General features: G+C 39.3%; 1 protein-coding gene and 1 non-coding gene across 2 annotated transcripts; one reads left to right on the top strand and one right to left on the bottom strand.

Moving 5' to 3' along the window:
• Positions 1-20,921: 20,921 nt before the first annotated feature.
• LOC142435339 (small nucleolar RNA SNORA3/SNORA45 family) lies at positions 20,922-21,045 on the bottom strand. Its single transcript, XR_012781412.1, has one exon. It is a non-coding gene; the product is annotated as a small nucleolar RNA SNORA3/SNORA45 family (small nucleolar RNA).
• Positions 21,046-29,266: 8,221 nt separating this feature from the next.
• On the top strand, positions 29,267-49,878 carry BEND2 (BEN domain containing 2). The gene is made up of 5 exons (XM_075538849.1): positions 29,267-29,511; positions 32,741-32,862; positions 35,608-35,968; positions 42,701-42,904; positions 48,430-49,878. Exons 1-5 carry the CDS (start codon positions 29,361-29,363, stop codon positions 48,618-48,620), a joined length of 1,029 nt encoding a protein of 342 aa, XP_075394964.1. The 5' UTR covers positions 29,267-29,360; the 3' UTR covers positions 48,621-49,878.
• The last annotated feature ends 22,211 nt before the right edge of the window (positions 49,879-72,089 follow it).

Here is a 72,089-nt window from a genome sequence, read left to right as displayed (position 1 = left end):
ACCAGTGCCAGTGATTATCGCAGCACTATTCACAATGGTTTTTGACTGAAATCAATCCAATAAGGACCAATATTAGATGGTCCAATCACTTAGGACCCATAAGGACCAATCACTTTTATAACATAGCCAAAGAGTGGTGACTAAGAGTGGGAAGGAGGGGGAAAGAGGTACTTACTCTTTATGGTGCATTGAGCTTATATTAATGGTGATGGAATAAGTTGGAAAAGGATACTGTTAATTGTACAACATGAAAATTCTAGTAAATGGAACAATATTGAATGTTGAAATGACAAATATTTATAATGTATCTTTACCACAATGGAAAAATGTTCATAGATGTATAGATTTGTATCTGGACTTACATTGTCTCCAATTGGCTTATATATGGGGGCTTAAAAAAGTATGTGGAAAAATAGAACAAAAAAATGGAACTTTCCCACAAACGTTGAAACCCCCTTGTATGTCTTAATTCTTAGGACAGTAGTACATTACTTTGATTACTGTGCTGTTAGTACTTTGGGAGAACATTTTATTGTGGTTTGGTTGGGAATTTACAGAGCAAATTGTTTCTCATTCAGCAATTTATACACATTCTCTTTTGTGACATTAGTTGCAACCCCCTCGGTGCAACTGCACTCCTCGCATGTTCTCCCTGGGTTTTCCATTTTCATTTTCTCATTAGTCCTGCCCCTTCATACATTGTGACCTCTGGGGACAAACGTTGCCCTGTTGGTCATCTCATATGCTTGATTTTTTCTGAGTATTTTCTTTATGTACACAAATTTTCACTTTATATTCTAGTATTGTTTAGCTGAAAAGTGATCTCCAGTAGTGGACTCAGTTTGAGGCATGTCTAGAGTCATAGTCTTGGGGTTTCATCAATCTATATCAAACCAATAAATCTTGTGTTTTTTATTATTTTGATTTATGTTGGAAGCTGTCTAGTTCTTCTGATTTCAGGTTAGTAGAGGCTGTGCTCTGTCTGGTCTGTTAGACTGATTACTGGATTTTTTGGAGCAAGTTATGTAATCAGTCCTCTGACGTTGTTCTTCAAGGTTATTTGGTTACTTAAGGTTCTCCTTGAAATTCCATATGAATTTTAGCTTTTACATTTTTGTAAAGGCACCAGTGAAATTTCAGTGAGAATTGCACAAAATCTAGATTACTTTGAGAAGTATACCATCTTAAAAGTATTAAAAATTCCAATTTATTAGCACAGAATATTTTTTCATTTGTTCATGTTTTCTTTTAACATTTTTTGAAAGTGAACAAGTATTTCACTCCACTGGTTAAATTTATTCTTAGGTGTTTGATGCTTTTGTAAATGAAATTAAAAAATCACTTTATTGGGGGCTTGTACAGCTCTTTTTTTTTCACAAGAGAAAAGCTTGTAGTTAGTTCAGGGATCGTTTGCTGGCCCTTAGGAGCGTTTTCCAGTCCAGTCTGTTGGGGCACCACGCCCTGGCCCCAAGCTTGTACAGCTCTTATCACAATCCATCCATCTATTCATTGTGTTAATAAGCACATTTGTATATAGGTTGCCATTATCATTTTCAAAACATTTTCTTTCTACTTCAGCTTTTGGTATCAGCTCATTTTCCTACCCCCCCTTCCTTCCGCATGAACCCTTGATAATTTATAAATTATTATTTTCATGTCTTAGACCAACCGCCGTCTCCCTTCACCCATTTTTTCTGTTGACTGTCCCCTGGGAGGAAATTATATGTAGATCATTGTGATCAGTTCCCCCTTTCTCCTCACCCCCACCTTCCCTTTACCCTCCTGGTATTGCTACTCTCATTACTGGTCCCAAGGTGTTAATCTATCCTGGATTCCCTGTATTCCGAGCTCTTAAAAGTATCAGTGTACATCCTCTGGTCTAGCTGGATTTTTAAGGTAGAAATGGGGTTATGAAATGTGTGTGTGGGGAGCATTAAAGAACTAGAGGAAAGTTGTATGTTTTGTTGATGCTATACTGCACCCTGACAGACTTGTCTCCTTCCTGTGACCCTTCTGTAAGTGGATGTCCAATTGTCTACAGATGAACTTTGGGTCTCCACTCCATGCTCTCCCTAATTCACATTGATAGGGTTCTTTGTTCTGGATCTTTGATGCCTGATACCTGATCTTATGGACACTGCACGACCATACATGCTGGTGTGCTTCTTCCCTGTGGGTTTTGTTGCTTCTCAGCTAGATGGCCGCTTGTTTATCTTCAAACTTTTAAGAACCCAGATGCTCCTAGTTCTCTTGTATTTCCTTTTACTTTCTTCTTGTTCCGCTATCATGTTTGGCCTTCATTTGGGCTTCAGTAATTCCTTTCAGCTACATTGCCCTTGATCAAGCCCCAGCCAGCATCCTACGGCCTCCTTACCATCGATTTTAGATCATTTGTTGTTCCTTTGTCCCTGAATTTGTTGACACCCCTCTTCTTTTCACCTGCCTCCCCCTCTCCCGTGTTCCTCCCTGAACTGTAGTTCCCGTTGTTTTCTCCTCCGGATTGTTTATCCCACCTATCTTATCTAGATAGATAGACATGCAGAGACAATAATAATGACAAAAAGAAGACAAAAGCAAAACATAAAAAAACAACAGCAAAAAAAGAAAAGCCTATAATTAGTTCCAGGTCAATTTGCTGATCTTTAGGAGTGTTTTCTGGTTGAGTCTGATGGGATACCATGCCCTGGTCCCAAAGTGTATTTTTGGTGTTTCTCAGGGACTTTGTTGTTTTGCTCCCCTTGCTGCTCTGTTGTATGCCCTTAGTGTTTCACCCTGGTGTGGTGGGGTCAGATCGGGCACAATTCCCTCACTATCTCTCCAGTGTTGTCCCCCATAGTGCTATGGGTCAGTGAGGGACTTCGTGCTTCGTGGTGGGGCTGGCCCTATGGTCCTTTCTGTGCATTGGCTGCTCTGAGCAGGAATATCACCCTCAGGACGTGATGGGCCAGGATGTGTTCCACCCTCTCTCCTTTCTCATAGTTTGCTCCTGTGTGCTCTGCTCAGACGCACCCCTCTCCCGGAGCTGTAGCTTCATTGTTGTCCTCTGAAGTAGATGGGTGGTCCACGTAGTTGGGATTGGGACTGGCCCTGCAGACCTCTCTATTGATTCCCTGCTTCATGCTGGTATATTGCATTCATGTCTTGGCACACCAGGTTGAAGTCTGGTCCCTCTCTCCCTCTCCTGGGGGGTTATAAACAATAGCCTTCCCTTGGGTGGTTAGTACCCTGTTCCCTCACTTCCATGTCTTTTTTTTTTTTAAATCTCTTTTCCCTTCCATTTTAGTTGGCTGCCATATGTATCCCTGGATTGGGTCAAAATTGTTTTCTTAATTTCCATTAAAGATTATTCGTTACTGGTATAAGAAACACAACTGATGTTTGCATGTTGATTTTGTACGCTACAACTTTGCTGAATTTGTTATTAGCTCTAGTGGCTTTCATGTGGATTCTTTGCAAGTTTTCTATATGTAGGATTATGTTATCCAGCAATAGAGTTTGCTTCTTCCTTAACAATGTGGGTACCTTAATTTCTTGCTTAACTTCTCTGCTCAGGACTTTGGATACAATATGTAATAGCAGTGGTGAAAGTGGGAATCCTTGTCTTGCTTCTGATCTTAGAGGTAAACTGTGTGTAGTTCACCATTGATATCATGTTAACCTTTATCAGAGTAAATTTTCTTCTACTTCTAAGGCATTCTGTAAAGTTTGATAAGTTGTCTTTTCATTTAGTTCAGTATAGATTAAACTTTTCTGCACACTACTCTTTGACCCTGTGTTATTTAGAGATGTTTTGTTTAATCTCAAATATTTGGGGATTTTTCTAGCTTTTATTCATTTCTAGCTTAATTTCACTGTAGCTTGAAATCATATGTAATTTGCATAATCTCCACTCTTTTAAATTTATTGAAGTATGTTTTATGGTCCAGAATATCACCTATCTTGATGACTGTTCTCCTTTGTGCTTGAGAAGATGTGTATTTTGCCGTGACTGTATGAAGTATTTTATAAATGCTTGTTAAATCCAGGGGGAGGAAAGGGGAACTGATTGCAAGGATCATCATATAACCCTTCCCCTCCCCATAGGGAGACGGAACAGAAATGTGGGTAGAGACAGCAGATGGTGGGTGTACGATATGAAAACAATAATTTATAATTTATCAAGGGTTCACGAAGGTGGGATGGGGTTGGGGGGAGGGACAGAAAAAGAGGAGCTGATACCAAGGCCTCAAGCAGAAAGAAAATGTTTTTTAAATGATGATGGCAACATATGTATAATTGGGCTTGATGCAATTGATGTATGGATTGTTGTATGGGTGTAAGAGCCCCCAATATAATGATTTATTTTTTTTAAATCCAGTTGATTGATGGTACTATTTAGTTCACATATATCCTTACTGATTTTTGTAACCCTGTTGTACCTATCAATTACTGATAGAGAGAGGTGTTAAAATCATCCAACTATAATAGTGGATTTGTCCACTTTTCCATTGCAGTTACATCCATTTTTGTTATATATGTTTAAACTTGGTTAGTCCAACCATTTATTTTTACTCTTTCTGTTGTTGTTGTTAGGTGCCTACTGAGTCAGTTCTGACTCAGAGTGACCTATGTACAACAGAATGTAACACTGCCTAGTCACAATTGTTAGATCCCTGATTTTTTCCAGAAAAATTAGTCAATAAATTTCTTATAAGCCACCAAGTTTGTGGTACTTTGTTATAGCAACCCTAGAAAATGAATATACCATATCTTCCTGATTCTTGGATACTCCTGATTTTATTTTCTTTTTCATTTATCTAAGTCTTAAATTTTTCTAGAAAAGTGCTTATGGGAACATTTTCAGAGTTTTTGCATATATGAAAATATTTCATTCATCATACTGTATGTAGAATCTTAGCTTCAGAACTATTTTCCCACATAAATTCTCTTCGAACATAAGTCTGTTAGTGACACTGTATATGTGAATTTGTTTTCCTTTCCTAAAACTGCATCCTCATTGTTGTGAAAGGGCCCATTATAAATGTGATGGGTTACATGGATTGTGGCGCACTTTGCGGTCTTCAAGCTACTTTCAATGTCTGTATGGAATAGTCTTTGACTAGAAAGTTCATCTCAGCCATTTGTCCATCAGTTAAGAAACAAGAAATTCCTGAGAGCTTGGGAACTTTATATCTAGTAGTTAACATGTGACTTGATGGCATTCTGTATGTTACTTCTTTTTCCTTTATAACTTTTAAACTACTTTTTGATGTTGATGTAGGTGAAAATTTAATGTTAACTTTTGAAATAAGAACTAAAATATTTTTTCATTATAATAGGCCTTGCAGGAACTTATTGATAAGACGAGTAGAGATGTTAAAGATCTTTGTGGAATGGTCTCAGAAATGAACCGGACTTTGCAGGAAAAAATGTTACCAAAAGATGTAAGTGTTATAAAAATATTTTCAACTCTGATAAATCTCCAGTTCCTAAAGATACTAATTGTATCTTAAATGTGGTAGAGAAAGAAAAAGTCGGAAATTAGCAGAGCAGATATATACTTCCCTTAATAGCTGATAGTAGATTAAAAGTATTGCAAGAACACTGAAATTTAGGTTGTAAAAGTATGGCTAAAAATACTCCCCCCAAAACAAACAAACAAACAGACAAACAAACCCAAACTTCTTGCCATTGAGTAAATTCTGACTCATATGAACCCTATAGAACTGAACCTGGTTTTTGAGACTATTTTTCTTTACGGGAGTAGAAAGCTTTGTCTTTCTCCCTAAGAGCGACTGGTGGTTTCAAATTTCTGATTTTGTAACCACAATGCCACCGTGGCTCCAAAAGTGCGGCATAGTTATTATTTTTTGTATTTGTAACCTTGATATTGATAAATAAGTACAATTTTAGACTGTAGGATTGAAGAAGACTCAATGCATATTATTAAAATATAGTATTTTTTAAGTATAGAAAACAATGTTACTGGTAACATAAATATTATTGCATTTACCATCTTTTAAATCTACCTTTTAACCCACAGTTGATTGTATTGAGTTTTAAAAAATCATTTTATTTATTTAGGGTTTTTGTCATTTTAAAGGTCATCTCTAAACCCACTACCATCAAGGATTCTGACTTATAGCAACCCTGTAGGATAGGCCAGAACTGCCCCTGTGGGTGTCTGAGACTGTAATGGGAGTAGAAAGCCTCTTCTATCTCTTGAGGACTGGTAGTGTCGGATTGCTGACCTAACAGTTAGTTATCAGACCAAAGGGTAACCACCACACCACCAGGACTCCTAAGAAAGGTTCTCCAGATTAACACAAAAAGTTTTGAGTAATATATATTTCATGGAGAAATTGAAGTCCAGAATGAAAAAGAAAATGACCTAACTCATTTTATTCTTTTACTCTGAACAGAATAATTGTCGCCTGTCAGTACCAGTACAAAGGCATACCAACCTTGTAGGAACATCTCTCCAAGCAGCAGCACACTGTGAACATCAGCCAATTCTCGAGGAGCAAGCACCAGTCTTTGGAATGGAGGAGGAGTACCAGACACAGCAGCATCTAGTTCCCAGGATGGAGGATCCAGTCACAATTGTGGAGGACCCTGTTCTCAGGGAGCAGCCACAGCCTCCAATCATCTTAGTAGAGGAGCCAATTCTCATTGAGGGAGAGTTAGTTCTCAGAGAGCAGGAAGATAGCCATAGGGAGAGTCCACCTCTTCCCCAAATCATATTCACGCGCTTACTGAAGCCCTATCTTCCATCAGGTAAACCATTTCCTAGAATCACTATAATGTCCTACCTTTTCAATGAAAGTAGCACTGAAAAAAAAATGTCTATCTGCCCAAGCTATTAATAGCAGTACCTAAAGTCATTCTGTCACAGGGACCCATCATTTCGGCAAATAACCTTGAGATGAGTTGCTCAGCTTCACTGGAAGATAGCACTGGAAACATAAATAACCCTCACCATCTCTCTGTAGCCCTACTAATTTGGGTAGAGTGAAATGACACATTGTACTTCCCTTAGTTGGATTCATCAATGTCCTTACTGCAAACTAGTGATAGTGTGTGCATTCTAGACAGTTTTATCATATGACTAGTATTTCCCTTGTACAGCTATACCCACCCCCCTCCAGTGTGGGGGAAAGGCCAGCCCCCTAGAACTAATCACAGGTTCAGTAAGCGCAATTGTACAGTTGAGATAAATAGCGATTATAATGAAGTCAGAGAGAGAAAGAGAGGAGAGAGTAAAATAAGTCAGACACATTTCATGGTAGCATGCTTACCTCCTGAATGGCCATAATCTCAACATCCAGGTCCATGCACAGCATGGACTGAGAGGGCAGGGGAGAGAGAGCAGGAGAGAGCTTTATTGCTAACTAAGGCTTATATGAACTTAAGGGGCGTGATTACAAATAACCACACGTCACAGGAAGGGGCTGTACAATAGGCAATACAAGCAACAGGAGGGGCATATACAACGGGCATAGGCATAACAGGAAGGGGATGAGCTAGGGGTGCACACGTGATAGGAAGGGCAAGGAGTAGGGGTATACATGTGACAGGAAGGCGAACCCCTGATTCATGATGGTGGCCTAATCTTGGTCACCCTTGAGTGGGCTTGACCTCCCTGGCTCTTCTTCAGGGAAACAATTTACTGCTATCCTTATCAGAAGGAAGTGGGCCTTACTTCAGGTGGGACAGACTATACAGTCTGATTGCTCTAGATGGCTGATAACCTTTAGAATAACTCCTGACCTACTTTTGTTGACCTTCAGGTGTATAGTCATTTACCATGTGTAAGAAACAGCTAAGTTTGGCATATATTTCGGGGAGACAACTTGGGAGAAATCTTTCTGTTTCCCACACTCCAGAAGCCCTTCCTTTTACCACTCTCCTACCCCTAACATTAGCAATCATTGGTGTTTCCCAACTATAATTTTGACACTTCAATATGATCATATAATTAGACTCAAAGAATGTAATGTTTTGATACTCACTTTTCCATTTAGCTTATTTCCTTGGAGATTTACCCAAATTGTTATGAGTAGCAGTAGTCCCTTCCTTTTTATTTCTGAATGGTAATGGGTATATCATGATTTAATTACTCATCTACTGAAGGAGACTTTTCCCTGTTGATTTTAGCTCTTAGAAGTAAAACTGCTTTGAAAATACATGTGCATCACTGGGTCATATATTAACTGCATGTTTTAAGTTTTTTTTCACTGCAAAAAAACCCTTTTTATATATCAACCGTGACTTTTTCTCATCAGATGAATGCTGCTTACTGCTTATCCAAACACGAATCCTTTATATCCAAAACTCATTTCCGTAGTAACAAATATATTTTTCATGATTTATGTAACTATATCTACCGGTGAAGATTTAACCTAAGATATGATTGTACATCCATAACATCTGATGTTTTAAAGACAGCAATTTAGGAGAGAGACATTTTTAATCACCTTTCATTGGAGTGACTATATATATATAAACTGATCCTTTAGAAATTCCAAATCTCCAAAAATTTCAAATGTCCATATAGAAAGGTTTACAGGCTGCAAGATTTTCAAGAAACATCTTCCATATCCATGTCCTCTTGTAATTTCTGTGCCATTTTGTCTTCCAGCTGCTTTCCTTTGCCTGAAAGAGGTGCCCAGATGAGATGGATGTTTTGCCTAATTTTGATGTCCTGAATTTTCTGTAGCTCTTCTGTTTTCTTTAACCTGTGCATAATGAATGTAGCTTGGTGTTTCTGCTTCATCTCTTCAACTTCATTGCAGCAATAGTTTTCTCTCGCTGACACTTTACAGGTTCATTTCTACAATTTTCAAAATCAAATGAATTATCCACTGTAAGCTCTTTACCAGCAGCTTGGTCCACCTGACCTTGGAAGGGTTGAGTTTCTTTTTAAAATTTTTATAACATTTGGATTTACAAAATAGGACCACCTTGAAGTCTTTGCATACAAACATCATGCCGTGGGCAGAGTAACTGGGCCAGGAACAAATACACATTTCTAGATACACATGTTGACTCTGCTGCTTGGGTGCCCAATAGCCCAATGCTGAGCTCGAGAGGGGTGCATGTTTAGTTTGTTTGTCTTTTGTTTTTGAGAAACTACCAACTATTTACCAGAGAGGTTGTACTGCTTTGTGGTCTCAGAAGCAACGTGGTGCAGTTTCTCCAAAACCATGTTTATGCTCTTTCCATTGATTTTTTTCTTCCTTCACGATGTGCCAAGATTACCTTATTCATCATATTCTTTCTTTGTGAGGATTTGCTGTTAGCCTTTATTTAAGGGTAAGTGGGCTAGGGATGCTTTCTTTTAGTTTGCTTTCATATGACATATTCATTTTCCCTCCTTTCCTGAAGTGTCGTTTCACCCAATATAGAGTTTACAGTTGAGAGTTTTGTCTTTCCAACATTGGAAAACATTTTACTTTTAGAACCACTGGAAAGACATGAGCTTGGGAAAGAACCCTGCGACAATGAATGGACCAAATGATAATGTCCAAGATACCACCTCTTCAGCTACCTTAACCCCTTCCAATTTTGGTGAAATTGAAATAATACGTAGTACAACTATCACTATTTAATCTAGTCATCAACATTTTTAATATAAGCTAGTGGCAGCTCTTTTCCCATTAAAATTTAGAATTTATTTAATTTTTTATTGTGAGAAAATACACAGTAGGATTCAGTAATTTTTTAATATTGATGACAATCCTTGAGTTAGGCAAACAATCTCTCCCTCTTCAAGTTGTTTCTCCTCTATTGACATAAACTCACTTCCCTCTAAGTTTCCTGTCATGTCTTTGGAGTTGCTGTTGTCAGTTTGGTGCCATACAGAGGGAAATTCCAGTTAATGGGTCCTATAACGTGTCTAGTGCTTCTGTAGTACGTTCTAGTTTTTGGAGCCTTGGAAACATAGCAGTTTGAAACCATTGGTGGCTCCTTGGGAAAAAAATCAGGACTTTCTACTCCAAAAAGAGTTACTCTCAGAAACTCACAGGGGGCAGTTCTACTCTGCCTTGTACGGTCTCTCAGTTGGCATCAACTTAATGCCAGTGAGTTATTTTTTTTCTTTCAGGGAGGGTCTTGAAAGCTTGTCAATAGCCACGTAAGGCACAACAGTTGGTCTATTTCTTTGCAGCAACAGAGAAAGGAGAGTCAGGGATATATTTGTGTTATTATGTGCTGTTTAGTTGATTCCAACTGAGACCCCCTGTTGCTGTTGATTCTGACTCATAGCCATGCTATTAGATATAATTGCTCCCATAGAGTCTCTAAGGCTGTAAATCTTTATGGAAGCAGACTGATTAGCACAGCTTTCTCATGAAAGGGATGGAGTATTTTAGTTTACCTTTTAGTTAGCAGCCGAGTGTTTAATCACTGGACCACCAGGGTTCCAGTTCTTGCTCAAAGAAGCCGGCTACAATAGAATAGAACTGCCCATTGAAGTTTCTAGTCTGTAATCTTTATGGAAGCAAATCACAAGGCCTTCCCCCACCCCCATAGATCCACTGGGTGGATTTGTACAGCTGACCTTTTAATTAGCAACCAAGAACTTAACCGCTGGGCCACGAAAACTCCTTGTATTCATGTATTCTATGCAAGTCTCTCATACAATTCGGTTTGTATGTTCATCACTACACAGTCACCATCAACACAAAGATCTTGCATGTTGACCTTTTATTGCTACAGTGACTTACCTTGGTCCCCCTTCCCTCCCCTGATCCATCTGGAACCCCTGAATACCATTGATCTAATCTCCCTTTTTGTGATTTGTTCAATCTAGTGTTGTAATATAAATGGAATGACATATTCTGTAAGCTTTCGAGATTGACTTTTGTTCACTAAACATAATTCTTTGAAATTCATCTTAATTTCTGAGTCTCTCAGTAGTTCCTTCCTTTTCATAGCCAAGCACTATTCTATGGTATGAATGTACCACTGTTTATCTTTTATCCATCAATGGAATGTTTCCAGATTTTTGGCTTCTATAAGTAAATCTATGAGAAAATCATATCCTGGGTTTTGTTTGAGCATAAATTTTCATTTATTTAGTATGATTGCCCCCAAATGATAGTTTTACATTCAGGTTTTTGTGAAACTACTCATCTTTTTAAGAGTGACTTTACTGTTGATAATGTATGAGTGATCCAGTTTCTCTGAATGCATATATCTCTTCTTTCCAGTGCCCATTCTATATTTTCAAAATTCCTTTGTTCATCCTTTATTTTGTGTGTATGTTTGAAGATGGTTCTTTAGTCACCTTCTAAAGGTAAGTTACCTAGGTGCAGATTCTTTTATTTTCCTTTCTGTGAAAATGTCTTCATTGCCTCATCATTCCTCAAAGGACTGTTTAGCTCCATATAGAATTTCTGGTTGAGAGGTCTTGTCTTTTAGAACTTGACAATATTTTATTTATCACATTTCAGAAATTGAAGATGCCAACCTGGAAAACAGTTTTTGGGCAACAAATTACCCAACTAATCTCAGTGACCAGGCTGCTGCCTCATCGTCTTTCATCTTTGCCAATGCTGGTGAGTTTGCAATGATACCTATTAAAATTCTCTCTGTCTAATCTAGGTTCACATCCTTATTCTGAGTTAGTGGTAGCTCTTTTTTAGATTCAAGCTTTTTATTTGTGATAATTGTAGATTTACATGTAAGTAACAATACAGAGATATCCTATTTTGCTTATACCCACATCCCTTGGGGACAACATTTCATAAATTTTTAGTAAACTATAATTGGGGTATTGACATTGATACAATCCACAGATTATATTTATGTTTCTAATTGTATTTTTATTCATGGTATGTGTGCATATTTAGTTCTATCACATTTATTCATGTGTAGGTTTCTATGTTCACTATTCCAGTCAAGATGGAGACTAATTCCATTACCACAGGGATTGGCTATTGGCCCTTTATAACCAAATTTGCCACACTTTTATAGCCAAATTCATTCACCCTTCCCTAACTCTTGTCCTATTTCTCACTTGAAGCAACCAGTAACTTCCATCGCTCTAATTTTGTCACTTTGTGAATAGTATATAAATGGAGGCTTTTTTCACTAACCAAACTTACTTGGAAATTCAAAGAGTTGTATTTGTCTGTCTTTTTAACCATTCACGTGTTAAAGAACATCTGGATATTTTCTCTGCTTTTGACAATTAGGAGAATAGTTTATGTACAGCATTTTGTATAATTATAAGTTTACAGTTTTGTGGCATTAAGACCCAGAAATGCACTTGCTAAGTTAATAACATGTTTATTGTCAGGTGACATCGAGTCAGTTCTGACAACCATGAGTACAACAGAAAGAAACACTGCCCAGTTTTGCACCATCATCACGATCATTGCATGTCTGAGCCCATTATAGCCAACATCAGCTCATCTCGATAAGGAATTCCCATTCTTTATTGACCCTCTACTTTACCAAGCATGATGTCTTTTGCTAGAGACCCGCCCCTATTGATGTTAGGTGCCATTGAGTTGGCTACATACCCATGGCAACCCTATGCACAACAGAATGAAACCGGTATGGTCTTGCATCCTTAGATATGTTCCTATGCCTGAGCCCATTGTTGCAGCCAGTGCACCAGTCTGTCTCGTTGAGGACCTTCCTCTCCTCTGCTGCCCTTCTGCTTTTACCAAGCATGTTCTTCTCCAGGAATTGGTCTCTCCTGACAGTATTGACAAAGTGTGTACGACGATGTTTTGCCATTTTTGCTTGCTTACAAGGATCACTCTGGCTATATTTCTTTCTCCTTACTTTAGATATGGAAGAAGTCTCTCTTGATAACATGTTCAAAGTATGAGAAATGAAGTCCCACCACCGTTGCTTCAAAGAAGACTTTTGACTGTACTTCTTCTATGACAAACTTGCTTGTTTTTCTGGCAGTCCATGATATATTTAATTTTCTTTACCAATGCCATAATTCAATGCATCAATTCTTCTTTGGTCTTCTCTATGCATTGTTCAGATTTCACATGGATATGAGATGACAACAAATACCATGGCTTGTGTCAGGTGCACTTTAGTCATCAAAGGAACACTTTAAAGAGGACTTTTACAGCAGATTTTCCCAATTCAATAGGTCAGTTGATTTCTTGACTGCATCTTCCATGGGCATTACTTGTGGATCCAAGGAAAATGAATCCTTGACAACTTCAACATTTTCTCCATTTGTGGTGATGTTGCTTGTCTGTTTAGTTGTGAGGATTTTTGTTTGTTTGGGGTCACTCATACTGAAGCCTGTAATGTTTGATCTTCATCAGTAAGTGCTCTAAGTCTTTTTCCCTTTCAGCAACCAGTTTTGTCATCTGCAACTCACAGGTTGATAATGAGACTTTGTCCATTCTGATGCTACACTTTTCTTCATATAAGCCAGATTTTCTGATTATACGCTCAGTTTACAAATTGAATAAATATGGTAAAAGGATACAGGTCTGACACATACTTTTCTGATTTTATCATCTGCTGAATTACCTCTAGGACTATGTACAGGCTCTGCATCAATATAAGTAACTGTTCTGGAATTACCTTTCTTTGCAATTTTAGTTATAATTTGTTAATGATCATTCAAATGCCAAGATTTATCTCATATCAGCAATGATAGTCATTTTTCTGAATCTTTTAAAAAATCGCATCATTTCTTAGCAGTACCAATTTTAGATTATCTTCAGCAAAATTTTACTTACATGTGATAGTGTTTGATAATTTCTGCATTCTGTTGGATCACCTTTTTGTAATGGGCCCAAATACAGATTTTTTTCAATTAGTTGGCAGTATTTATCTTCGTAATTTCTTAACATAGAGGAGTGAGCATTGAAACATCTCAGTTGGTATTCTACTCAATTCCTAGAGCCTTATTTTTACATTAATACCTCCGGTGTAATTTTGAATTTTTTCTTCAATAGCATTGGTTTTGGATTACAAACTACCGCCTGAAATGAGTGAACATTGACTAATTGTTTTATGTACTATGACTCTGTATTTCTTCAGTCTTCTGATGCTTCCTGTGTAGTTTAATATTTTGTCTATGGCATCCTTTGATATTTCAACCTAAAGCTTGAATTTTTCTTCAGATCTTTCAGCTTGAGATATACTGAACATGTTCTCCCATTTTGGTCTTCTAACTCCAGTTATTTGCATTTTTCATTATTGTACTTTGTATACTTGCACCATCCTTTGAAATACTCTGTTCAGCTCTTTTATTTCATTTCTTCCATTTGCTTTAATACAGTTACTCGGTATTAAACATTTTTCAAGAGTTTCTTCTCATTTCATTTTTGGTCTTTCCTTTCTTTAAATGTCTTTTGCTTTCTTTAATGTATGATGTCCTTGATGTCATCTGACTTGATTGGTGTTGCATATGAGATTAATGCTGCTGTTGGTCTCTGGGCATGTTCAGACTGATGATACGAGATACTCCATCATCTCTTTGTACAGATGTGATTGATTTGATTTTGTGTATTCCATCTGGCAGGGTCCATGTGTATAGTCACTATTCATGTTGTTGAAAAAAAAGTATTTCCAATGAATAAATCATTGGCCATACAGTCATATTATTTCCAGCATAGTTTCTGTGACCCAATCCTTCTTTGTTTTAAACTATTGCATTCCAGTCAAGGTTATCAATTCATTTTGATTGCAAGTTTCATCTTTTCAGACTACAGAAGTTAGCAATAACCATCAGTGATCTTCATCTTTATCATTAGTGGCTGTTGTATAAATTTGAATAATGATTATATTAACTGGTCTTCCTTGGAGGTGAATGGATATTTCCAATCACTGACAGTGTTGCACTTCATAATAGATCTTGAAATATTCTTTCTGAACATGAATGCAATGCCATTCTGCTTTAATTTGTTATACTCAGCATAGTAGACCATTTGATTGGCTGGTTTAAAATAGCCAATACCTTCTATTTCAGCTCATTAATCCATAGGATATCTAACTTGTGTTCTATTTCATTTTTTGATGACTTCTAATTTTATTGGATTTATACTTAGTGTGGTAGGCCGGGTTGACCAGAGAAACTATGTGATAAGAGTTGTATGAGCCCCTAATACAATGCAAAAAAAAGAAAGTAAATATCTAGAAGAGAATGAGGGCAACCTATGCACAAACATACCTGATTCAATTGATGTATGGATTGTGATAAGAGTTGTACGAATCCCCAATAAAATTATTTTTTTAAAAAAGAAAGAGCTTTATATCAAGAAGTAATTGTATGTCAGGAAAACACCCCAGCCCAGTTCAACTCAAGTCTGTAAGTCTGATACTAATCCAAAAGTCCCTCTTCAGATTCACGAAGCCACATGCAATGATGCAGAATGCAGGAACATCACCAGCAGGTGGGTGCAAAGTCTTGTGGATCCAATGGCAGTGGACACATCTCCAGGGCTCTGGCAGTCATCAGGATCAGCAAGCCGGAAGGTGAAGGCAGACAGAGAGAAGGAGTGGCCTCCAGAGAGCCATTTATCTTGGTCTTACCTCCCAAGGAGGTCATCAAGCTGCGCCCTGATTGACAGGCTAAACTCCACCCATATCTTCTTACATTTGCCATGTTAGCACAAAAAACCTAACCATCACACTTAGTATGTTCTAATAATGGACATTGTAGCCTTTTCTTCTGATTTTGAGGTATATCATCAAATGAAGGTGCTTAAAATCTTTATTAAAGCTATGTCATTATTGTAGACCCGTTTTTGATGACATAACTCTTCAGTCCTAGTTTGAGGGCCTTCCAACCTGAGGGCCTTACCTTCCAGCACTGTATCAGACAAGTGTTCCACTGCTGTTTGTAAAGTTTTCACTGGCCGATACATTTAGAAGTAGATTGTTAGCTAGGTCCTTCCTAGTCTCTTATTGGAACCTACTTCCAGCACCAGAGCAACATGCAGTATAACTGGCAGATAAAGGGTGGAATAACACTTTGGGGTTAGTGGTAAACTGTTTTAACAGTAATTCTGCTTTTTCATATTTCCACTATGAATACATGAGTGATCCTTTTGTTTAATATCCGTATTTCTGTTTTGCCTGTAGAAAAACTGCAAGGTGTTTCAGGAAGAGTGAATAACTCTACTTCACTGGAAAATGAGAGGGGCCGATTTATTCCATTTTCATATAGCTACGGTTCATCCCATAATGGTGAGTTTGAAATAATACGTAAGTAATTCTATTTAATCAGGAGTTGTTAGCATCATTAATACTATCATATGGTAACTCCTTTTTAAAAAATTAAACTTTTTATTTTGACAAAATGGTAGATTCACATTCATCTTTAAAAATTAATACACATAAATTCCTTTTTACCTTTTACCTTATACTCATTTTCCCCATTTAAAAAATAATTTTGGTTGGAGGGGGGCTCATACAGCTCTTGTAACATTCCATACATCACTCGTATCAAGCATATTCATATATATGTTACCATAATTATTTTATAACCATTTACTTTTTATTTGAGCCCTTGATATCAGCTCCTCTTTTTTACCCCCTCCACATCTCCCCTGCTCATTACCCTTTGATAAATATAAATTAGTATTTCCATATCTTATATTGACTGCTATCTCCCTACCCCCATAATTTCTGTTCATCCCCCTGGTGGGGTGCAGTTATATGTTCCTCATTGCGATTGGTTTTCTCTTCCCTCCCCCCTACATTCCCCGTACCCTCCTGCTATCACTCGATTCCACCTTCGTTCCTTCCTCCCCCACATTCCACCTCCCCTCTTGGTATCACTACTCCCATTTCTATTCCTGAGGGCTTTATGTGACCTGGATTCTGTGCATCCTGAATTCTTATCTGTACCACTGTACATGCTCCAGTCTAGCCAGAATTGAAAGGCAGGCCTGGGGTACTGATAGTGGAGGGTCAGGAAGCCTCAAAGGACCTGAGGAATATTGTGTGTTTCATCATTGCTAAACTGTGCCCTGGTTGACTCATCCCTTCTTTGTGACCCTTCTGTGAGGGAATGTCCTACTGTCTACAGATGAGTTTTTGGGTCTCTGCTCCAGCCCCCCTCTTTCTCAGCACTATGTTTTGGGTCTTCTGATACCTGTTACCTGATTCTGTCAATACCTCATGATCTCATATCCTGGTGTGCTTCCATGTGGGCTTCTTGCTTCTCTGTTAGATGGCCACTTGTTTACCTTCAAGCCTAAGACCCCAAACACTAGATCTTTTGATAGCCGAACACCATTAGCTGTCTTTACCACATTTGCTTGTGCACCTATTTTGTCTTCAGTGATCCTGCTGGGAGGGTGAGCATCACAGAATTCCAGGTTGTTAGAATACAGTGTTCTTGCATTGAGGGAGGGCTTGAGCAGGAGCCCAAAGTCTGTCCACTTCCTCAATGTATTGCCATATAAATATATGTACATAGGCCAACACCTCTATTTTTATGAATTAATATATATTTAATCATTTTATTGGGGCTCATACAACTCTTTTCACAATCCATACATACATCAATTGTGTAAAGCACATTTGTACATTTGTTGTCCTCATCATTCTCAGAACATTTGCTCTCCACTTAAGACCCTGGCATGAACTCCTCATTTCCCCACCTCCCTCCTGAATTAATATATTAACATAAGTGCACACCTATGTTTATACCTTTATCCATAGCTTTGCTTCCTAGATCTTTTCTCTGTTTCCTTTTACCTTCCTCCTGTCCCACCATCATGCTTGCTCTTCTTCTGCCTCTTAGTAATTCCTCTCAGCTAGATTATTGTTGCTCCAACACCCCTAGGATCTCTACTTCTCCTTGTAGTTGATTTTAATTCCTAGTTGTTTCCCTGTCTGTGGCATTGCTTTCTCACCACTCCCTTCCCCTGCCTCCTCCTCCCCCCAAGTCCCTCCATGGCAGTCCTGTGGCTTTCTCCTTGGGCTTGCTTCCCATGTCTATCTTTTATAGGCAGGCAAACCAACAATATTGGAGACAAAACAAAAAGAAAACAAAAGATTGAATAAAAAGAAAAAAAGCTAGCAAAAAAAAAAGCATACATAAATCCAGGCCTGTTCGCTGACCTTTATGACTATCTTCTTCACTGGTCCTGAGGTGGGTGGTTTCCCAGAACTGCCCCTCTTAGCCTGAAGGCTATTCTGTGGGCTCCTCAGGGGCTTTGTGGCTTTGCTTTGCTCCTGTTGCTGATCAATTATGTTCCCTTCTTGGTTCGCCCGGCTGTTGGGTGTTCAGACAGGACTCACTCCCCTCTGTGTGTGCTCAGTATTGTCCTGTCATGGTACGCTCTAGCTAGGGTACATCACAGCTCAAGCTAGTTGTCGGTCTTACAGTCCTCTCTATGTCTTAGCAGTTCGGTGCGTGGATGTCGCCCTCGGCTTTATGTGCAGATATGGGTCTAGACCCTCCATCTCTCTTTTTCCTTCGTGGCTTGCTTCCATGTGTGCGTGACAGGCTGGCTCCTCTCCGCAACCTGTAGCTTTATTGTTGTCCTCTGTAGCACATACTTATAGGGTAGGGGGGAGTTTGGGTCTGATTGGGGCCAGCCCTGTACCCCATTCTTTTCATGAGTTGCTCCATGTGGTTAATTTGCCCTCAAGGTTTGGTGTGCCATGGTGGGGTCTGCACTCACTCTCATTTCTGGTGACATAAACAAATCCTCTCCCTGGGTGGGTTAGTGTCCTGCTTCTCCAGTGCCATTGCCTCCCCACCCCCTTTGGTTTCCCCCCTTCCCCTTCTTTGTATTGGAATGACATGCACATCCTTGAATTTGACCTTTTCCCCGCCCGACTGCCTATATAATGTGGCATGAGTGGCTTTTCTTCTTTACCTACTGTGCTGATTATACTTACTTCAGTGGACTCATGTAGTACTTGTCCTTTTGTGATTGGCAAATTTTGCTTAGCATAATATCCTCCAACTCTTCCCATGAGAAGATGCGCTTCATGTGATCATCAATGCCCTTCAGTGATGCGTAGTGCTCCATTGTGTGTATGTGCCAGAGTTTTCTAATCTACTTTGTCTATCAATGTAAATTTAGGTTGTTTCCAATTCTTTGCGATAGTCAATTGCTCCGCAATAAACATTGGAGCACTGACAACTGGTTGTGGTCTATTTCTTATTTCTCTGGGTTTATGCTCACTAGAAGGATTGCTAGGTCACAAGGTAACTCAATTTCCATTTGTTTTAAGTATCGCCAGATGGCTTTCCACGGTAGCTGTACATTTAGCTACATGCCCACCAGAAGTGGAGGAGAGTTCCTATCTCGCCACATCCCGTCTAACATTTGTTGTTCTCTGATTTTTTGATTTGGGCTATCCTCAAGGGTATTAGGTGGTAGCTCCTGGTTGTTTTAATTTGCATTTCTCTGATGGCTAATGATCGGGGGAATTTTCTCATACGTTTATTGGCCATTCAGGTCTCCTCCCTAGTAAAACTTCTGTTCAGTACTTTTGCCCACTTCCTCAGGGGGTTAACTGTTTTCCTCTCTTTGCCGGCTAAGACGTTATTGTAGATTTTAGTAATAAACCCTTTGTCTGTTGTGTCATTCCTAAAAATTCTCTTCTAGTCTCTGGGTTCTCTTGTTACTCTCTTGGTGATGTCTTTCAGTGCACACAGTGTTTTATTCTTAGTATGTCCCATTTGTCAATTTTAGCTTCATCTGTGCATGCCCTTCCCTATTGCAGTTAACCTATGTATTCCCTGTGCCAAGGTTCTTAGGTTTGTCCTGATTCCTTCATTGATGGTACTGATAATGTGGGGCTTTGCTTCTAGATCTGTGATCCACCTTGTGCCTGGGATAAGGGTCTTGTTTCATTTTTCTACAGGTCGATAGCCTTTGTTAGCAGTACCACTTGTTAAAGATGGCATCCACCTCCTACCTGTTGCTTTTGGGGCCTTTGTTGAAGATCAGTTGCCTATAAGCTGATGGTTTTATTTCTGGGTTTTCTGTTTTTGTTTTCATTGGTATGAGTATCTGTCATTATTCCAGTACCACGTTGTTTTGATCACTGTTGCTGTATTGTAGGTATTAAAGTCAGGTAGGCGAGCTCTCTGACTTTGTCCTTCTTCTTGAGGAGTTTTCGGTTAATTCTGGGCTTCTTCCCTCTCCATATGAAATTGGTGGTCAGGTTTTCCAGTTCTTTGAAGAAGGTTGTTGGTATTTGAATTGGGATAACGTTAAACTTATATAGTGCCTTAGGTAAGATGGACTCATTCGCCCAAATTTTAACATTTTGTTATAACTGTAGAACATAGCACAACCAGGATTATGGACAATCTACAATTATCAAATCATATTGATATATTTCCAGTCCTAATTGTGTGTATATTTAGTTCTATTTTTTTTACACCTAGCATAATTCCCTGAAGACTCATGCAGGCCATTTAGTCCATTAATACTCGTTCTTTTTTGTTACTGAGTGCTATTCCATGGCCTAGGAATGCCTCACTTTTTTCAGTCACACATCATTGGGAGTACTGTTTGTTTCCAATTTTTTATTATAAACCAACCCAAACCCACTGCCATTGAACCAATCTCAAATCATAACAATCTTATATAGAGTTTCTGAGGCTGTGAATCTTTATATGAGCAGATAGCCTTATCTTTCTCCTGCTGAACAGGGCTTATTCAACACCCCCACTGATAAGCATTGCTCATAAACAGGTGTGTAAAGTGCAAATTCTCATTCTTCTGGGATGACTACTCATAGTTCGATTGCTGGAATGTATGGCAGTTGCATCTTTAGTGTGAACGAAATGTCCAAAGTGTTTTCCAGAGTGACTCAACCATGTCTCATTCTTACCAGTAAGGTATCATGCAAGCAAATCTCTGCTCTTTATTAAGATTTTGTTTTGTTTGATAAGGTTTTTGCCTTCAGTTCTGAAAGATAGTTTTTCCAGATCTAAAAATACACAAGTGAAAAGTATTTTTTTTCTTGACGCATGTCACTAACCTGATGAATGACTGTGCCACGAGATGCACAGCCAGTGAATAAGGTCAGCACTTACTCTTCAAGGACTCGAGCACACCAAGGCAATAACCAGTGCCCATGTGTAGCCTCTACAAAAAGTATTCTTTTTTTTTTACTTATTTTTTTTAAATTTTAACAATTTATTGGGGCTCATACAATTCTTTTCACAGTTCATATATATACATACATCAATTGTATAAAGCACATCTGTACAGTCTTTGCCCTAATTATTTTTTTCTCTTTTCTTCTTTTACATTTTATTAGGGACTCATACAACTCTTACCACAATCCATACATATACATACATCAATTGTATAAAGCACATCCATACATTCCCTGCCCCAATCATTCTCAAGGCATTTGCTCTCCACTTAAGCCCCTTGCATCAGGTCCTCTCAAAAAGTATTCTTAAAGAATCTTGAAAACGATCTTTAGAAATGCTGGATCGAGCAGATACCATCATGAAAGAGAGTACTGTGAATATGAATTACCCACTTTCATTGTAAATATAAATGACCAAGATAATGCAACTTCTCTCTGCATCTTTCCCAATTTTGGTAAGTTCAAAATGATACATATTACCAATATCAAAACTCACTGCCATTGAGTCTGATTCATGGTGACCCTATATTATCAATTGTAATATTTAATCTAGATTCATCAATACCTTCCATGTAATCCAGTAGTAACATTTGAAATGAAAAATTAATTAATTATAGATTTGAATTTCACTTTTGAGAAAATTTTTAGTTGCACTAGCAGTTTTAATAAATTATACAGTGATCTTAGGTACCCATTAACTAGTGTATCCCAATGGTGACTCTAATAAATTATAACTGAAATATTGATGTGATCCAATCCAGAGATCCAACCGCGATATCACCATTTTCTCTTGTATTAATGCACTTATGTGGGTGCATAGGTGTGAATGTTTTATTCTGTGCATAGGCTTAGGTGTCTGCCACCATAGTCGAGACAGCACAGTTCCGTCACCACTGCCATCCTGTTGCTTTTATAATCACAGCCAACTACCTTCAGCTGAAATTTCCTCCAACAGTCTTCCCTCTCCATAACTTTTGGCAACCAATAATCTGTTTTCTAAATCTATAATTTGTCACTTCCGTGTTGTTATAGAAATGAAACTATTTAATGTGTAATCTCTTTGGATTGGCTTTTCTCAATCAGTAAAATTCCCTAAAATTTTAATGCAGTTGTGTATAGCATATATCATGTCATTACTTTTTCCCCTCAATAGGCAAAACCAGAAACCTTTGTTTTCAAATAGCACAAACAGATTTTTTTAGAGCTCACAAAGACTTTTTAAGAGATATTTGACTCCTGTGGTAAAGATGAGCATGTTTGAGATTATTCAATGTAGTTACCTCATCTTTTTACTTATAATAAAATTCTTCACTAAGAACACATGCTGGTAGTGGTATTGTTAAAAAAATGAAGGAATATTTTTGTAGAGTGTTTGCTTACTCTCTACCTGTGGAAAGTCTTATCACATTCCTTTTTATCACTGAGTACTCTTCCACATAAGGGGCACTGGTGGTGCAGTGAGTTAAGCATTGGACTGCTATGTGGAAGATTGGTAGTTTCTATTTACCAGTCACTCCTTAGGAGAAAGATGAGGCAGTCTGCTTCTTTAAAGATTTACAGTCTCCAAAACCCTAAAAAGCAGCTCTCTTCTGTCCTCTGGGACAGCTATGAGTTGGAATAAACTCAACAGCAGTGGGTTTGCTCTCTCCTGATAATAATTTCCTGTGCTTTAACTCTTCACATGTTGAAGCATGTGTGGTTAATTCCAGTTTTCACTTATCAGAAAGCTGCTACAAAAGTTAATGTTCAGTCTTTGGGTATTCGATTCCTGCTCTTAGTGACCCAGTAGGGCCGAGTGAAACTGCTCCCTAGATTTTCCCAAGCTGTAATCTTTATGGAAGTAGACTGGTTCAGCTTTCTTGTCTGTGTGCAGTGGTTAGTGGGGTTGAACTCCCAGTCTTTTCAGTTAGCAGCCCGGATCTTACCCTACTGCACTACCAGGATTTTTATTTTACTCACATTGATTGTCTAAGAATACAATTGCTGGATGATGTGGCCATTGTATACTTCATTTTATAGGCAACTGCCAAACTCTCTTCTTGGGTGACTGTGTCGCCCCAAATAATGTTTGCCTGATCCAATTTACCTGTATGCATATTTCTCCTTTTTACATTGTTCCTTCTCCTTTCCTCTGGTTCCAGGTTTTATTTTCCCATATATTTATGTTTGGAAACCTTCCTCTAACCATATGTAACACTAAATCCAATTTCTTCCTCTGATAATGGCTTTGGTTTAACTTTTTTCTTGAACGAATTTTTCATTTGATACAAAAATATGTGGCTAGGATTTCTTTCAGCACTTTAAAAAGGATTTCATTTATTGAAATGTTGACAAAAACAGGCAATAGTCTAGAAAAGAATACTGAATGAATCACCTAGTTGAGGCAGTTACATAACCTTTTGTCAACTTGAGAGAAGGGGTGGGGGACTGGCCTGTCAAGCAGGTCATAGCCAATGAGGCCTTTGTGTGAGCATGGCCTTCCCCTGAAGATTCTGGGAACTTCAGGATCTTCCCTGGAGGTGGGACACACACTCTCTCTGTTTGACATTCCTGTTGACAAGTCACATGGAACTACGCTGATGAAGCCAGAGCCCTGGAGCTGGAGGAGCCACATGGAGACCCACGCCAGTGCTGAGATGCTTCCACTGCCACTGGATCCACAAGACTTTCCACCCACTGGCCTGTGATCTTCCTGCATTCAATGTCATTTCATGTGTTGTGTGAGTCTGAAGAGAAATTTATAGACTTGTATTGGACATATGGGCTAATATTGGATGTATGCACTTTGATATAAAACTCTCCCACACACTTAGGTCTCTGGATTTATTTCTCTAGTCAACCCAGACTTACACAATAGGCTCCATCTCTCTCTCTCCCTTCTAGTTTTGGAATGTTTGTCATGATAAGTACATATTACAAGTAACACTGTCTAATCTACACTTATCAGCTCCTTTTGAGTGTCAGCTCGCAATAGCTTTTCCTCATTTAAATTAATGAAAAATCAGAAGTACTGGTTTGAGAAAGCAATTGTTGTATATGCCATTTTGAGAAATAATACAGAGATTTCATATACACTCTACCCATTTTCCCAACAGTTATATAGTAAAATATCATAACTAAGATATTAACATGGTACAATCTAGAGGTTTTATTGGAATATTCCAGTTTTACTTGTATTCTTTTGTGTGAAAGTATGTATGTTTACTTAGTTCTATGCAATTTGATGACAGGCTGTTTGTATATTCTTCACAACAGTCAAGGTACAGAATGCTTTTATCACAGTAAGTTGTTGCATTTATCAAAAGTAAGTTGATTTTTATAGTTCAGTACTTTTTTGTGGTATGGAGGGACCACAGTTTATTTGTTCACCTGTTGCAGGACATTGACAATTAGGAGCAAAGCTGTGATGAACACGGGTAATTTTTAATATCTCCATAAGATTTATTTTTCTTAAATTTTTTATTGTAGATTGGGTGAAGGTTCATAGAACAAATCAGTTTTCCATTTAACAGTTCATACACATCCTGTGAACATGAAAGCTTCCTTCAACAGAATTTTTTGTATTTTTAGGATTAATGCTTACGAGTGTAATTGCTGGGACATATGGCCAATTTACATTTGCTATTAGACATTTTTGTGTGTGTGCCCATACCACTTTACATCCCTCCAGCAATGTGTGAGTGATCTAGTTTCTCCAGGTCCCTGTTTCTGCACGTTCTATTGCTCCTTCATTCCTCATGCTCAAAGATCCCTTCTTTCATATGCATTTTGTCTGAAGACTTTATGTTAGATAGTCTCTAAGGGCAAGTCAGTTAGTGACAATTATTTTTAGCTTCCCTTGGTCTGAAAATGTTTCTCTGTTATCCGAGAATTATCTTGTGATATGTACATTATTTTGCATGATGCAAACATTCTGGTTGAGATTTCTTGTCTTCCAGCCTTTAAAAATGTTGTAATAAACAAAATGTTTTTCTTTTAACTACTTTTATTTGGGGTTCTTACATCTCTTATCACAATCCATACATTCCTCCAATGTGTCAAGCACTTTTACATATATGCCACCACCATCATTTTCAAAGCAGTCCCTTCCCATTTGAGTCCCTACTATCAGCTCCCCATTTCTTCCCCTGCCCTCCCTCATGAATCTTTGATAAGTTATAGATATTTTCCCCATATCTCACATTGTGCTCCGTCGCCCCTCACTCACTTTTCCAGTACTCGTCCCCCTGAGAGGGGGTTATAGTTGATCCTTGTGATTGATTCACCCTTTTCTCTCCCACCCTCCCCTAATCCTCCTGGTATTTCTACTCCTTGTTGGCCCTGAGGGGTTTATCTATCCCAGATTCCCCGTGTTTCGGGCTTTTATCTGTAGCAGTGTGCGTGCTCTGGTCTAATCTGATTTGTAAGGTAGAATTGAGGTCATAGTGAGTGAAGGAAGCACCAAAGAGCTAGAGGAAAGTTGTGTGTTTCATCGGTGTTATACTGCACCCTGACTGGCTCATCTCTTCCCTGTGATCCCTCTGTGAGGCAATGTCCAATGGTCTACAGATGGGCATTGGCTCTCCACTCCATGCCCCCCATCCCCATTCATATTGGGTATGGTTTTGTTCTGGGCCTTAGGTGCCTGATACCTAATTCCATCCACACCTTGTGAGCACACAGGCTGGTGCGCTTCTTCCATGTGGGCTTTGTTGCTTCTGAGCTAGATGGCCACTTGTTTATCTTCTAGCCTTTAAATAAAAAATGTTTTTCAAAATAGAAATTAGACTGCAACGGAGTTATGAAGCAATGAAGAACCTAGCTTTATTGGGGAATGACAGTGGCACTGAGATGGCATCAACTTCTTACTTCCTTATTCCCAGTTTGGGTTAGTTCAAAATGATACACCGGACATGTATCACTGTTTAATCTAGCTTGAATAACATTTTCTAATTAATAAATCATTTTATTTTGGGGGCTCTTATAGCTCTTATAATAATCCACACATCAGTTGTTTCAAACACATCTGTACATTTGTTGCCTTCGTCTTCAAGACATGTTCTTTCTGCTTGAGCCCTAGGTATCAGCTCCTCTTTTTCCCCTCCCTCTCCCACCCTCCCACATGTGGGTCCGAGTGGAGACACAAAGCCCATCTGTAGAAAATTAGACATTCCCTCACAGAAGGGTCACAAGGAAAAGATAAGACAGCCAGGATGCAGCATAGCACCGATAGAACACACAACATTTTTCTAGTTCTTTAATGCCCCTCCCCCACTATCATGACACCAATTCTACCTTATAATGCCAACTAGACTGGAGCATGTACACTGGTACAGATAAGAGCTTCTGAGACAGAATCCAGGACAGATAACCCCCTCGGAAACAGTAATGGGAGTAGTGATACCACGAGGGGTGGGGAGTGTAGGGGGAGAAGAGGGAGAAATGAAGAACAGACTATAATGATCGACCTATAGCACATCCCCCGACAGGGACAAACAACAACAGAAATGTGGTCTAAGGGAGACAGTGGATGGTGTAAGATATGAAAATAATAATTTATAATGAACAAAATTCTTAATTCAAGTTATTTTTGGCTTTTAAATGAAAGTTAAACTTTCTATTTGAGATGGGTTCAGAAGCACCTACAGGTGTAAAAAATATGGAGATCCCAAGTACACTAACCAATTTCCTTCAGTAGTAAAATTTTTGAAAAACATAGTAAACAGAACATTGTTATTGATAGACTGTGCAGATCTTATTCATGTCATCAGTTACAGACTTGTGTGTGTGCATGTATGTGCTTGTTTAGTTATATATAATTTTATGACATGTAGGTTTGGATATTTATCCTTATAGTCATGATACAGAACTATCCTGTCATTTTCATGATACTTATTGTAATTTTATAAAGGCACCTACCTTCTTCTTGTCCTCCCTATTCTTGTCCCTAACCCCTTTAAGCACTAATGTGTTCAACCTCCGTATAAGGCTGCTGTTTTAAGAATGTTATGTAAATGGTCTCATAGGATGTAATCCCATGTGATTGCTTTTTTACACTCAGCATAATTCTCCAGAGGGATCATCCAAGCATGTCCTAGTTTTTATTGCTGACTAGTTATTCCATGGTATGGATATATCACCGTTAATGGATTCATTCATCTATTGAAGGACATTTGGGTTCCTTTATACTTTAGTGACATTACAAATAAAACTGATAGGATTACAAGGATCTACATGTGATTTCCTCCCTGGGGGACAGATAACAGAAAAGGGGGTGAAGGGAGATGTTGGACAGGGAAAGATGTGACAAAATAATAATTCATAAATTATCAAGGGCTCATGAGGGAGAGGGAGCAGGGAGGGAGGGGAAAAAAAGAGGACCTGATGCAAAGGGCTTAAGTGGAGAACAAATGCTTTGAAAATGATGAGGGCAAAGAATGTACAGATGTGCTTTACACAATTGATGTATGTATGGATTGTGATAAGAGTTGTATGAGTCCCTAATAAAATGTTTTAAAAAAATAAATAAAACTGATAGGAATATGCATGCACACTTTGTGTGTGTGAGCATTAAGTTTTCTTTCCCTGTCATAAAGGCTCAAGAGTGCATATACTGGGTCACCTGGTGGCATAGTGGTTACTCATTGGGTTGCTAACTTGCAAGGTCAGAAGTTCAAAACCAGCAACCACTTCATAGGAGAAAGATGGGGCTTTTGATTCTTGGAAAGAGTAACAGTCTTGGAAACTCCCAGGAGGCAGTTTCTGCCCTGTTCTACAGGGTCACTATGAGTTGACAAACTGGTAGATTATTTCCAGATTGACTGTACTCTTATATACACCCAGCAAGGTACATGGATTCCATTGCCCTGCATCCTCACTAGCATTTGGTGGTACCATTATTCATTATTTAAAGAAAACACAAACAAAACACTTGCCATTCAGATAATGTAGTGATGTATCATTATGGTTTTAATATGCATCTTCCTAATGGATAATGATGTAAAGCATCTTTCATGTGCTTATTTTCCATTTTCAGCCTCTGGAACCCAAAGGGGCAGTTCTATCCTGCCCGGTGTGGTTGCTATGAGTTAGAATTGACTTGAGTTGATTAACTGCTCTTTATGAGTAGGTCAGCTAGCTACAAATACTTTTTATTTTCTTTTATTAAGACTGTTTTGCTGGATATAGTATTCACAGATTCTTTTCTTTCAGAACTTGAACCTATAGAAATATTGATAAGCAAGAATACTAAAAAGAAAAATGACTCTGTAAGAAAGAATAACTCAGCTCGATTGGAAGACGACTTGGGCCAATGTTCTTCCTCATCAGCTGCTGGATCCTTTATTTCTTTTAGTGAGTGTGAAATAATGCATTGTATGAGGAGGCTTCACCACGTTTGTGGGAAATGGGATGAAAAGATAATGAGAAATTTCTATGAGCGTTTTGAAGCTCCCTGGTACACATAAACTTGGTTAAACTGCTTTCAAGCAGGGAGGAGAGCTTTTGCATTTATACTAATGACAACATTTATTGAGTGCAAGACTTCTTAAAATGGAGAAATGCTTCCTACACAATAGTCATTGAAAAGTTCAGATTCAGATTATACAATATGATTTCAATTTTGTGTTTATAAAAGATACAAATAGAAAAAAATGGAGACATAAGCAGATTATTGGTTCAGAACATAGATATTTCAAAACTGGTGATCTCTTTAGCATTGTGACTTTGTTTAAATAAAACCTTCACTGGGACTCATTTTCCTCCTCTGCTAAGTGGGAATAATGATAGAGATGTTAGGATATTGAAACTAAGCCTATAGGTGTAAAGCATTTTAAAGTAGTACCTGATATATAGTAGATAATAAATGCTAGCTATTTTTAAAAACCTTAATTATAGCCATGTATACTTTCTCAGTTATCACCAGGGAATAGACTCATCGGGTAACGTAGCTCTGAGTATAATCTTAAAGTATGGAAAAGATCTCACAGCAACATGCAGCCTAAGAATTCCATTTATGACCACAGAATTCCATTTGCCCTCAGACAGTTAATAGATAAAATTCAAGTACAGCAAGTTCAAGGACAACAGAGATGAAGAATGTTGATAATTGGGCCTATGGTATTACAAGAGTCCCATGTAAGGAAGAGAAAAAAAAGTAGAAACCTCAGTGTCTAGTAACTTGTAAATTAGAAATCAGTTTAATTGTCTTGGGCACTTTCTTGGTAGTGTTGGTATGACAAAGACAAGAGTTTTATGTTTTCCCTATGTTTTAAAAAGGTTATCTTGGTGATCCAGAAAGAAATGTCAGGGTGCTTGATACTCATTTAATGACAGCACGAGAGAAGAACAGCCCTTTCTATGCAGCCCGATACTTGGTTTCTAATCTGTTTTCTGTGGAAATGTTAATGTCCAGCTCAGTGGGTATAAGTTCCGAAGGACACCAACCCCTGGATCCAAACAAACTGGCTGCGATACGAGGTATGTGAAATTGGTGTGGAAACCTGTTCCAACATTACTTGGTCTTGTGATGAAGGTTGACAGTTGAAGGATTAATGATGAATTCTTTATCTTAGAACTGTTCATGCTTTTATTTATTTAACCCTAATTTAATAATATGTAATGTGTAGCAGCTTCCCTAGACTGGTAGGATAAGACAACCACCATTGATTGTAGTTACTGTAGTTAGACTTATATCAGTTCTGAGGTGTTGGGACTTCAAAAAAATGAGGATGTACATTGGTACAGATAGCAACTGGAAACACAGGGAATCCAGGACAGACGACTCCTCCAGAACCAGTGATGAGAGTGGCGATGCCTGGAGGATGGAGAGAATGTGGGGTAGAAAGGGGGAACTGATTACATGAATCAACATATAGCCTCCTCCATGGGGGACGGACAGCAGAGAAGAGGGCAGGGGGAGACGTCAGACAGTGTAATATATGACAAAATAATAATAATATATGAATGATGAAGAGTTCACGAGGTAGGGGGAGTGGGGAGGGAGGGGGAAAAGGAGCAGCAGATATTAAGTGCTCAAGTAGAAGGCAAATGCTTTGAGAATGATGATGCCAACAAATGTACATATGTTCTTGACACAATGGATGTATGTATGGATTGTGATAAGAATTGTGCAAACCCCCAATAAAATGATTAAAAATAAATAAATTAAAATAAACAGAGCAGGATGTGTTTGGAAGGGTGATAGGCAGAAACTGGGTGAATGAAACAGACACCTTTGCACTATTGACTGGTAACACCGAAAAGAGAATTATAAGAATTATCCGCTTAAACTTCCTACCTTCTGGAAATGCACATTGAGGTTACAGCAACAAATAAGTAGATTTTGCCTGCAGGGAGCTTAGCGTCTAGAAAGGGCCAAGTTGATGGAAACAGATGCATTCAAATCCAGCTCCTTTGAAAAACATGGGAAAGGTTTTTCCACGGGTAACACATTGAATCTAAGTTGGGAAGAATGTCCTAGCCAGCTAGAAAAAGAGGAGGAACATTTGAGGCAGAAGAAATAGCTTATGGGCGAATCTGGTGAAGAAAGCTGATGGTGCCCGGCTATCAAAACATATAGTGTCTAGGGTCTTAAAGACTTGAAGGTAAACAAGTGACCACCTAACTCAGAAGCAACAAAGCCCACGTGGAAGAAGCACAGCAGCCTGTGTGATCACGATGTGCCGAAAGGATCAGGTATCAGGCATCAAAGAACAAAAAATCATGTCACTGTGTGATCACCTTCCTGATATAACCGCTGAAGACAAATGGATGCATTAGCAAAAGTGGTGAAGAAGGCTGATGGTGCCCGGCTATCAAAAGATATAGTGTCTGGGGTCTTAAAGGCTTGAAGGTAAACTAGCGGCCATCTAGCTGAGAAGCAACAAAGCCCACATGGAAGAAGCACACCAGCCTATGTGATCATGAGTTATCAAAGGGATCGGGTAGCAGGCATCAAAGAACGAAAAAACAAGTCATTGTGAATGAGAGGGAGTACAGAATGGGGACCCAAGACCCACCTGTAGGCAACTGGATGTCCCTTTACAAAAGTGTCGTGGGGAATAGACAATCAAGTCAGGGTGCAGTGCAGCAAGGATGAAACATACAACTATCCTTTAGTTCCTAAATGCTTCTTCCAACCCCCCAAATATCATGATCCCAATTTTACCTTACAAATCTGACTACACCAGAGGATAAACACTAGTACAGATAGGCACTAGAAACACAGGGAATCCAGGATGGATGATCCCTTCAGGACCAGTCCTGAGAGTGGTGATACCGGGAGGTTGGAGGGAGAGTGGGTTGGAAAGGGGGAACTGATTACAAGGATCTACATATAACCTGCTCCCTGGGGGATGGACAAAAGAAAAGTGGTTGAAGGGAGATGTCGGACAGTGTAAGATATGATAAAATGATGATAATTTATAAATTATCAAGGGTTCATGAGAGAGGGGACAGTGGGGATGGAGGGAAAAAATGAGCGCTGATACCTAGGGCTCCAGTAGAGAGCAAATGTTCTGAGAATGATGATGGCAACAAATGTGCTTGACACAATGGATGTATATATGGATCGTGGTAAGAGTTGTACGAGCCCCCAATAAAATGATTTTTTAAAAGAAATAGCGTATGGGGAATATATATATGATAAAAAGGTGGTCTACTGGCTAAGCACCTGAATGCTAACCAAAAAGTTGATGACTTTAACCCACTCAGTGACTTCACGGTAGAAAGACCTGGCAATCTGTTCCTGTAAACATGTTATATCACAGGAAACTATAGGGGCACTGTGAATCGGTATCAACTTAGTGGTACCCAGTAATAACAACACACATATAATATATACAAACAAACAACAGTGGAGTAACAATACTCTCAATGCCGTGTTAAAATAACATGGCATTGAGAGTATTATAAACGTTCTCTGATTTGGTACTAATATATCCATTGTTAGCTGGCATAAAGTCAGCTTCCAACTCATAGTGACCCCATGACATCTTGGTCCCGTGCCAACTACACGATCAGTTGTGGATAAGACTTTCATGATCCATAAGGTTTTTATTGACTGAGTTTCAAAAACAGATGTCTGACCTTTTTTCTTAGCCTCTCTGAAGCTTCACTGAAACCCATTGAGCATCATGGGAGCATGCAAGCTTTCACTGACAGACAAGTAGTGGCTGTGCATGAGGTGAATTGGTCAGGAACTGAACCTGGGTTGTTAAATATGGTATTCCCAATCCAACATCCCCATTGCTGTTCATTTGATTCCTACCATATCAACCCTATAGGATTGTCGCCTCATAGGGTTTCCAAGGTTCTAACTCTTTAAGGAATTAGACTGCCACATTTTTCTCCCACAAAGCCTGCTGGTAGGTTCAAATAGCTGATCTTTCTACTCACAGCTGAGCCTTTAACCACTGTACCACCAGGGTTCCTTAAGTGGCATTAGCACCCCAAAGTTACAGATTTGTGGTTACACTCTGAAAACACCAAACCTCACCTTCCTATATCAGTGTTTTTGGAAATTTCATGTTAGAAAGAATGAGATAATTATGAAAAGTCACTTCATTGGGTGGTATTTCTAAACTCAGTGTTGGGAGCAAACAAGAACAATTAGAGATAGAAAATTTTCCATTTATTTAAAATAAATCTTTGTTAGTTTCTTTGCTAAATTTTCTAATTATTGTGAATGCTTTTTTATTATTTACAGAATTTCTGGTAATGCATTTTCCCAACTATGACTTCAGTGAATATGGAGAAGACTGGGAAAACTGTATTTCAGATATTAGAGATATGATCCAACATTTATGTTGTGAAGGCAGAAAACTTAAGGTAAATCATTTTTTATTACTTAAGATAATAAAGTAATTTTATTACTTAAGATAATAAACTTAAGGTAAATAGAGTAATCGCTATGCAAGACCATTCTCTGTATAACTCTAGGACTCTGAGCTTGATTCATAGGATATGGTCTTTAAAGCATGAGCTAAAAACTTATCTACTCAATTTTAGAGGGAAAGTATACCCTTTCCAAAGAATATTACCTCTTTGTTTCATTTTTGACATTTATAAACAAAAGTACATTGCCATAGAGTTACTGACGAATCAATAGTGACCCTGTAGTACAGAGTACTATGCACTGCCACCTAGGGTTTCTAAGACTGTAATCTTATGGAAGTCGACTGACACATCTTTCTCCTGTTGAGTGGCTGGGAGTTCCAACTGCTGACCTTTTGGTTAGCAGTCAAGTGCTCATCTACTGCACAACTAGGGTTTCGTTCCCCTACCCTTTTTTTATGTGGATGCATCCTTTATTCGCATTTTTTTTTACATTTGATTAGGGGCCTCATACAACTCTTACCACAATCCATACACATACATACATCAATTGTATAAAGCACATCCGTACATTCTTTGTGATCTGTGAAAATGCTCAGAGATAAAATACCTGAACCACAGTGCCATAATTAGTATATTAGAAGCCAAAAGGTATCGTAGAATGAACAGTTTTCACTCTAAAGATTATTTGGCAAGTCTTATTTGGTATTCTACCTTGTACCAAGCAAGAATAGATTGTGTTTCTCAGCTGGTTCATTTGATTTCAGTGATAGCTCAAGCACCATCTGTCTGAAATATGCTTATTTTTGACATTCCATTGTATATCCTCCAGTAATTTCACCCTGAACATGTGGGGTGCAATGTTTGAATGTAGACATGCTGTCTGAGAAATATTAAGTGGCATACATGTTCAAGAAGCCCCCATTTAAAGCAGTGGCTGTCAACCAGGACTTCAAACCTTGTTCAGTTGACTTAGAGCCCCTGGTAAGAATTTTCATTTTTATCCCGGAGGTATGGAATCAGAAGAACTACTGAAAAGCGCTGCTGTCAATTCTGGTTGCATATTAGAATCACATGGATGCGTTTTAACAAAAAGTTAGTAGTCCTACCAACGGAAATTAGTATGGAATCTGCCAAGAACGGAACCCAAACATGTTATTTTTCAAAAGACTTCATATGGTAATTCTAAAACTGGTTACTTAAGAGTGGTCTCTGACTCAATGGCAACCCTGTGTGTCAGAGCACAACTGTGCCCCATAGGATTTTTAGAATTTTTTTTTAGGTTGATCACCAGACGCTTTGTCTGAAACATCTAACTTCCAACCTTTCTGTTAGAAGCTGAGCGCATTCACTGTCTCTTTCATCCAGGGGTTCCTTTAAGAGGCACAGGACTTCAAGATTCAATCCATGGCTTTGGTTGGCTTTAAGTTGAGGTCCATGCCAGCCTAAAACACTCGATGTGGAGGTGTAGATTTAATCAAGCTAACATTTCAGAGGTATGCTGAACATAAAATCTGTAGAGTTCCAACTCTATAGTTATAACTTTTCAGGAACCCTGGTGCTATAGTGGGGCTACATATTGGACTGCTAATTGCAAGATAACAGTATTCAAACCCACTAGCTGCTTCACAAGAAAAATATGGGACTGTCTTAGGAGCAGTTTTACCCTGTCCTGTAGGGTCACTGTGAATTAGAATTGAATTGATGGCAGTGGATTAATTACACCTCTTAAGTACAAATGTCTGTGGTAAAGAGAAAGGTGAGAAGAAAAACCTTAACACCATGACGTGGGCAGAGCACCACAATGAACGGCAAGGTCTCATCTTTGATGCTTCAGATACGTACTGCTGAGAGCCAAATTGATGGACCCGAAACTATTCTCTGTTCTCAAAGAATCAAAGCAACATAATAACATTTGTTTGATTAGAATTACAGATGTTGTACATATTATATATTTTAATTATTATTAAGTTGTATAATATTTAGTAGTGACAAAAGATGATGAGGTTTATCTTAAACTTCAATCACTTTCTAGTAAGTTGATTTCAATTTATGGCAATCCATATATGTTAAGAGTAGAACTGTGCTCCATATGGTTTTTAATGGCTGAATTTTGGGGAGTTGATTTCCTCTCATTTCTTCTAAGGTACATGTGGGTGAGCCAAAAACACCATTTTTTTTGGTTATTAGCTAAGCACATTAGCCATTTGTACTACCTGTGGAGGACTCCATAAAAACTGTCTAATTTTTTGGTATTTTGTTTTTAAAAAAATATAATATTCAATCAGATTTGAAAGCTACTTTTGATTAGATTTGGTGGAGAAAATGGGGCTTTCTACCCTGTAAAGAGTCATAGTTTCACATGGGCCTTTCTACCCTCGTAAAGAGTTATAATCTCAGAAGCTCACAGGGGCAGTTCTCCCCTATCCTTTATGATTCCTATGAGTTGGCAACAATTTGATGGCAGTAAGTTTGGGACTAGATTGAACACAAAACAGACAAAAAAATTTATCTTCAAGAAATAAATATTCATTTAGTAAACTCTTGTTTTTGTATCTGCAGTTTTTATCCATTCAATAAGTAGAACTACAAAGCCTTTCAAGAAGTAGGACATTTTAGCAGATTAACCATGTGTCTTTGGCCCACCTTATTATAGATAGTTACTTCCTCACCAACCCGGGGGGCCTGCATGATGGGATGTGAACATCTTTGCTAAAGATAACTTTTTGTTTTCAAAAGAAATGTGACAGAATGGAAGGCCCTATCAACCTTGATAGTCCAGAAAGAAATGAAGACCCTATCAACCGTGATGAAGATACTAGCAACCTGGTTGAAGACCCCGTCAACCTGGACGAAGACCCTGTCAACCTGGACGAAGGCCCTGTCAATATGGATGAAGACCCTGATAGACTAGAGCATGCAGATCCTGATGGCCAGGAGGATGGAATTGGAAGCATTTCTCAGTCAACAGCTTCCTTGGAAACTCGCGAAAATGAAGATACGCTTGCCACAGAAAATGAGGATGCAGAGAACAATAATGACATTGTTGAAGAAGTTGTGGAAATTGAAGCTGATGAAGTGAGAGATTTTGAAGTTACGGGTGAGTTTTCTTTAAAAAATATTTTATTGTAGCTTAGGTGAAATTTTGCAGAGTAAATTAGTTTTACATTTAGCAATTTATAGCACAGATTGTTCTGTGACATTAGTTGCAAACCCCATAATGTACTACCACTTTCCACATTTCCACCTGAATTCCCCATTTCCATTTGCCTACGTTTTCTGCCCCTTACTGTTCCTTACCAACATTTTTGGGCAATGCTGTCCTTTTTAGTTGATTGTTCTGAGGTGCATGTTCCTCCTGGGTGTTATTGTAGGCCTGTCATTTTTTTTTTAATTTAAAGATCATTTTATTGGGGGCTTTTAAACAATCCATAAATCAATTGTACTAAGCATATTTGTACATATGTTGCCATCATTGTTTTCTAAACATTTGCTTTCTATTTGATCACTTGGTATCAGCTCCTCTTTTTTCCCGGCCCCTGTCCCCACCCTAGTGACCCCTTGATAATTTATAAATTATTATTATTTTAATATCTTACACTGACTGATGTCTCCCTTCCCCCATAGTTTCTGCTGTTTTTCCCCTTGGGCAGGGCGGGGGCAGGGAACTGTGTTTATATGTTTGCAGTCAGTTTCCCCCTTCCTCTCCTCTTCTCCACACCTTTCCCCTACCCTCCTGGTATCACTACTTTCATCCCTGTTACTGGAGTCTATTTGTCATGTGCTCTTATTTTTTATCTGTAACTGTGTACATGCTCGCGTCTAGTCCACAGTTAAAGGCAGGACTGGGGTCATGATAGTGGGGGGTGAGGAAGCCTCAAGGAACCAGAGGAATATTGTGTGTTTCATTGGTTGTAGGCCTGTCTTTTATGTGACTTAAAGTTGATCTCTGGCGGGGGGCTTCAGTTCTAAATAAGAAGTGTATCTAAAGGCCACAGTCTCAGGTGTCCTTGCCCTGGGGTAGTTTTAAATATTTTTCTCTGAATAAAAAATGTTGCATATTGGTAATATGTGCCATGGGGTCATTGTGCTGTTCTTACCCTTTTTGTATGTTGGAAACATTTCACACTAAAAAATTGAAATCATGTAGTCCCCTACATGAATCCTCTTGTGACCTATGGGATACATATCAACCATAAACATTTTCAGCCTCTCAGGTTTCTTGGGAAGCTGTTATTCCAGTTGTAGTATGTGCTTGTACCTGGCAAGGATTTGTGTAACTGAGTGAATCTGAAGAAATGGGCCTTATTCTAGCACGAATATCCCCCAAATTTGTTTTGGGCTTAGGTGTTCCACATAGTTGTATAAAAATCCGTGTGTCGCATGTAACCATCAAAATCCACATTACCTAATCCCATTGCTTTTAGCTTGCTTTCCATTGCTGAAAACACATGAAATCAGCAAAAGATTCAAAGCAGAAAATAATTTGGTATTGAAACGATTAGTGAGTTAATTAAATCGAGAATACCTAGTTCTGAAGTAACAGCTTTTAGTGTTGAGCTGAGCTTGCCATTTTGACTTCTGGAGACTCATTTGACCAAGAGCGTGCAATGGTAAGGCACTTTCCTCAGCAGAGAAAACAGAAGGAGCTACAGCTGGAAGAAGGTGAAAGCAGCCCGGGGGGGGGGGGGGGTCTTGTTCAGGTGTTCAGGAAATAGCTCTAGGATAAATGCATGGATCACATTTCTAGGATCTGCTGGCATATTCACCTTTCCTCTGTGTCAAGTGGCAGTGTTTCAGTAGGTCACATGCCACCTGCAACTCATACTTCCCAACACCCAACCTCCCCTTTGCTGGGATTTTCTTATCACTGGTGACTGGCACCTGAGATAGCAAAACTTTATCCTGTGTCTACCATATGCTCAAACAAATTCAACCCTCAGTAGAATATTGCCTGTGATCCTGTTCAAACTGAGTCATTTCAATGATACATTTTTATTTGTTTGCATTATGAAAGTAATATAATGTTTGCATTTGTTTAGATTGCATGCCATAGAAACAGACTCTAAGTTAAACAACAAAACCACTTCATAAATAATTCCTGTATTTCAAAAGCAAAGACCAGTTGAACCATTGGCAGCTCCAAGACACTGGTGCCTGGAATCCATCAGGACTCTTTGGGTCTTTAAAGCTCTTGGGGTCTTTGGCTGCAGCTTCCAAAACACCTAGGTTTGTTTTACTGTTCACCTTCCCAGGGGACAGAATCTGAATAGGGTAACAAGTGTCTCAGGTATCTAACCTGGACACTGCAATGACAAGGGGACAGGGCAACTAGAGCAATGGTTTGAATGTAGCCTGTTTGACTTTTTTTTTTAAGCAAAAGGGAAGAAATTTATTGGAGCCCATACGGGAAACTCTAGCGGGGCCCAGCATACCCTGCTGTGTAGGCATGCCCAGTAAAGGGTCATACCATTCACTGTACCCCCATGTCCCAGAGGGACTCCCCTTGAGCCAAGCCCCAAAGTCCCAGGACTGGCTGGGGGTGGGGATGCTGTTTGACTCTTTAAAAGATATGTAAAATATTTAAAAGAGGGGAGGTATAGGCAAAGAGTCTTACAGAACTATTGGGAACACTCCTTTTTTTCCAGATTTTAAAAATGAGCATTTAAGAACATTAATTATCCCTACAAACTTACCCTTCTTTTATATTATACTATGTATGTCTTTTCCTAAAGAATTAATAATCTTCATAACCACTGCTTTAGAGAGGCATAGAACATTCTATTGAGTAAGTGTACCATAAGTTATTTAACCAACTCCCTCTTTTTGGGTGTTGTGGTTTTTTATTAAGTCTAATGCTCAGAAATTAAATTACTAGGTTGACGACCTTGCTTTATGACCCTTGATAAGTATTGCTAGGTTAAGCATCCAGAGTTAAATCTTTGGACCTATTGAATGAATTTAAAAAATAATTTAATAATCTCTCTTGCTAAGTGTTGAATCTAAGTGATCCAACAATTTATACTTAAGCCCATTCACAGAAGAATGTTCCAGGATGAAAGAATATGCTTACTGGGTTGGTAAGAATCACACTGTTTCTTTCATACATTTTCTTCATTTGTAAAATGGGATATTTTTCAACTGTTTGATTTGAATCACTATAGACTGAAGAGATGATAATAAAGGCAATAAAACTGAAAAGTGAAAAAAAATTTAAACCTGAAAAATGAAGATGGGTCTTAAGTTCTCCATTCTGAATACGATCTCAAAAACGAGTCAGCTCCTATTTAAAGATTATGTCAGTTAAGAAAAAATAAACGGGACATACTCTTGGATTGAGCCTCTGGTGAATCCCCTGTGACCATAGACCAGGGATGGGAATAGCCTTGCAATCGTGTAGAGTGCATCAGAAAGTGGATTATTGCAGATGCAGGCAGGGTAAAAGTTTGATCTCTCTGACCTATTTAAAATTGATTCTAATACTATTTTCTGCTTTCTTTTTGATTGAGGTTTTTCTGTTTTACTTTTTAATTGTTAATTTTAAAAAGCTTTTTTCTGTATATGAAATTCAGAGATAGCTAAGTCTATAGCGACAATAGCATAATTAATGGTTTCTTGGGGGTTTGGCAGGGGAGGTTTTGGAAAAATGGGGACAAAATAACGATGAGTACAAGAAAGAAGAAAATGTTCTAAAACATTGTGGTGATGTGTGTTAGTCTGGGTAAACTAGGGAGACAAATTCACAGAAATTAAGCATCCCAACCCAGTGCTGTCCGAGCCTGTAAGTCCAACATTAGCCCATTTGTCTGACACCGATTCCACAAAATCCTCTTCAATCTCATGAAACACAAGCAGTGATGCCAACTGCAAGAATAAAACCAAATCAGTGAGCATGTAAGCTTCTCAGAACTGGCTGGTGTCTCCACACCGCTGCTTCAGCACCCAGGGCTGCATCAGGGTAGGCCCATGTGACTTCTCCTCAGGGACGTCTCGCAGGAAGTAAGCCTTGCCAGCTGAAGCTGGGAACTGGCTAAGGCAGCTGTACCCTGGTCTGACCATCAGAGAGCAAAAGACCTGAGAACTAGAAAGGCGATACTCACTGTAGCACTTATTTCTCCACCTTCCAATTAATCCCACACGTGTTTATCAGCCATGTTGGCATGATAAACCTTAACTATCTCATAATGATTATACAACTCTTCTTGATATGATTGAAGTATTGAATTGTATGATAATGTGGCTTATGTGCCGCAAAAACTGTTTAAAATGAATCAGCAATTTATTTTTATTTAATTTTTTTTCAATCATTGGGGTTTCTTACAACTCTTATCACAATCTATATATACATCCAGGTATCAAGCACATTTGTACATTTGTTGCCATCATCATTCTCAAAACATTTGCTTTCTAACTTGAGCCCTTGGTATCGGCTCCTCATTTAAAAAAATTATTTTATTAGGGGCTAGCAATTGATTTTTACATGATGAGTGAGTTGATTAACAAAAAGGAAAACTTAAAAAAATTAAAATCACAGATATTTCGTAGGAATCATGGTGTCTACTTTTTTGGGGGAAAGGGGCCCTTTTTAGCCTCCTTTTTACTTTATCAATTATTTTATTCAGGGGCTCTTACAGATATTATAACAGTCCATAATTCAGTTTTATTAAGCACACTTGTACATATGTTGTCATCATAATTTCCAAAGCATTTCTTCCTAATTGAGCCCTTGTTGATATGAGCTCCTCTTTTCTCCCTTCCCCCCCCCACCCTCGTGAATCCTTGATCAATTATATATTATTATTGTTATTTTATGTCTTACACCATCCGTTGTCTCCCTTCATCCACATTCTTATTATTCATTCCCCTGGGGGGGGGTATATATTCAACCCTGTGATCAAGTTTCCCCTCTCTCCCCCTCTCTCCTTCCTTTCCCTATCCTCCTGGCATTGCTACTCCCGCTACTACTATTCCTGAGGGGTTTATTTGTCTTGGATTCCATGTGTTGAGACCTCTGATCTGTACTGATGTATGTACTCTGGACTTACCGGATTTGTAAGGTAGAACTGGGTCATGATAGAGGTGGGGAGGAAGCATTCAGGAACTAGAGGAATGTTGTGTGTTTCCTTGGTGCTCTACTGTACCCTGGTTGAATTGTCCCTTCCTTGTGACTCTTATGTGAGGGGATATCCAATTATTTACAGATGGGCTTTGGGTCTCCACTCCGACTCCCTCGTTCACATTGATATAATTGTTTTTTTGAATCTTTTGATACCTGATACCCAATCCTGTCGACACCTCATGGTCACACAGGCTGTTGTGTTTCTTCCGTGTGGTCTTTCTTGCTTCCTTTCTAGATGGCCGCTCATTTAACTTCAACCCTTTAAGATCCCAGATACTGTATCTTTTGATAGCCTGCCACCATCCAGTTTCTCACATTTGCTCATGCACCCATTTTGTCTTAAGTGTCAGGAAGGTGAGTATCAAAAGAGTGCCAGACATTTAGAACAAAGTGTTTCTTGTGTTTAGGGAAGCCTTGAGTAGAGGCTCAAATTTCTGTCTGCTATCTTAATGCTTAACATATAAATATATGCACATTGACCTTTATCCATATCATTATAAATTAAATATATTTACATGTATGCATGCCTATAGCTATAGTTTCCTTTCATCTTCCTCTAGTCCCACTATCATGCTCGCCCTGCATTCGCCTCTCAGTAATTCCTTTCGGATACATTGCACTTCATCAAACTCCACCAGGCATTCTACACCCTTCTTGCCATCAATTTGAGATCTCTTTTTACTCTCTTTACCTGAGTTTGTTGACTCCCTACTCCTTCACCCCACCCCCTCCTCTCCCAAGTCCCTCTGGAACTGTTGGTCCTTTGTTTTCTCCTTGATTGTTTGTCCTACCTATCTTATATAGATAGACATAGTCATATAGACATATAGATAGACTTAGCAGCAGCAGCAGCAAAAGAAAACAAAAAGCCTATGAAATGTTCCACGTCTGTCTGCTGACCCTTAAGAATGTTTTGCAATCTGGTCCCCTGAGTCAGAAGTCTATTTTCAGGATTCCTCGGGAACTTTGTTACTTTGCTCCCCTTGCTGCCCTGTTGCATTCCCTTTGGTATGTCTCCTGGTGGAGCCACAGACCCTATGGCCCTTTCTGTGCATTGGCTGCTCTAAGCAGGGATGTCTTCCTCAGGGTTTGGTGGGCCATGATGAGGTCCACTCTCTCTCTTTCCCTCTTAGTTTGTGCAGGTGAGGTCTGGGCAGAGCCGCCACTCTTCCCAGGCTATATCTTCAGTGCTAACCTCTGCATTACATTCTTCTGGGGAGGCAGTCAACATAGCTTGGCTTGGGCCTAGCCCTGTTGTCCTCTGTTAGTTCACTGTTGTGTGCCAGTATATTGCCCTCAAGGCTTGGCATTCCAGGATGAGGTCTGGTCCCTCGCTCCTTTGCCTGTGGAGACATAAACAATACCCTCCCTGTGGGAAGCACCTTTTTAATAATTAGGAAAATAATGCATTTAAAATTAGAGTTTATTGCTAGACATTTTAAGATTTATTAAAATCTAAAAGATACAGAATAATAAGTCCTCCTTTGAACAATTGAAGCCCATGTAATTATATTAGCAGTGATCCAGTTTCATTTTGCATGTGGTTGCAGAAAACACTAAAAATATGAGGCTTTAAGATTTTGTAACCTCTCAGATTTCTGAGCCTCACAAAGGTAAGTCTTTGTTATATCCCTTTAAAAAACATGACCCAAGATGCCAATTTAACACCTCCCACAAAGGTAATCGTCCTTTTTCTTTCTTTTTTGCTTCTAGAATGTGTCGGTTGTCCTCGTAGAGGCGTAAAGCTGCCACAGTCAGTACTTGATGTGGCAAGAAGAAAGACTCGCCCAGATCTGTCAGCCAGATACCTCCTTCGCAACCTGTTCCCAGAGGAAGACCTGCTGTGGAGTAATGTCTATGGCTATATTAAGTTTGGCTTGTTTGCCCTCGACCCCAACCGGATTGGTGCTCTCCGAGGTTTGTTACTATATAGATTGTGGGAGGCTAAATAAAAGCAAATTATGGTGGAGAAGAAAGGAAAAATTAATTCAGAGGTGAGCTAGAGCTCTTTGAAAATCCGTCAGCAAGGTGTAACAAGGAACGGGTTCATGGGTTGTGCTGCTCTTTGCAGTTGGGCCCTCAGGGCTAATTGTGCTGTCTTGAATGACATTGTTAGACAGGAAAGGCTCCCAGCTGTGGATTGCTAGGATTTGGGAAGGAAAATAGCTTATTGAGGTCAAAGCTGAAAGACTTTTGTCAGTTTACAAAAAATGTCAAAAGTAGCATAGCATATTCATTTAGTACTTTCTTTTGTGCATATTAGCATAGTGTACTCTTTATACTAGGGCATATGCAAGCAAAGTAATGAAACTTTAAAACCCAATTCTGCAAAATCTTTAATATAACAAAGTAGTAAACATTATTTCTTACTTGTATCTGTATAGTATCCAACAAAGTTCTGAGCCCTAGTCTGATCTTAGCTCTCCTTTGGTTCCTCCCTTCATGTCACACATATTCATATCTAAAACATTTGAGGGACACTTGTATTTCAGATGAACTTTGAGAAACCTGCCTTACAGCTCCCTTCGTAAGCACTTGCTGTCATCGAACCCACTTGATTTAAAACTTTCTCTTTATTGCAGTCTGCAGTAAGGGACAGATTATACGTTGTGACAGTATGTGTACATGGGACCTCGCTTGAGGATGTGAGAGAGAGATTTTTAAAAACAAATTGTGTTAGTCTTGGTTGACTAGGGGAAAAATTCATAGACACATATGTATATGAGAAAGAGCTTTATATACAAGAGCAATTGAATATTGAGAAAACATCCCAGCCCAGTCCAGATCAAGTCGATAAGTCTGTTATTAGCCCATACGTCTGATATCAATCTATATAGTCCACTTCAGACTCAAATCACATGCACTAATGCTGATTGCAGGATATCACAGGCTAGTGGGTGGAAAATCTTGTGATCCAGTGGTGTTGTAAGCATCTGAGCACTGGTAGGGGGTCTCCACGTGGCTCCTCCAGCTCAGGGCACTAGCATAGCTCCATGTGTCTTGTCAGCTGTAATGTCTCCCAGGGAGTGAGCGTGTGTCCCCCCTCAAGCGAGCCATGTGTCTCCTTAGCACCTCCAAATGAGGTCATCAAGCTGTGACCTGATTGACATGTTAAACTCTTAATCCTCTCAAACTGATGAAGATTATGTAATTACTGCACAAATAAAGCAAAAGTTTTAGAAACAAGATTTTTTTTCACTGAGGGTTTCATACCAATGTTGTCTATTTTATTGAATTTCTTTTAAAAAGTAGTTATCACTGGTTTCATAACTTGTAATTTGAATCCCAATTTGGTTACAGTTTGCAATTTGATTATCACTGAGCTCACACCTCTAGCAAAAACAAACCAAACAACCCAAAACTCAATTCAGCCTTATGGCAAAACAAAGCAATGTATAGCCAATTCAGAAGAACTAGCCTTTTTCTAATTAAAATTTTTAATGAAGATGTAAAAGGTGACTTTTATAGTTACTTACTATCTGGAGCAGATTAATTACTTAAAAGTTGGCAAAATTGCTATTCAATATTGTCCCTATTTGAGTCATAAAAAAGCAAGATGTCTTTTCTAGTAAAAAATACACGGCATGTGTTTCACAAAGTAAAATAAGGAGTATTTTAAAGTTTTCCCATATGATACAACATTATAATCCTTTGTAGAAGGGCAATCATGGGTTATTTATATAGTAGAGTCATTGCTTCCCACTCCCCAGGAATGGGTTTGAGCCAGGCCCAAGAAGTAGAAGCTGACAAAAACGTCTATTTTACTTTACTAAAAGGCCCAAATGAACTTGGAGATGTATAAGAGTCAAAGCAAAGACTGAGTGACCAGAGATGTGAAGAAATCTCTGCACTAGTAGGAGGACTGGACTCTATGGCCTCATAATAGGATCTCTTGAAAGTATTGTTTTGTTACTAACAGACAAAAAATACAGACAACAATGTAGTAATTTAATAAACACCTGTCCTCTGCCCATTATAGAACTGACTTTTAGTATTTTGTGCTGCTTTGATTTGCCTTTAAATAACAAAGCATAACTGATATAATTAAAACTTTATTCCATCATCCCTTTCCCCTCCTCTATAAGTAATCACAGTCCTGGAGTTGTATATGTCATTCCTATGTATATTTTATACTTTTTTAACAGATGTTAGATTCATGCATGACATTATCATGGTTGTTTTTATTCATATTAATGGGGATATATAGTATATATACTTTTACAACTTTTCAATTATTATGCTTTTGAAATCTGGGTCATGCATTTCCATAGCTAATTGGTATCCTATTGCAGGAATAGTTTATATTTCTATTCCAGTATTTCTTATCCTATAAGTATGTTGAAGGAGCCCTGGTTGTGTAGTGGTTACTCAGTGGAAGCTAACCATAAGGTAAGTAGTTGAAGACCATCAGCCACTACACAGGAGAAAAACGAGGCCTTCTACTCCTGTAGAGCTACAGTTTCAGAAACCAACAGGGGAAGTTCTACTCTGTTCTCTAGGCTCATTGTTAGAATCAACTCGATGCCATGAGTAAGAGTTTGTTTTTAGGAGAAACTCTTCTAGAAGTTAATAGTCAAAGATAAGTATATCCAGTAGCTATTGTTCTGATGAAAGTTCAGCATCATTTAAGAGCTCTTTAGAGAATAGCTTGTATCGAGCAAATCAGTAGGCTGTATATTTGCAATCATCAACCAACCTTTACTCTTCACAACCCCTGTCTGTTTCTACATAAGACAGAATTGTAAAATCTTAGTGATAGGAAGTACTTACAGGTCCCCTATGATAACTTCACACCCGGAGCAGGAATTCCTATCTCACCATAAAAGAGAGTCATCTCTCCTTAGCAAGAACACTGCCACAGATAGGCACTCTAGATGAATTACATTGTCAAAAAGATCTAATTCCCTAGAAAGTTATTCCTTCATTTGATTCAGAATTTACCTCCCACATGATATGTATTTGTCCAAGTCTCTCTTAAACTAGAGAGTAAATCCAATCACTTTTCACGAGGTCAACCTTTAAGTATTTAAGACAACTATTCCTGCTAAAGGGCTTTGGAGGAATGCTGGTGGGTTACTTGTTGAACTGCTAACTGCAAGGTCAGCAGTTTGAACCCACCAGTCACTCAGAGGGAGAAAGATGAGGTTATCTGCTCCTGTAAAGATTTAGTCTTGGAAACAGAGGGGCAGTTCTATTTTGCTTTATAGGACTGTTATGTGTCAGAATTAACTCGGTGGTAGTGAGTAAGGAGCCCTGTCCACGAGTTAGCATTGGACTGCTAACTGCAAGGCTGGCAGTTCAAGCCCCATTACCTGTGTTGTAGGAGAAAGATGAGTCCTTCTGCTCTTGTAAAGATTTACAGCCTCAGAAACCCTATGTAGGGTCGTTATGAGTCCCAATCAGCTCTATTGTAGTGGGTTTAGTACTACTTTCACCTAGAGTATTAAGAGTAATGAGTACTCTCACTACCACCCCCATGAAGTTCAGAACCAAATGAGAGACAGCCACTAAAATCAAGCAGGTGGAAAGATACCTATCAGATTTACTTTTGAATCATACATACCCAATCTTTTCAAATTTCTCAATTTGGAGATCCTTCCACATTGAAGCACGATAATTGGAAAGTAAGAGTTCTACCCAACCTTTCCTCTGCAAATCTTAGACATTTACAGTTAAGTGTCTCCATTTCCTTGAGCAAATGTTGATATAAATAGCCAGATTCTTCATGATCTTATATTCTGGGCTAATGGAACACATTTTGCGTTTTGTAGACACTCAAGCAGGTCTACAGGTCAATGAATAAGATCATAAAGAAGTGTGTCTACAAGTCAATGAATAATAGTACTCTTGTTTATTTAACATAAGTTAAGGCCACCTAAGATGGCATTCACCATATAAAAATTAGTGATAATATAAAACTCAAGCCAGGATATTTTCATTTAGCAACCCAATGTGTAACTACTACACCACCAGGGCTCCTATCTTTCAGGTAATAATAATATTTTTAATGTTTTCAGATGATCTTTAATCCTGCTTTTCTGTTGCCTTATGCCCCCTACTGCTCCCATTTATGACCCCATCAAAGCTTTAGCACCGCGGTTCTCAACCTGTGAGTTGCGACCTCTTTGGGGGTCGAACGACCCTTTCACAGGGGTTGCCTGATTCATAACAGTAGTAAAATTACATGTATGAAGTAGCCACGAAAATAATTTTATGGTTGGGAGGGGGGTCACCACAACATGAGAAACTGTATTAAATGATCGTGACATTAGGAAGGTTGAGAACCACTGTGAAGTTACATGTTTTTGTGTTATTCTGTGACATTTTTTTCAGAGCACTTTACATGCCTATGTGCAACATAGATATAAGCCCCCAAGTGGGGACTACAGAACGTGTCATTTCTTATTGGCCCAACTGGAATCTTCCCAAAGAGACCTCTGGAGTTTCAGAGAGCACATATGGGACACACCAAATTTAGGGGTCCTGTTGCAGACGGTTGAGAACTTTGCAGGTGTTACTTTTATCTTCCAGAGAATTAGTCTTCTGTCCTATCTTCGAGGGGCAGATGCAACAAACCTGCTTTCCATAACTTCTTTTTTTGTCAATAAAAATGTGTTCAGCAACATAGTGCCTAAGTCCAGTACCATACACCTAAAGCCCATTTCCAGGCTATGGTTGCTCCATTAATTTAGTAGTTGGGTATGACAAAGCCTTCTAACTTTATCATGTGTCTTGCTAAAAAAATTTAGATATATGCCTTGTTTGTGGCATTGTCCTGGTTTACTAGCCTACTAAGCATTAAAAAAAAACAAATGAGATTAATAGCATCAATGAATTCTGGCTTCTAGTGGTCCCCAGATCTTAACTAACAGCTCAGGGTACTTAGATATTGAGGAATTTACCTGATATACTACCCAAGGGCAGCTTGCTCTTCTCCTTGCATCTCTGTTCCTCATTTTTTCCCATTTGGCTTTCCACTTTCTCTTTGAGTTACATTGCTGTATCCCCATCCCTTGTAGTTTTCCTCCAACTGGGAAACCAAAAGGCCTCATTCTTATTGTCAGAGATAAACCAAGTGGTACAAAATATTTTGTAAATTCTAGCATCTTGCCTCTAAAAGTATGGAAAATTAGATACCCCTATCGGGTGTAATGAAAAACCTGCTCGATACATTTTTATTAATTTAACAATAAGAAAAGTTTACTTTGGGCCACTAAAGCAGTAGAGAATTTCTAGTGTAATCTGTAGCAAGATAATTGGAGATTTTGTTGTTTTATTGGGATTTAAGCATGATGATATTTCATATTATTATCCTTTGTAATCCATGTGTTTTAAGTAAAGTCTAATGACCATTTCTATAGGCACATCTACAGAATTAAGGTTGAATACATTCGTTTCTCTGAGAAATGATTTTAATTTTTATTTTGGAACTTTGCCACCAGAGTTTCTCCAGGAAACCTTTCCGACTTTTGAACTCGAGGAATCTGGATATGACTGGAAAGAGTGTGTCAAAGCTATGAATTCCTGTATCCGCAATTTTAGATACAACATCAAGAAGACTGCACGGAGCTTACAGCCGCTTTCAGACACAGATTCTTCCGAAGATTCTGACTTACCTGATGGAAATAATTGAGTATCAGTTATGTCCCTGCTTCTAAAAAATCCTGATTGCATTATTCTGCAAGTATCCCAAGTTATAATTCCAAAATTAGCCTGTTAGTAAAATGTGTAATATTTCATCACAGGAGTAGAGTGATGGGACAGTACTTTAAAAATGTGGATACGAATCCCCGATTGAGGGAATGGTAGTAAATTTCTAAAGCTTGTTTTCATTGCTGTTTGAATGGATAGTGGCACATTTAACTCATAGAGACAGGTGACGTTTATCTGTAAATAAAATCTAGGTGATCAGGTGAAGAGTCATAGTGGCCGAGGGGAGGAAGAGTGATGTGGGCAGAGTAACTTGCATGCTGAATCCATAGAGTAGACACTTTAGTGTTTGTCACTTGAATCATAAACTCTGCTGCTTCCTAGGGGAGATATGTTTTATATATCATCAAAACCTCCAGGTTGGCGTACTTATACATCCACCAATAAAGGAACCGTAGTATTGGCATCACAAGGTTTGAGCTAAGCTTTTGAGAGAACTGTTCTTTTGGTTTACTCCTGATGAGAACAGTATTCTTGATAACATTTTATCATGGAGGTACGCACAGTCACCAAAGGAATCACTTCATTAGACTTAGGTTCTACTGAATTAATTTAAATTTAAAAATGTTCACTGTGAGTAATAGGAATCTGTAGATGCTAGGGTTATTGTGGGTTTCTAAAACATCTAAAAGTTTTGACTTGTTTTTCTGAAAGTCTTAAGTAGTTGTATACAAATAAGTACTTAAAAGTTTACATAAAAATGGTGAGCAATTAATTTATAAGAAAGTAGCCTTAAAGGTCAGGCAGGTTTAGCTGAGACTGTAAAAAGTAGCTCCGTTTGACTTATAAGCACTTTACTTATTTACTAGAAAGCTCTTGAATGTCTCAGATGTAGAAAATACTATTTGTACTTAGAAACATTTTGCTATTTGATGCTTTCCTTCAATCTGTTAAATATACTCAATTGCATTCATTTATAGCATCCTTAATTATTGTTCAAAAAGTCATTGCCACTGTTTTGAGAGTTCAGAGTTCAATTATGGCGATAAGCTGGAGACACATGACTGAAATCACTTCTTATTGTTATTTTCACTCACTTGCCATTGTCATGTCCAACTCATATAAAGTAGTATCAAACACTATTATTTGTGTGAAAATTGACAAGCTGTACTACTTTTTGACTTATGAGAAGACTTGTTATTTCTCAACTTGTAGAACAAAGGCATATGATAAATATTTTGAAAATTTAACATTTAGAGTATTGGTAAAATATAATCTAGTTTCATGAAAATAAGAAAGAGAAGATTTATTTTAAAATGTGTTCTCTAAATGATTATCTGGCTTATAAAAATAAGATATAGAAGATTTATTGTAAAAATGTGTTCACTAAATGATTTTCTGTATTAGCCGACTTTAGATTAATAAAAAGGCACTATTTCTCTGTATATCTTTATATGTTTAGGCCAGGCTAAGAATTATCTTAAATAGTAGATAAATTCAAAACCCAAAACTTTCCATGCTAGGGAAGAGAATTTTTACCTGAGTTACTTAGGCCAATTTATCTAAGAAGAGTCTATGGTTTTACCATTCAGTTTTGTAAATAATTTTACAGATTACTAGTAAAAGAACTAATATGGAAGTAATCTGATACCCTAGGCAAGAATAAATCATATTGGTAAACTTTAAGTTTTTAATTTGTATTTTTTGGTATCTGAAATTTTCCCTGGATCAGAAACAAAACCATCCAAAATAAACACTTCAAAAAATTCTAGATAAGAATTGATAGAAATAGTCTATAAATTTACCTTGTTCCATAATGTAGCTATTAGACAGATGGGGCTGTTGAGCACTCGAAATGTACTTTATTCGATTAAGGACCCCTATAGTTTAAAATTTATCTCATTTTAACACATTTATAATTAGAATAGCAACATGTGGCTAATGACTACTCCATTGGATCGTGCAGTTGAGAACACCTTTTATTTTAAAAAATATAACTTTTCACTTTACTGGAGACATAATTATATACATATACACTTGAAATAATGTTTGAAAAATACAATTTTATTCAGATGCTTCATACTTTAAATTAGGTCTCTTCTGAAAAGTTTTGCTAGTTTATTCTATTATGTTGGTTCAATGTTAAGCACATTAAATACCAGCTCAAAGACTTAACGTTTGATAAAAAAAGTACATAAGTGTTAGTGTTTTGCCACGTTTTTGTGAATACACATTATCAATAAACATGAAAAAGTTTCTTAATACAAATGCTTTTAAGAAATCGACCACCCAGTTCTCCAAGATGTGAATGCAACATGCCGGCATGGATTAGGGAACTAGTGGAGAGGTCTGAGGCACCGGCCCCAATCCCAACTACATGGACAACTTCCTTTCCCCACAGAAAGATTTATTTCAGAGCACAGCACTGAATCTGCAACTCGGGGAGAGGGACATGTCTGACCAGAGCACATGGGATCAAATGAAGGGGGAGGCAGAGAGGGTGGAGCACATCCTGGCCCACCAAGCCTTGAGGACGATATTCCTGCTCAGAGCAGCCAATCCACAGAGAAGACCATATAGCCTGCCCTACTATGAGACACGACATCCCTCACCGATTCATAGCCCTACAGGGAACAACACTGGAGACACAGTGTGGGAATTGCACCCAATCTGATTCCACGATACTAAGGCAAAACACTAAGGGCGTTCAACACAACAGCAAGGGGAAAAGAGCAATGCAGTCCCCAGGGAATACCAAAAATAGACTTTGGGGCTAGGGCTTGACACCCCATGGGACTCGAGCAGAAAACACTCCTAACAGCCAACAAACAGTCCTTGAACTAAGTACAAGCTATGCTTTTGTTGTTGTTGTTGTGGGGTCTTTTGTCATTGGATTTTGTTGTTTTGTTTTCTTTTGTTGCTTGGTTTTGTCTATCTTGTTTTTGTGCATGTTATTATCTCCTCAGGTCTGTCTAAATAAGATAGGTTGGATGAACAATATGGAGGAGAAAACAATGGGACAGATAGTTCTGGGGGGACATGGGAGAGGGGGATGTGGGGGAAAGGAAGTGGTGTTAACAAACCTAGGGACAACGGAACAGTAAGTGATCCAAATCAGTGGTGAGGAGGGTGTAGGAGGTCTGATAGGGTGTGATCAAGGATAATGTAACCGAGAGGAATTACTGAAACCCAAATGAAGGCTGAGCATGATAGAGAAAAGTAAAAGGAAATAGAGGAAAGAGCTGGGAGGCAAAGGGCATTTATAGAGGTCTAAATAAAGGCATGCACATATGTAAATATAATTATATATGAGGATGGAGAAATAGATCTATGTGCACAAATTTATAGGTTTAGTATTAAGGTAGCAGATGAACATTGGGCCTCCACTCAAGTACTCCCTCAATGCAAGAATATTTTCTTCTATTAAACTGGCATACCATGATGCTCACCTTCTCGACACAATCGCTGAAGACAAAGTGGCTGCATAAGGAAATGTGGTAAAGAAAGCTGATGGTGCCTTGCTATCAAAAGATATAGTGTCTGGGGTCTTAAAGGCTTGAAGGTAAACAAGCAGCCAGCTAGCTCAGAAACAACGACGTCCACATGGAAGAAGCATACCAGTCTGTGTGATCATGAGGTGTCAAAGGTATCAGGTATCGGGCATCAAAGAACAAAAAAATCTTATCATTGTAAAAGAGGGGGAGTGCAGATTGGGGACCCAAAGCTCATCTGAAGGCACTGGACATCCCCTTACGGAAGGATCGCAGGGAAGAGACAAGCCAGTCAGGGTGCAGTGTAGAAACAATGAAGCCTACAACTTTCTTCTAGTTCCTAAATGCTTCCTCCTGCCTCGCTATCATGATCCCAATTCTACTTTACAAATCTGGCTAGACCAGAGGATGTACACTGGTACAGATAGGAACTGGGGACACGGGGAATCCAGGACAGATGATCTCTTCAGGACCAGTAGTGAGAGTGTCTATATCGGGAGGGTGGGGTGGAAAGGGAACTGATTACAAGGATCTACATATAACTTCCTCCCTGGGGGATGGACAACAGAAAAGTGGGTGAAGGGAGACGTCAGACAGGGCAAGATATGACAAAATAATAATTTATAAATTATCTAGGCTTCATGAAAGTGGGGAGCCGGGAAGGAGGGGAAAATGACCTGATGCCAGGGGCTTAAGTGGAGAGCAAATATTTTGAGAATGATGAGGGCAATAAATGTACAAATGTGCTTTACACAATTAATGTATATATGGATTGTGATAAGAGTTGTATGAGCCCCTAAAAATAATAAAAAATAGAAATAGACCACATTTACAGAATATTGCCAATATTGTCTACAATGGTTTATATTAGTGTTAACATATTTTTCAGCCAGTTTCATAAATGTGGCATAAGCAGTTAGGCCTTTGCTTGCTTTCTTGCTTGCTAAGCAAAACTTGGTGGCTATCAAAGCCTAATGTTACTTATATGCCTTAACCTTTATATATATGAAGGGGCTTCAAAAAGTTTGTGGAACAATTCCATTATCTTTTAATTCCATTCTTCTATAAACTTTTGAAGACCCTTCATATACATATATATATATATATATAGATAGATAGATAGATAGATAGATAGATACCAAGGCTTAATTTTCAGTACTAGTATTCAGTTTCCTTATACCATAAGGCTTATATTCTATGTCTGCAAATAACCTCTCAGTGGCAGTAGCAATGACTGCTGATCTGAATTGCGTTCATTCTTCTTTAAGAGTACAACACTCGTCTCTCTTTTATGCTGAGCTTATTTTAACTCTTTTTTTTAATTTTAACTCTTAACATGTTCATTTGCAATGACTTTTATCATTATAAGAAAGCCCAACACATTTATTTTTAGATTGAATAATCAGTTATCTCAAATCATCAGTAAAATCGATATGGAAGATTTCTGGGTGACAAGCACAAATCTCAGTACACGAATACAGGCGAGCAAGAAATATACAAAATGCAATACACTTTATATAGCAACTTTGGACCTCCGTGCACTGGAATTGGAAGCTGAACCTGACCTTAAAGACTTTGGAGTTTGCTTGCGAGGCAAGGAAAGAACCGAGGGTATAAATGGAAGTGGATTTGGGAGAATACTTAGAGTAGGTATCTAGATCTTTCACTAGACTTCATTCTAAGTTTTAAGGGTTTTATATAATGCCCAGGCAGTATCAAGAGTTTCAGAATTGGGTCAGTTTTGCTAACCATCATCAACTGAGATAATTCTTTTGTCTCATCTGATCTTTAGTCACTAACCCCAAACTATTTTTTCTAGTCCACAAAACCTGTTCGGAATCACAAACTTCACTGCCTTAGACTAGAGTAAGTGGGGTAGGGTCAGGGGATTTTAAGAGATTTTTGAGAATTTCAGCACCTTTCCAGGAGTGAGGATTTCTCAGATTGATGCTTCACAGTAAGGACTGCATCTCTGCACCTACGCAAGGAGTCAACTAAGTCCACACAAAAGAAGCACACCAGCTTATGTGATCCAAATAATGTAATTAATAAAATTTTAATATGGTGAACAGAAAAGTATCAGAGCTAAAATGATCAACACCAAAATTGTGAAGGGCTTTGGGGGACAGTGGGAGCCCCAATCCCATCTTCAGAGCATCCAGTCAGACGGAGGTTCTGGAAAGACCCCTCTAGACATAGGCCAAGGTCTTGAACAGCCTTACTGTCAGAGACCATTGTAATCATTATGCTGGATTGAACTTGATACTTGGCCAGTTGACCTCCCTATAGCTTCCTTATTTTTTCTGTGTGCAAGTATATCTTACTTATTCCATGAAAGAGATTTCTTCCCTCGCTTTTTGAATGCTATTGGGGGTCTCTTCCTTCTTAAGCGTTATTTGTATTTTTGTCTTTATACTATTATGATTTTATCCTTACCACCTTAGTGTGCTTTTGTTTTTTATAGTTTTCTTTTTGGGTTTACCAGCTGTGAAGCACAGGAGAAGTGGATGCATAATGATAATAACTGATACAAGGGGTTATAGGGAAAGAAGGGGTGGGGTGGGTGATAAGGAAATGGGTTATCAAGAGTAAATAAAGCTGGAGGGGAGAGGGAGCACTAGAGCTTACTGTGATTGCACAGCTCATTTTAAAGGCGATTGAACCATCGGGTGGGGGACGACGATCTAAAGTTGAGGTAATGATTGTAAAATTCTTGATATAATTGAATGATCAGACTGTTGTATGATATATAAATTATGTGCCAAAAATTGGGGGGGAAAAGAAAGTAGCAAATAATATGGTAGCCCTGTGCCGCCATTCATTGGGCACTCTTAAAGCAAGAGAGCTGAACCAAAGTTCTGATCTAAATCTATAATCTTGTTGGTATAGTTGGTCAAGGGGTTTTGATTTTGTGATAATACAACCCAAAAGCAGTGCGTATCCCATGGGCAAGCAGATGGATTCTGGGTTCCCACTTAAACATATATATTCATGTATAAGTTGAGCTTTTCAGCATATTTTTAATGCAGTTTTTGTGGTAAAACTAGGTGCCTCAGCCGAGCTTTGGGCCGGCTTATACTTGAGTATGATAACTCTAGCCCTAATCAAAGAAGGTTCATTCTGATACCATGGCCCTGCTCAATACGCACCTTCATGGAGTGATCATTGAAGGTAAGGTGGCTACAGCAACTGTGGTTAAGAAAGCAGATGGTGCCTGGCTATCAATCAGAATGGTCTCGGGTCTTAAAGGCACGATCATTTTCAAACAAGCAGTCATCTTAAGTGAGGCATCAGGTAAGTCCACATGGAAGAAGCACACCAGCTCATATGATCGAAGGATGACAAAATTTGGAGAGGATGAAGGAATACGTATCAGCTTAAACTAAGAGCACCCAATTAACAGAAGGCCATGGGGGACAGTGGGGACCCAAAACCCATCTGCATAGTATCTAGTCAGATCAAGCCACTGGCAGATTCCCTCTAGCCATAGGCAAGAGTGTCTTTTTGAACAGCTTTATTGGTAGAGATTGTTGTAATCTTGATTGTGGTTGGATCAAACTTGATACTTGGTTAGTGGACCTCCCTCTTGACCCAACCTGAGTTTGTTCTAAGTGCAAGTATTTCTTGCTTGTTCATGGCAAAATTTTCTTCACTGGCTTTTTAAATATTGATGATGGTCTTTTCTTTCATACTCATTAACTTGTGTTTTTATCTTCATATTTTATCCTTACCATTTTTTTATTATTTCTGTTGGGTTCCCAAGTTTGGGAAGCACAGATGGAGTAGTTACATAGAGGTAATAACTGATGCAAGGGTTTATAAGGGATGTAGGGATGAGGTGGGAGATAGGGCGAGGGCATTTCCGGAGCAAGCAATGTATGAGGGAGAGGGGAGGGGGCACTAGAATTGATTGTGATTATATATCTCATTCTAAAAGTGATTTAGCCATGAAATTAAAGAAGAAAGGAAGTGTTCTTAAAACAGTAACAACTTATCATCTGCTCTCCCTTTTAAAATTAAGTTTTTATTTTCTTTCCATTAGGTTGAGGTTTTTGTTTTGTCATAGTTTTGGTTGTTTCCTTGCTTCCTATTTGTATGAGTTTTTTGTCTATGAAATTCAGCAGAGATTGATCTATAGAGACAGCAACTAGATTGATAATTGCCAAGGGACATGGCAGAGGAGGATGTGGGGAGGAATAGCGAGCCAGCCACAATGAACAAGGAAGAAAGTGTTCTGAAGTTTATTATGATAGTGATTGCACAAATATTAATATTACTTGACCATTATTGTATGATATATGAAGTATATGTCAATAAAACTTTTTAAAAACTTCAAAAATAAAACAAATCTATAATCAGTACAGCAGTCATCTGCCTCTTCTCACACTAGGGCATTTCAGCGTTAAGTCCAAGGTTGTATTTCAAATTCCTTAAATTTGCTACAGGTGAGTTCAAGGTAAATTCTTGTTTATTTAGTTGGTTTAAAAAAAACGGAGCTGTCTGGGGTGACCTATGAAGAATGTGCACCTTGAAAATGCAGAGTATAAAGTCCTGGTTGTCCGCTGTACATGGCCTGGTTCACTCAGGGCTGGATAGAAACTAGGTCAAAAGTACCCAATTAGAATGCAATACTAGGTGTAATCTCTCCTTGGGGTGTATATAAGTAATGTTAAGTGATTGTCCTAATGGCAAGTTGCCACACTTGGTTTAAGCAAATTCTCAAAGACAAACCTGCCAACCCGACCACCCACCCAAAGCTCTGGACTTGAATTCACTGAACAGTTTCTTAGGAGTACCTGTTAGTTTGGGGTAACTGTAGAGCAATGCATGGCAGAAACTTAACTATCCTCTTTCGACATGAGAAACTGACCTCAGCTGAAGTGTGATATTTAGGTTTATTGTGCCAACCTGGTCAATAGAAACATGTGGGCAGAGATTAATCAGGCCGAAGTTTGATTGGAGGGCAAAGAGAAATATGGCACTGCAACCCCACCCCCATCTCTCTTGCTCTATGGTGATCAGAATAGCATGCTTCTGCCTCAACTTGTGTGCTACACTACCTGTGGGCCAAGCCAACCTGTAGATCATGTTAGAACTTGAGGCTCCTTCGACAAGACCTATTATGCCATGCTGCTGGTGTGTACCTCCCTTGAACTTGGTGGATCCTGTTACCTTGTATTCCTTGAGTTCAATATCCCATCAGATCTGCTCCTGTGCTACTTACAGACTGTTGCTGACCCATCCTACTGTCTGCTGCCTGTGGGTAGATTCTACCTGTTTTGCCTGAGGGAAGACTCCACTGTCTGCCTCATTGACCTTGGACAGAAGCCCCCCTTGGAGAGTTGAAGGACTTTTAGTATATTAACTGTTCCATAAAAGTGAGTTGAACTGAGCCCTCTGTACTGCTGTGTGGACTGTTATATTCCGTCTTGCTGTAGAAATATATATAATCATAAATATATGATACATATAATCATAAGTTTCCTGATTTTGCACCTCTAGAGAACTCTGCCTAACACATGAGTTGAGATCTCCATTGAGGTGGTTATTAAGATATACAAATAAGGGGGTGATACATAGATCATGTACATTTGGCAAACACACTGCCTCGTTGCTTAGAAGACCAGATTAGAAGATTAAATGTCTGAAGAAGAGATGGCTGCTTTTGTCTTGGTGCTTATCCTTATAGTAGTAGTCTCATAAAATATTTGTCCTTTTGTGATTGACTAGCTTTGTTCAACATAATGGTTCCCAGATTTGTCCATGTCATGAGATGTTGGGTGGTTTCATTACATTTTTAGGGATACGTAAAATTAAAACCAGTTCACAAGAGCAAAAATAAGAACTTGAGTCTATCCCATCTGAATTTGGAGAACATATTAAAGAAGAGAATTCACCCATGAACACTAATGACAGAAGACCAGATGAGCTATGGGAGGACATCAAGACCATCATTCATGAAGAAATCAAAAAGGTCATTAAGAAGACAGGAAAGAAAAGATCAAAGTGGCTGTCAGAAGAGACTCTGAAACTTGCTCTTTATCACAGAATAGCTAAAGCAAATGGAAGAAAAGATGAAGTTGAACTGAATAGAAAATTTCAAAGGGTAACTCAAGAAGACAAAGCCAAATATTACAACAGGATGTGTAGGGACCTAGGATTAGAAAACCAAAAGGGAAGAGCATATTCAGTTGTAATCTTGATTTGTTTTTTTAAATCATTGGGGCTCATACAACTCTTATCACAATCCATATATACATCAGTTGTGTAAAGCACACTTTACACATTCATTGCGCTCATCCTCAGAATTCGCTTTCCACTTGGGTTCCTGGAATCAGCTCATTTTCCTTTTCCCACCCCCTCCTTCCCCTCTTCCCCCTCCTTCATGAACCCTTAATAATTTATAAATTAATATTTTATCTTACACTGCTCGGCATCTCCCTTCACTCACTTTTCTGTTGCCCACCCCCCAGAGAGGAGGTTATATGTAGATCCTTGTGATCAGTTCCCCATTTCTACCCCACTTCCCTCCTGGTACCACCACTCACCGCTGGTCCTGAGGGGTTCATCTGTTCTAGATTCCCTGTGTTTCCATTGCCCATCTGTACTGCTGTGTATCCTCTGGTCTAACCAGGTTTGCAAGGTAGAATTTGGATCAGGATAGTTTGGGGGAGAAAGCGTTTAAGAACTAGAGGAAGGTTGTGAGTTTCATTGTTGCTACACTGAACCCTGAGTGACTCATCTCCTCCCCACTGCCCCTCTGCAAGGGATGTCCAGTTGTCTACAAATGGGCATTGGGTCCCCATCACGCGCTCCTCTCATTCATGATGATAGGATCCCCCCCCCCAGCCTTTGGTGCTTGAAACCTGGTCCCCTCGGCTCTTCATGATCACACATGTTGGTGTGCTGCTTCTATGTGGGCTTTGTTGCTTCTGGCCGCGTATTTACTTTCAAGCCTTTAAGACGCCAGATGCTATACTTCTCGATAGCCGGGCACCATTAGCCTTCTTCACCATACTTACTCATGCACACATTCGTCTTCAGCGTTTATGTGGGGAAGGTGATCACACAATGATGGTTTTTGTTCTTTGGTGTCTGCTACCCGATCCCTTCAACACCTCGTGTTTACACAGGCTTATGTGCTTCTTCTCTGTGGGCTTTGTTGCTTCGAAGCTAGATGGCCGCTTGTTTGCCTTCAAGCCTTTAAACCCCAGACGCTATATCTTTTGATAGTTGGGCACTATTAGCTTTCTTCACCATGTTTGCTTATACACACGTCTGTTTTCAGCGATCACGTCAGGGAGGTGGATATCAGAAATGGCTGTTTAGCTGAGCAAGGTGTTCTTGTATTAAGGGAATGCGCATGAGGACGCCCAATTTCCACTTGCTACCCTATTAACCTATAAATATATACACATAGGTCTATTTCCCCCATAATCATAAATATATTTACATATGTACATGTCTATATTTAGGCTTCTATGTATGCCCTTTGCCTCCTACTCCTTTCCTCTATTTTCTTACGCTTTCCTCCTGTCCCACTACCATGTTCAGCCTTCATTCTGGTTTCAGTAATTCCTCTGTTACCTTGCCCTTGATCACTCCCTACCAGTCCTCCCATCCCCTCCTGGCCACTGGTTTTGAACCACTCGTTGTTCCCAGTCTGTGGGTTGCCTTGTCACCCTCTTGGTGAAGTCTTTCGAGGTGCACAGGTGCTTTATTCTTGTTAAATCCCATTTGTCGATTTCCAGTTCACCTGTGTGTGTACCCTTCCCTATTTCAGTGAGCCTATGAGCTCTCTGGGCCAGTGCTCTGAGGTTAGTCCCAATTCCTTCCTTAATCGTCCTGATGGTTTTGGGTTTGACTTCTAGGTCTGTGATCCACCTTGAGTTTATTCTTGTGCATGGGGTGAGGTAAACATCTTGTTTCATCTTTCTACATGTGGATATCCATTGTTTCCAGCACCACTTGTTAAAAAGGGCATCTGCTTCCCACTTGATGGTTTTGGGACCCTTGTTGAAGATCAGTTGTCTATATGCTGAAGGTTTTATTCGTGGGCTTTCTATTCTTTTTCACTGGTCTGAGTGTCTATCGTTGTGCCAGTACCACGCTGTTTTGACCACTGTAGCTGTGTAATAGGCATTAAAATAAGGGAAGGCAAGTCCTCCAACTGTGTCCTTCTTCTTGAGGAGTTCTCTGCTAATTATGGGTTTCTTCCCTCTACATATGAAATTGGTGGTCAGTTATTCCAAATGTTTGAAGAAGGTTGATGGTATTTGAATTGGTATTGCATTGAACTTGTAAAGTGCTATAGGTAGGACTGTCATCTTTACTATGTTGAGCCTTCCAATCCATGAGCCGGGGATGTTCTTCCATTTGTGGAGGTCACTTCTGATTTCTTGTAGTAGGGTCTTTTAGTTTTCCTTGTATAGGTCTAGTATTTTTTGTTAAATATATTCCTAGGTATTTCAGTTTGTTCTTAGCTACTGTGAAGGGTACTTCTTAATCCTCTCTTTCATGGTCCTGTCCAATGTGTATAGAAAATCTACTGACTTCTGTTTATTGATCTTACATCCTACCACTCTTCCATATTCTATCACTGTAAGTACTCCTACTGTGGAGCTTTTGGGGTTTTCAATGTACAGGATCATGTCATCTGCAAATAGCGATAGTTTCACCTCCTCCTCTCCCATTTGAATCCCTTTGATGTCCTTCCGCTGTTTTAGGTTGTTAACCATAACCTCCAAAATGATACTGAATAGAAGTGGAGACGGGGGGCATCCTTGTCTTGTACCCTTTTCAGTGGGATGGTTTTTGCCTTTTCTCCACTGACTATGATGCTGGCCATTGGCCTTTCATAGATAGCTTGTATCCGCTTGAGGAACTTACCTTCCAATCCTATATTCATGAGTGTCTTGATTAGGAATGGGTTTTAGAAGATGTCAAATGCTTTTTATGCATCTATGGATATTATCATATGGTTTTATCCTTTTTCTTCCTGATGTGGTGTATAATATTGATGGATTTTCGCATGTTTAACCATCCCTGCATCCCTGGGTCTTTGCCCTGTTTGGGGTATCAAAGTAATGCTGGCTTTGTAAAGTGAGTTTGGGAGTTTGCCATCCTCTTCTATGTTATGGAATACTTTGTGAAGGATCGGTGTCAACTCTTCCCTGAATGCTTGGTAGAATTCTGCTGGAAAGCCATCTGGACCTGGGCTTTTTTGGTTGGTAGGTTTTTGATGACCCTCTCTGTTTCTTCTTTTGCTATGGGTTTGTTGAGATTCTTGATCTCTGTCTGAGATAATCTAGGGAGAGACTGTTTTTCCAAATGGTTTTTCATGTCTTCCATGTTTCTGAATTTATTAGAATACAGACCTTCACAGTACTTTGTGATTATCATTTAAATCTCATTGGGGTCTGTTGTTATTGGCCCTGATTCATCCCTAATCCTGGCTATTGATGTTTGCTCCTTTCTGTCCTTGGTAAGCTTTGCCAGAGGACTGTCACTTGTGTTAATTCGTTCGTTCAACCAGCTTTCAGCTGTATTTATCTTTTGCATTGTTCTCTTGTTTTCCGACTGGTTTAACTCCGCCCTGATTTTTATTATTTCTTTTCTCTTGCTATTAGAGGGGTTGTTCTGCTGACTCTGTTCTAGTTGTTGGAGGTTTTGTGTTAATGTATCTGTCATATGCCTGTTTTCTTTTTTCATATATGCATTTAATGATATCAAGCTACCTCTGATAACTGCCTTCACAGTGTCCAATAAGTTTTGATATGTAGTATTCTCGTTCTTGTTAGTTTCTAGAAACTTTCTAATATCTTCTCTAATCTGGGCCTGTACCCAATCATGTCGCAGGAGATCATTAATCATCCTCCAATTGGTTGCCTTTGATTTTCTGGACATCCTCTTATTAATCTCCAGCTTTATGGCATGGTGATGTGAGAAAGATGTCTGGATAATATCTATGTATTTGAATTTACTCAGGCTGGACTTGTGTCCCAGCATGTGGTCTATTCTTGAAAAAGATCCATGTTCACTTGTTAGGGTGGGAAATTTTTCTTCCAGAAAATCTGTTGCTACCTTGGCTGTTGACTTGTGTGTTCTGTTGTGCTTTGGCAGACCGATTATTCGAATATTATTGCTCTTCTTAGCATCTGTCATTAATCTCAGACTATCTTTTGTTTCTTTAATATTCCTATCTGATTGTTTTTATCGCTTGCTTAGGTCTGTTTGAGTGTCCTGTAGATCACTGAAATGGTTCTCTGCTTCCTCAAGCCTAATAATAAATTCTGTGACCTTGTGTGTGGGTTCTGCTACCTCCTCTGTTAGCTCCTGCAGTTCCCTTTCGTGGGTGATTTTCATCCCTTCTATTTTGGTCTTCATCCCCTCTATTGTGGACTTGATCTCCTCTATCATTGCATCCTTATTCTTGATTGCTTTCCTCAGCTCCTGTATTACTGCAAGCAGACTTCTGAAGATTTCTTTATGTGGCAGATCTGTATATTTTTCTTCTATGAGAGATGTTAGCTCTGCTACTATGTTTTGTCTCTCTTTTTTTTTCGGGGGGTAATGTGGTCTGTGGATTTTTCCTCGATCCTTTCATAGGCCCCATGTTTCTGTGAGGCCAGGGGAACCTTATATGTGATACTGTTAAGGATTCTTTCAGGATACTGCCTATGATCTTCTAAAAGTATGGGTCAGACTGTTATGTAGGCAGTGTTCCCCGAAGTCTTAATGACCAGCAGTGGTGAGATTTTTCAGCGACTTGAGTGGGGACTGGTGTCTCAGTGAGTGCCCCCAGGCTGCTTTTACCAGGTCAGAGTACCCTTAGCAGCCCTTTTTTTGGTTCAGTAATAAAAAAGAATTATTTAAAAAGATAAAATTGTAAAAAATGATTAAAGAAAAATTTTGGGAGGAAAAAGAAAAAATGGAGAGAGAGAAAGAAGGAGAAGCTAGAAAAGAGGAGAGTAAAGAAGTGATAATAGTGAAAGTGGAAGGAGAAAAAAGAGAGAAGGAAAACCAATAGGAAAAGGGGCAGAATAGAAGTAATAGCAATAAGGAAAAAGGAGGAACAAAGAAAAGAGAGAAGAAAACACAGAAAGTAAAAGAGAAAAACCAGCACAAGATAAAAGATCTATCTATCTATCTATCTATCTATCTATCTATCTATCTATCTATCTATCTATATCTATCTATAGTATATACTCAAATATAAGCCGACCCTAGTATACGCTGAGGTACCTAATTATTACTTGGGAAACCAGAAAAACGGACTGACTCGAGTATAAGTCTTCAGGTGGGAAATGAAGGATGTGAATTAACAAAGAGACCAGAGGGGAGAGACGGAGCACAGCCACAGACACATCCTTACCAGTTCAGCTGCTGGCGTAAGTGAATCACTACGGGTGCTTCTGAGAATTGGAGCCATCCACGTCATAGGACGGCTCTGATAGCTTAGATGTGAGTAAACAAACATTCGAAACCCTGCAGTGTCAGCGGGACTTTGAATGAGCAGTGGAGGAACGGCAATCACCCGCGAGATGTTACACCTCCCTGGGGTACCACTGACCCGTGTGTAAGCCGAACCCCAGTTTTTCAGCACAACATTTTTTGTGCTGAAAAACTCGGCTTATACATGAGTATATATGGTATATAAATTTACCCCCTTCTTAACCCCTCCAAGTTCTTGCGTTGCCTAATAGAAGGCAGAGGTGGCCAAGGCCTCGCTGCCACAGGAAGTGGTGCTGATTTGGGCTCCGGAGCCGGGATATGTGAGGGGAGAATGCTGTTCAGATCAGTAAGCTCTCCAAGGTCCCTGAAGGGCTGTAGAGTTGAGACTGTGGGGAGAGGCTACACAGGCAACTGAAGCCCCACAGGGGTGAGCCTCCTGCACCAGCCGTAAAAGGCTGGTGCCACAAGGGGGTGATGAGGGAAGCAGAGGCTGCAGTGCCTGACTCCTATGCCGGCTGGAAAGGGCTGGGGCAGGCTTAGAGGCTGGCTCTGGGGACCCTGCAGGGCACCGTGGTGGTGAGAGCCAGCAGGAGGGCACAGCCCTATCCCTTGAGATCCCTGTAGGTAGGAGTGCCCACTGTTGCTCCTGGGGCTGCCAGCACTGGAAGGAGCACCCTACGGTAGGCAGGTCTAGCACTCCAGGCCCAGGGCACGGTCACCGCGGTGATGCAGGCTGGCCTGAAGTGGCTCCAGTGGAAACGTAGTGTCGGGGATAAAAGCGTGATGGGCTCCAGCTGCAGGCTTGCGCCAGTGGGAAGTGCCCAACACAGCTTCCTGGGCCTGGAATGGAGTGGGAGCTAAGCTGATAGGGGCGGGCTCCGGGGCAAATAGGATGCCGGTGGAGAGGTCTCAGGCAGCAATGGGGGTGGATGGTCCCTTGTGGGGGTCTCCCAGGCAGCCCCCGGTAGATTACAGGTCAGTTACCTGGGCCTTGGATGAATGGTGGGAGGGACACGGGCCCAAGGGTAGATCGCCGCCATGTGGGGAGAGGGGAACAGCGGGAAAGGGAAGCTTCTCTCCTAGTGTGGTCCCAAGGGTGGGCAGCTGCTGTAGGGGTTCCCGTCACTGCTGTGCATGTCTGGGCAGAGCAACCAAGCGACCTTGGGCGCGAAGTCCTTGTTTGGGGATGGAGTGGGGCTATAGCTAGTCGCGGCCGCAGTGGTGGCATCCTACTGACCCAAGATGTCCCACGAATTGGGTCCTGGATCACCGAGGCCCTGGCTCAGGACAAATGCGTGGGATGGGGATGGGGTGCTGTCCGGGGGGATATTTCACTCACCAGACTCCTACCACTCGGCTACCTGGATACCAAATCTGTCTCGTTTGAAAGAGCTCTCAGAGTATGCGGGTCCCCTGGTCCTCCATCTTCCCAGAAGTCTTCCTAATCTTGATTCTTGAGGCAAAATATTGAATGATACAGGAAGCACCAAGAGATTATGGAAAGAATATAGAGAGACACAGTACCGAAAAAGAACTGATGGACTTTCCACCACTTCAGGAGGTAGCATATGAGCAAGAACCATCGTTTTTACATTGAAGTCATTGATGCATAGTTTCATTTTTTCCTGCAAATATCTATCCAGTTTTCTTAACACCCTTTGTTATACCTTTGTTACCTTTAACTCTTATTCTTGAGAGCTGAAATCAACTGGAGAGGAAGGGAAAAAGGGAGGGAGAGGAAGAACTAAGAAGGAAAAATCTATGAGGGAGCATCCCAGTACTGGCGAAGGCGCTAGCTGCCAAATATGTCTGCATCAGGCACTCAGCACTACCTCTAGGGAAGCATGCACTGCCAGTCAGCGGGGCATGAGTAGTCATTGGTAATTGAGGAGGCAGGGGCAGGACATCCACTCTGAAGGATTAAAATAAACAGCGAAAAAGGGGGAAGTGGGCAGGAGAGGTGAAGAAAGAATTAAGGCGAGAAAAAGAAAAGTGACACAACACTGAGAGTTGGGAGGGGGTGGGGAGTTCAAGGTTATGCCTTTGCTAACCAGGAGATGAGCAAGGGATCAAGGAAGAAAATACCTCTTTAACTATAACCCGTGTGGGTGCTAGTGCAGTTATGAGCAAGCACAACCAGTTATCAGGATCCTGTTCTGATCTTAAGGCTGCCTGGAAGAATTCAAAATGATTGAATGTTGCTACTTGGAAGTTTACCACTCCATATACTCTCTTTTTTGGTGTTTTCAGATTTTTTCTCTCATTTTATCTATTTATTATTTTGAAGCTCAGGGTTCCAGGATTGTAATCCATATACATTTCACATGTTCCTCAATTCTTTGTTGTAAAGAGTCTACCTAGTGTATTTGTGTAGTCTGCCATCTTAGTCCACCTCTGCCATCTGTAATGTCCTTTGCTATTCTTTCCCTAACTCAGTACACTAATTTCACCACACTGAAGGGAAATGACCTGCGGTGAGAAAGAAAGTTCTAGAAGCCAAGGTGAAAAAAAATCTGTACAGAAGACATTTGGCCAGAACGTTAGAACTAATTAAAAGTGGGAGGCAAAAGACATGTAGATATGCAAATATATTTATATATAAGGATGGGGACATAGATCTATGTGCATATATTTATAGGTTTAGTATTAAGGTAGCAGAAGGACTGGGCCTCCACTCAAGTACTCTCTCAATGCAAGAATACTTTCTTCTATTAAATTGGCATTCTGTGATGTTCACCTTCTCAACACATCCACTGAAAACAAAGCAGGTGAATAAGCAAATGTAGTGAAGAAAGTTGATGGTGCCTGGCTATCAAAAGATATAACATCAGGGGTCTTAAAGGCTTGAAGGTAAACAAGCAGCCATCTAGCTCAGAAGCAACAAAGCCCCCATGGAAGAAGCAAGCCAGCCTGTGTGATCACAAGATGTCGAAGGGATAAGGTATCAGGCATCATCAGAACAAAAAATCGTACCATAGTGAATGAAGGGGGGAGTGTGAAGTAGAGACCCAAAGCCCATTTATAGGCCACTGGATATCCCCTCACGGAAGGGTCTCTGGGAGGAGACGAGCCAGTCAGGGTGTGATGTAGCAACAATAAAAAATACAACTTTCCTCTAGTTCCTAAATGCTCCCCCCCAGTATCATGGTCCCAATTCTACCTTGAAAATCTGGCTAGACAAGAGTATGTATACTGGTACAGATATGAACTGGAAACACAGGGAATCCAGGGCAGATGATCCCTTCAGGACCAATGGTGTGAGTGGCGATACTGGGAGGGTGGGTTGGAAAGGGGGAACCGATTACACGGATCTACATGTGACCTCCTCCCTGGGGGATGGACAATAGATACGTGGATGAAGGGAGACGCCAGACAGGGCAAGATATGGCAAAAATAATTTATAAATTGTCAAGGGTTCATGAGGAAAGGGGAGCCAGGAAGGGAGGGGAAAATGAGGACCTAATGCCAGGGTCTTAAGTGGAGAACAAATGTTTTGAGAATGATGATGGCAATGAATGTACAAATGTGCTTTACACAATTAATGTATGGATTGTGATGAGTTGTATGAGCCCCTAAAAAAAGGATTAAAAATTAACTAAAAGAGTCACATCATGGTGAACATATCCAATCTTGTCTGATCTCAGAAGCTAGGCAAGTTTTGTCCTAGTTAGTACTTAGATGGTAGACCACTTCAAAATATTGAGTACTGTCAGTTTGCCACACTGCAGAGACGTCAGTGTTTCTGTGATGCTGGGAGGTATGCCGTCAAGATTTCAGGATCACTAAAAGTGAGTCGACTTCAATTGAGATGTCAAACTAAAAACATACTACAAATAAAACTCAGCTTCCCACTTTGGAACAATTACCCACTGATAATCTCATGCACAGCAGTAGAACATTTTCTGATATAGTGCTGGAAGGCAAACCCCTCAGAGAGGAAGGCACTCCAAACATGAGTGACAAAGAGCTGCTGCTTCCTAGAACTGGCAATGATGACATGGATAGAGGTATTTATTTGTTGGTAGGGTATAACCCAAAATGAGAAGAAACAGCTACAAACATGTATTGGCAAGCAGAATGTGAACTGTACAAAGTATGAATCTAGGAAAATTGGAAGTCGTCAAAAATTAAATAGGATACATCAAGATCACTGTCTTTTAAAGAAACACTGGTCTGTACACACTGGAATACTGTTGTTGGCTCAGACACATAGAAACCCAATGCACAACAGAACAAACTACTATCCAATCCTGTGTCATCCCCACAATTGTTCCTATGCTTGAGTCCATTGTTGGAATCACTAAGTCAATCCATCTCATTGAGGGTCTTCCTCTTTTCTGCTTCCCTTCCACAGGCATAATATCCTTCTCCAAGAACGAGTCTCCCCTGACAACATGTCCAAAAGTATGTAGCACACAGTCTTACCATCCTTGCCGCCTAAGGAATACTTACTTGTTCTAGTACAGATCAGTTTGTCCTTTGAGCAGTCCACGGTACTTCACTATTCTTCTCCCGCACCAAAATTCAAATGCATCGATTCTTCAACTGTTTTCCTTATTCAATGTCCAACTCTCACATGCATATGAAGCAACTGAAAATACCATAAGGCAAATCTTAGCCCTCAAAATAAAATCCTTGCTTTCAATACTCTTTAAGAGGTCTTGTGCAGCAGATTTACCTAATGCAATAAATCTTTAATCTCTTGATCGATGCTTCCATGAGCATTGCTTGTAGATCCAAGTGGGATGAAATCCTTGGCAACTTCAAGCTTTTCTCCATCGATCATGATTTTATGCGTTGGACCACTGAATTGTAATCCACACTAGAAGATGCAATCTTTTATCACCAAGTGTTTCAAGTTCTTACTTTCAAAAAGCAAGGTTGTTTCTCCTGCATATCGTAGGTTGTTAATAAGCCTTTCTATAATTCTGATGCCACATTCTTCTTCATATAATCCAATTTCTCTGATAATTTGCTCAGCATACAGATTGAATAAGTATTAATTTGGAAAATTTCTCAGTTTTATATCTATACTGTATGCAGGAATTGGGTCACCATTTAAAGTGTATTTATTATTGTGATGTTCCTGAACTAAATTTCAAATTTTAGTGGATATCACTTTTCTAGGTTAGCATTAGTGTTTTCAACTTAATTGCTGGTTTAATTAAGTGGTGAGTAGTATCTTCTTAAGGAAGATTTACCACATCGATATGCTTTTGTGGTGTCTGGCAATGTAGTATATTGTATTTATACTTACTAGGTTCCAAGAATAATTATTATTAAAACACCCTCATGATCTCCCTAAGAATGCCAGCCTAATAAAAAAAGCTGTTGTCAAATTTACAATTACAGACTTGAGATCAGAAGGATTCACATAAGCTCACCTAAGAGAATGTTCAGTTTTAAGAGATATTAACTGATTCATAGACTTTAGCTTGTATTTGTGTGGGGGTGTATTCTAATGCATCATGGGGCTGATACTCCATGCTATAGCATACAGTTTGGATGTATGGATCATTATGCTTTCTAGATCGCACAGATCATGGATGAGCTTAAAAATGGATCTTTTTCAGATAGACCTGTACTCTTTAGCTACTAATTTGGAAAAGTGGTTTTCAAACTTCGTTTTACAAAACTCCAGGGTAATCATTTACAAGTTAAAGAAAACATTTAAAGCTTGTAAGTAATGACATGATTGTTAATTTTCTTAGGCGTGATGATAGTATTATAGTGATGTAGATTACACTCAAAAGACATATGTAGAAATTTAGTGAAGAAATCACACGTGCCAGACATCATTTCAAATGGTCTAGCAAAAATAAAAGAAAATATATTTATATAAAAACCAAACCCACTGCCAGCAAGTGGATTTGAGCTCATTGCTCCCCTCTAGGACAGAGTAGAACTCCCCCTGAGGGTTTCCAAGACTGTAACCCTTTACAAAAATTTTATTACTTTTGTTTCATAATTATTTGTTAGGGATGCATAGTATTCAATTGTTCCTATATACCAAAGTTTCTTTATCTGCTTTTAAAAACAGCTTTATTGGAACCTAATCCACATATCACACAATTCAGTAGTTCAATTGTATCAAGAAGGATTGTACAATCATTACCACATTCAATTTCAGAACATTTTCTCCCTCACTCATGATTAAATTGTCTTTAAAATGAGTTGTGTGTATACATATATTGAGAAACAGAAGCTTCACATTTTAATATTTTTGTTTAATAAACGATTCTATAATTTCATATCAATAAAAATGAGTTGTGTAATCACCTTCGGTTCTAGTGCTCACTCCCCCTGCAATGGACTATAAATCTTTATAACAGTAGAAAGTGTCATATCTCCCCGCTCCTTCCCGCTCTCCTTCCCTTCCTATCACCCTTTTTTCTTCTTCTTTTTCTGACTTCCATTCTTTATTGATGTCATGCTTCCATTTCCATTGCTATTGGATCCTCTATGCCGGAATAGAAAAAGATACTTAATAAATATTTCTTATGGAATAAGATTTCCTACATGCTTGTGAATTGTTCCCTGTCCTTAAGGATAGCGTGCATGTTTCTTTACTCCCTGCTCATACTGAAATAGAGAAATAGTGAAATCTTTCCGAATTTGGTGCTTCTATCCAGAGAACTCTGCTGGCACACCTTCTTCTTTCTCTTCTTCCTCCCTCGTGATTTTTCTCCAGCGGCCTCTCAAAAGGAGCTTGAAGTAGTATTGTTGACAAAAATTGTAAGAGGCAGCATGATGGGAGCCGCAATATATCAAGTCCCTAAACTTCACCTCTCCAAGTCTGTGCAGTTAATAGCTTTTAAAGGAAACCTCTTTTTCACCATTTGCGTGCCTGCTTTGTTCCACCACACATGCACCTTCAGCTGACTTTTGAAAGCCTGCTATTTCAGAGGTCATAATTTTGACTGATGAGCCTATCATTAGCAAGTGCTCATTAAGTACTCTGTCCTGAGTATTTTTGTGGGGTGGCAGAGAATGTTCTCAGCAGCTGCCAGAGTGATAACAGTCCTGCAATATGGAATGACTCCAAAAGCAATGAAAAGAACGTTATAAAGATTAAAAACAAGCCAGAAAGCATTGGCAATATTTGTAGTGGCTAAAGCGAGGGAGAGAATAGTGTGAAGACATTCTGACTATCTACCATTTATAATGATCCCTTTACCCTTGGTCTTTTCACAGTGTTTGAAGCTTGGTTCTCTCCCAGCTTTCCTCCCACCCAGTCAAAAGCATGCTTGTTTTAAGTAGCGATTTGCCCTCCCACTTTCTCACTCTAGGTACTTTTAGAGGCTTTATATGGTGCCATCTTCTCTTCTTAGGTCCTGTCAAACACAGGGCACTCCATTCCAATGACATCGACTTCAAATAGAAGCTTTATGGGGGATTACTCCCCGGCTCATAGCTTTGACTTCTGCCCCAACTTCTATTCTACATTTTCAACCACCTACTAGAGTTCTTCTTGAAACCTTACCTCACTAGGCCTCATACGCATACTCCTTTCCTTAAAATCAGCTTCCCATGATCTGTAATGCAGCAATTCCACTCCTAGCCATATAACCCAAAGAAAGATGTGCATAATGCACCACATAACGTGTATAAGAATGTACAGGGCAAATTATTAATAATGGTCCAAAGATAAAAATATTTGCAAGAGTTCATGTGCAGCAAGAGTATAGGGCTCTCATGGGCCTGGTGGAACCTTCTTGTCACTTGTGTGTTTTACCTAACCGATTTCCCACAGCTACTTTTCAGAGACTTTACATCTTCAGGAAGAAAATGGCCTATGATTGAGGTAATCTTTCTGTTAGGTTTATAGGGTTGATGATAGGGTTAATATAATCTTAAGATTTCATTTGGTGAGATGTTTGGAAACCAGGCCCACATAACCACTAGCTTGTAACCTAGAATTGAGAGTTCTTCTAGACCATAAACAATCAAAGAGGATGAATCTCCCTGATGAAGTACTTTTCTAAGTTTTCCAAAGGCATGAGCACCACATGTGGGTCTCAGAACGACTGGAGGTTGTTACCAACCGACCTTCTGGAAACAGACTCTGATCCTCTCAAAAGGTATGGGAATGAATTTCCTATTCCACAGACACTAAGACATTCATAGAAAGGGCAAGAACTCTTTTAAAAAAATCTTTTTATTAGGGGCTCATACAACTCATCACAATGCATACATACATCAATTGTATAAAGCATATTTGAACATTAATTGAAAGGGCAAGAACTCTTTATCTACTAGAAAGTTCAGAAGGAAGGCCAAGCTATCTGTTTGGATCTCAGAAAAGATATGGTTAGAGCAGCAGTTCTCAACCTGTGGGTTGCGACCTCTTTGGGGGTCGAACGACCCTTTCACAGGGGTCGCCCGATTCATAACGGTAGCAGAGTTACAGTGATGAAGTAGCAACGGAAAATATTTTATAGTTAGGGGAGTCACCATAACATGAGGAACTGTATCAAAGGGTCACAGCATTAGGAAGGTTGAGAACC

This window comes from Tenrec ecaudatus, chromosome X (genome assembly GCF_050624435.1).
Source record: "Tenrec ecaudatus isolate mTenEca1 chromosome X, mTenEca1.hap1, whole genome shotgun sequence".
Taxonomy (NCBI): domain Eukaryota; kingdom Metazoa; phylum Chordata; class Mammalia; order Afrosoricida; family Tenrecidae; genus Tenrec; species Tenrec ecaudatus.
Note: the sequence above shows the minus strand (reverse complement) of the source record. Positions and strands in the feature narration are given on the sequence as shown.

Bases quoted from the DNA above. Each gene is read 5' to 3' on its own strand.
- BEND2 (XM_075538849.1), top strand. From the start codon at position 29,361: ATGACAGCACGAGAGAAGAACAGCCCTTTCTATGCAGCCCGATACTTG. The intron at 29,512-32,740 runs GTATGTGAAATT...TATTATTTACAG, and splicing joins CAAACTGGCTGCGATACGAG to AATTTCTGGTAATGCATTTT. The intron at 42,905-48,429 runs GTTTGTTACTAT...CTTTGCCACCAG, and splicing joins CCGGATTGGTGCTCTCCGAG to AGTTTCTCCAGGAAACCTTT.